General features: G+C 41.8%; 2 pseudogenes; both read right to left on the bottom strand.

The window, feature by feature from the left end:
* Nucleotides 1-8,025: 8,025 nt before the first annotated feature.
* Nucleotides 8,026-17,779, bottom strand: LOC142427665 (nicotinamide phosphoribosyltransferase pseudogene; annotated as a pseudogene).
* A 19,231-nt stretch (nucleotides 17,780-37,010) lies between these two features.
* On the bottom strand, nucleotides 37,011-56,658 carry LOC142427666 (COMM domain-containing protein 2 pseudogene; annotated as a pseudogene).
* Between the last annotated feature and the right edge of the window lie 15,431 nt (nucleotides 56,659-72,089).

The raw sequence follows: 72,089 nt of genomic DNA on the forward strand, positions 1-72,089 counted from the left end.
GTTTAAAAGCCTTTTTGCTTCAATTTCTAATTCCATGTGGTGGCGCTATTGTTTCACCACAAGAGCATTCCAGAAGACCCCTTGATTTAAACCATGGTCAGATTTCTCAAGCACTCTTTCCTGCCAACCATAACTTTTAACTCTAGAAATGCAAGGAAGCAAAAATTAGCTTAAGCGATCTTCCCTTTTTTTTAAGTTTTTGGCTCTCCATTATATTTTGATCCTAGATTTTTATAATTTATAGTTTTGAAATATTTAAAAATTGTTTTATTAGGGACTCATACAACTCCTATCACAATTCATATATACATCAATTGTGTAAAGCACATCTTTACATTCATTGCCTTCATCATTCTTAATACATTTGCTCTCCACTTAATCCCCTCCCTCATGAGCCCTTGATGACTTATAAATTATTATTTTGTCATATCTTGCACTACCTGATGTCTCCCTTCACCTACTTTCCCATTGTCTGTCCCCCAGGGAGGAGGTCACATGTAGATCCTTGTAATCAGTTCCCTCTTTTCAAACCACTCTCCCTCTACCCTCCCAGTATCACCACTCACACCACTGGTCTTAACGATATCATCCACCGTGGATTCCCTGTGCTTCCAGTTCCTGTCTGTACCAGTCTACATCCTCTGATCTAGCCAAACTTGCAAGGTAGAATTCAGATCATGATGTGGGGGGTGGGGAGAAAGCATTTAAGAACTAGAGGAAAATTGTGTTTTTCATCGATGCTACACCGCACCTTGACTGGCTCCTACCCTCCCCTATAGGGGATCTCCAGTGGCTGACATATGGGCTTTGGGTCTTCACTCTGCAAACCATGGTATATCAGAATTCATAACTACCTTTATTTCTTCTTTATAATCTTGACCAATAACTCCAGCAACACCTTGAGAATTTAGGTTGGACTTTCCTAATAAACATCTTAATTTGTTGTACATGAGCCAGACAAGAATAACTGAGATGTGAGATTGAAAGAAATAAAAGTTTTAATAACAAAAGAAACCTGCGCAGGGACCAGCCAGCCCTAGACAAAATGCGGACATTGGCTGGTCCCTTTCACTTACAGACTTGGGTTTTTATAAGGCTTCATTAGATTGCTATACTGTGCAAGCAGGCTGGTACACAAGCAGAAATTGGGGTTGAACAGCGCGACTAAGCAGGCTGGTATGGAAGCAAAACTGGCCGTTAAGCAGCGTAACTGAGCAAGCAGACTTTGAGGTTGCACAATTTCCTGGCACAGGATAGCCTTTTGCTGGCTTTTAAGAACAAGGGGCTAGTCGGCCTTTTCTTTTTTTGAAAATGTTATAAGGCCTGAGGTTGCACTTTAGGACTGGTGCAGAATGATTGCTTAATATAAAATGGTTCTACAAATTAGCCCACATGGAAGAAGCACACCGGCCAGTGCGATCACGAGGTGCCCAAGGGACCAGGTATAAGACATCATGCAAAAAAAAAAAAAGATATAAGTGTGTGTATGTATGTGTATATGTGTGTATATGTATATATGTATATATATATATATCATATTAAATGAAGGGGGAAGTGCAGAGTGGAGACCCAAGGCCCAAGTGTCGACCAATGGAGATCCCCTCATAGAGGGGTTTAGGAGAGGAGATGGGTTAATTAGGGTGTGAGGTAGTATCGATGAAGAACACAGCTTTCCCCCGGATCCTGGATGCTTCCTCCCCCCAACTACCATGATCTGAATTCTACCTTGCAGGGCTGGATAGGACAGAGGCTGTACACTGGTGCATATGAGGGTTGGAGGTACAGGGAATCCAGGGTGGATGATACCTTCAGGACCAAGGGTGTGAGGGACGATGCTGGGAGAGTGGAGGGTGAGTGGGTTGGAAAGGGGGAACTGATTACAAGGATCCACATGTGACCTCTTCCCTGGGAGAGGGACAGCAGAGAAGGGGGGAAGGGAGACTCCGGATAGGGCAAGATATGACAAAACAACGATGTATAAATTACCAAGGGCATATGAGGGAGGGGGAATGGGGAGGGAGGAAGAAAAAAAAAAGAGGACCTGATGCAAGGGGCTTAAGTGGAGAGCAAATGCCTTGAGAATGATTGGGGCAGGGAATGTATGGATGTGCTTTATACAATTGATGTATGTATATGTATGGATTGTGGTAAGAGTTGTATGAGTCCCTAATAAAATGTAAAAGAAGAAAAGAGAAAAAAATGACTAGGGCAAAGACTGTACAGATGTGCTTTATACAATTGATGTATGTATATGTATGAACTGTGAAAAGAATTGTATGAGACCCAATACATTGTTAAAAAAAATAATAAAATGGTTCTATTTAGGCTAACAATCACAATTAGTTCTTTGGTAGTGAACACCAATTACAGCTCTTAATAATTTCTAATTTAATCACAGCTTTTCGCTTTTCCTCCCAATTTTTTTCAACTCCAGTATCAATTCGAATTTCTTGAGTACTTAGGTTAAAACTTCCTGATAAAAATTGTATTACTTTTTCCATAAGAGGTTCCTGCTTCTAGAATCAGCAAACTGTTGTGAGTGCTTCTGAGAGCCATCTCTTGGCTAGTCAAAACAACTGCAGGGAGAACAGAGGCTGGGCTTTTGCAAGATTGGTTAGGTATGGTCTCCTGCTGTGAAGCTGGGTGATACCTGCAGTTTCTCTCTTCTTTGCTCTGGCAGGCAGACACCTTGCCTCCCACGCTTTGCTTGGCAGGGTCTGTATCAAGCTCCTTCCAATATTTTCCCGCTGGGAAGGCTTGGCTAATGAGTTCCCTTCCTACAGCGGGGCAGAGTTCAGGTTCCATTAAACCCGATCTTGATGGCCCTGGCCCATGCTCTGACATAGGCCGCAGCCTGCTCTGCCTACACTCTCTGTGAAGATGACCTGTCTTCCCACAACTAAAACACTTTTTTCTAGGTCTGATATAATTTGCCAGTGCAGCTGCCATGAGGTCGGCCTTGTATTCCTCTGTCTCTACATTCCTGCATATCCTGAGATAATCTAGCAGAGTGCCCTGTTCCCAGTGGAAGGTATTTTTACAGTGTTTATTGGAGAAATCATAAGATAGCTTATGCACTAAGTCTCTTACTGCCTGGACATTCTTTACATATTTGGAAATAGAACTTTTGGAACACAAAGTCAGCATAGGATTCATCAATCCGCTGTCTTATAGCCATGCAAATCGGCTTTCTCTCTCCTGATGGAATTATCTTTTCCCAGGCACTCAAGCAAACCTCACGTATCTATCCTATTATCTGTTGAGTAAACTGTACTTGAGACTCAACTGTAATATAATTCTCATCCTCTAGTGTTGGATTGGGGGAGGGAACGCGAGCTCACCATTGGCGCATGGAAGAATTGTGACCAGTTGAGATGCAAAAGCAGCAAAAGGAGTTTATTTGCTAGCTCAAGCTAGGGCTTCCCTCCCTCCACTGCCCAACACAGTGGGGACCCAGCAGCCAAAGGGAATCAGCCCTGAGTTCTTTGTTCACTGGGCTTTTATGGGGCCAGGGCCAGGGGGCAGTCCAGTGTTGCTGTTCTTTAAATTGATTAGAGAAAACTTCTGGTGCCAGCATTGTCCAGTGGTGGTTGGCAAGCAGTTTCGCATGTGTTTTCTTGACTGGTCAATCGGTGGGGGGTGGTCACTGCTCCTTGCTGTAGAAAAATTATATCTAACCCTCTACGATTTTGTAGGACTACCTCAGAAAGAGAGCTTACAGATTTTTCTAGATGCGTTATTGCATCTTCTAGTCTGGCTAAATCCTCATTGGTTAAACTCTAGAGATGGGTCAGTCCATTATTTTGGTTGCTTAGAGCAGCTATTTCTGTGCCCGTTCCAGCAGCGCTAACTCCAAGTAACAGAGCGACAGTTAAAACAGTGACAGGAAAAGAGGACCTGATGCAAAGGGCTTAAGTGGAGAGCAAATACTTTGAGAATGATTGGGGCAGGGAATGTGCGGATGTGCTTTATACAATTGATGTATGTATATGTATGGATTGTGATAAGAGTTGTATGAGTCCCTAATAAAATGTTTAAAAAAAATCAGTGACAGGTTCTCTTTTAACCTTCTGGTAGTGCTGGTTTGACCATTGTAAGCATCCATCTTCCCACGAATGGTAAATAACCCACGGGAAAAGAATTATATTTACACAGAATTCTGTAGCATTAGTGGAGTGTAACAACTTGGTATACAGGCAAGGGGAAGGGTAGGAATTTGAACATATCCACAAACTACCTTTAGTAGGAATTATCCACTTATTGCTTTGGCTGACCTGAGAATTTACATGTATACATGAGGCCTCATATTTTTTTTGGAGTTTTTCCCACACACGCTCCAATTCCTTGAACATTTTCTATTGTGAAACTTTTTTTCTTACGGCTATTCCAGTCGCACCTTGCATCGGCCTCCTGAACCAAAGTTCTGTTTATAGCTAAGGCATCATAATATGGGGGTTCTATACTATAACAAAGCCAACAACTTTTGGTAGCATTTGGGTTAGTACTGTTTAAAGCATTATACGTTGATACTATTAAATCAAACAAAGGAGAACTGAGATGAACCCTGTTCTGCGTGTGTTCTGGACCAGCCGTTGATGTTACAGTATGTAGGACTTTTAGGACTGGGGTGGCTATTATTTCAGAAGGCCCACGTTATTCCTCGGATCAAGGTCTCCCAGTGATGATGCCGGCTCTGGATGGTGATTTTTATGGTATTATTGGCATCAGCACTATTACTTGACACAAATTTCATTGACACAGAGTCTTCTTTAGAACTCCATTTCCAGTCACCATCATTGGTGGTTACACAAGCCCATTCAGAACAATAGGGCCATCATGCTTTCCTGGCTACGTCCCCACAACTGCTGCAGGCTACGTCCCCACAACTTTCCTCTGTCAGTGCCCTCAGGCCAGGTCGTAGGGCACACATGAAACCCCTGTTTCCTCATGACCAGTTTATTATTTAAAGGTGTGCTATACCCGACATGCCATGCCACTCGGGGGCTGGGACCAATCCTTCTTTCTTGCCAGAGCTGTTCAAGGCTGAAAAATATTTCAGGATACTGCATTGCAAATATTGGATGTGTCTTACTTACTGTTGCCAGAATGTCTCCGGTGACTAAATTTTTTAGAGTCCAGGTGTGAATCCAAGGTTCATGTTGGTTATAATCGCAGTTTACCTTGATAATCGCAGAGAGGAACACCCAGAGGGCTGCCAGCCACAGGATCATGATGGTCTACTGAGGCACACCCAAAGGTGGTTGGTGGGATGCTGAGTTACCGTCCACACCTTTTCCGGAGGCTCCACTAGGCGTGTATGGCTTTTGTGAAACCAGGCAGCTATCCTGTCCTCCACCTTTAAGGCTGTAGGAGAGGTTAAAACAACCTGATAAGGCCCCTTCCATTTGATTTCTAGATTTTTGCTACGGAACCTTCGAACCCAGACCCAATCTCCAGGCAAATGGTGATGTTGACTTGCAGCTGCACTTGCCTGCTCAATGCATTTTGGTAAACAGCCTGAATGGTGGGTCAAACATTGGCCTGTATCGCCTGCAAGGCTTGTATAGCCCCTAATATCTCAGGAGGCCTGCATAGGGTGGATTGAATGCTCTAGGGATAATGGGAGGTGGTTTACCATACACAATTTTAAAAGGTGTTAATTCAAGCATGGGGGAATTCCGCACACGGAATATAGCAAACGGCAGGAGAGTCACCTAGTTTTCGCCAGTCTCGTAGGCTGATTTGGTCAAAGTCTACTTTAAAGTTCTGTTCATTCTCTCTACTTGCCCAGAGCTTTTTGGGTTGTATGCACAATGCAGTTTTCAATTTGTCCCCAGAGCCTGAGCTAAATTTTGAACGACCTCAGTTACAAAAGCAGGCCCATTATCAGATTCAATTGTTTGAGGCATTCCATATCTTGGAGCTATTTCTTTTAACACCTTTTTTGCTACTTTCAGGGCTGTCTCTCTTTTAGTTGGGAAAGCTTCTACCCAACCTGAAAAAGTCTCAACGAGGACTAACAAGTACTTGTAACCATATTTGCCTGGCTTGATCTCAGTGAGATCCACCCCCCAATGTAGCCCAGGTTGCTTACTTCTTTCTCTAGCCCCTTGATGCATATTTATAATTTTACCTGGTTTCAATTCTTGGCAGACAAGGCATGGGATCACCAGCTGTTCTGCAGTCAGTCCTTGGCCTTTGAACTGTAGTTTGGCAGTTTGCAACAATTGTAGCATCTTTTTTTCCCCTAAATGAGTAGTACAATGTAAATTGTACAGCATCTCGCGTCCCACCTCAGCGGGGAAGATAAGATTGTCCTGGGGCTTTAGCCATGGCAAGCCCTCTTCTATTAGGGCTTACAGCTCTTGTTTGACCCACAGTTCTTCAGCTGTGTAGCCAGGCACATTGGAATGGACCCCTTTCCTGGAAGAGAAAATGGAACAAGGCATACCTGCCCACCTGGTTCTCCAGGTCCATCTCCTTCCTTTTCTTGGACCGCAGCCTTTTGCACCTCCTTGTCTGCAGCACGATTGCCCTTAGCTTCCATGGAGTCTCCTTGTTGATGGCCGGGTGTGTGCACAGCTGCCACCGCTTTTGGCAGTGTTACAGCTTCCAGTGGCTGCATCACCTCAGTCTTATTCTTTATTTCTTTTCTTTTAGCAGTTATGAATCTTTCTTTTTACTGTGAGTACTGATATTCATCCTGGTTGGTGGTGTGGAGTAGTTAAAAGGTGTCTTTTTGAATCCGTCAAGCAGACTTGTTCGTTTTAAAGTATATTTGGGCATTTAACTAGGTTAAAATGTCTCTTCCTAGCAGGGGCGTTGGGCACTTTGGGATGAGCATGAACGAGTGACTTACTTGACCCACTCTGAGGTCCATTTTGTGCGTAGAAGTCCATCGGTAACAGGTGGTCTCCGTGACACCTTGCACCCAGGTGGTACGAGACGACAGTTTTTCATTGTCGTGGGTGAGGACCGAGTGTTTTGCCTCTGTGTCAACCAAGAAATCAACCATTTTCCCCTCCACCAATCATGGTACCCTAGGCTCAGGGAGGGATTCTGAACCCCGAGTTCCTCATTCTAGGTTCTGCCTTTTTTTCCCCCGCATAAAAATAGGGGACATGCTGTCTTATGAAGATTGCGGCACCTGTCAAACTGGTGTCCATCCTCCTGGCAATGCCAGCACCATATCATTCCTTTCAAAAGCTCTTTTTTGAGTCAATCTCTGGCCCAGTACTCTCTTTCCTCGCAGTAACTGCACTGATCTTTTCCTAGTCTAGCCTCCCATTTCTATTAATGCCTTCCCTTGTTCTCCCTCTTCACTTGCAGTAGCTGCCACTAATACTTGGGCAATTTCCCTAGTCATCTTCCTAGTTTCTCCTGCCTGGATCCATCGATCTTCCATCCGCTGTCTTTCTTTCCAACAAATCCTTCAAAGTTTTTCTCCCAGCCTTTATACTTTCTTTTGACATCTGATGCACCTTGATTAATAAAAGCCATTATTACTACAGCCCTACTTTCCTCTGATGTCAGATTTATGGGGGTATACAGCCTAAAAGCTTCCATGATGCGTTCTAAGAATGCAGCTGGACTTTCCTGGGGCCCTTGCCTTACATTACCTACCTTGGCCAAATTAGGCGGCTTTTTTGCTGCCACTCAGAAACCAGCCTTGAGAACCTGGCGATAAATTCGGAGCCTCTCCCTACCTTCTGGTTCATTGAAGTCCCATGCAGGTCTTTTCTGGGGAAGTGTGGAGTTGGGGGAGGGAGAAACTAACAGCAATGGTGACTGTATGAGACCACTCAAAGGGAACAAACATCAGAATTTCAGGTGATAGGATGCAAGGGGTGGTGGAAGTTACAGCAAAAAATAGATAGATAGATAGATAGATAGATAGATAGATAGATAGATAGATAGATAGATATTGAGGGTTCTGCAGGGGGGGTGGTTCCAGGGTTGGGGCGGGAGTGGATAGGAGGAGCTGATATGAAGGTATCGAAGTTGATAATAGCAGTAATTGTACAATTATGTTTGATCCAATAGAACTATAGATTTAAATACATAAGCTGCCACATAACTACACTTGAAGGAATATTTTAAGAGATTTCTTGTTAACTTCTGTAGCAAAGTTCCACCAGAAACAAAGGAAATATTTTCAATACTCCCCTTTTTTCCTTTCACCCCTTATACAATTTGCTTATAAGGTATTAATATCTATTCCATTCTCTTAAATAACTCTTAGGTAAGGTGGCAGTAACTTGTAACACTTTGAATTCTCTATAACATGGAACGAAATTAAATATCCCAAACCTTCAATACAATGTCAAAGGATTTCCAGAGTCAGGTCTGATTTTTAGTGGCACATCTGTACTTCTTGAAATTATTACATGTCTGAAATCGTCACCCCATATTTTCTGACATGCATTAAAAATGTCATAGCTATCGCCGACCGCAAATACAGGCACTGATGAAAACTGCGTTACTCTGATTTTTAATGCATCTTTTTCATGGTCTTTCCCCCACGCTGTTATAAAGCTATGTACTACTGCTGGAACAGAATAGCCTGGAACAGGACCTTTTGTTCCATAGTATTTTTTATTTAAAGAAATTCCCACTACTTGATGTGCTCCTGTAAAGCAGTCGTTCACAACCTTCCTAATGCCACGACCTTTAATACAGTTCCTCATGATGTTGCTGACCCCAACCATAAAATTATTTTGTTGCTACATCATCACTGTAATTTTGCTACTGTTATGAATCATAATGTAAATCATAACGTGTTTTCCGATGGTCTTAAGTGACCCCTGTGAAAGGGTCGTTCGATCCGCCAAAGAGGTCATGATCCACAGGTTGAGAACCACTGCAAAGTTAACCAAATGAGCAGAGGCTCCAATGCCAGCAGTCACTTCAGAAGATAATCCTTTGTAGTCAAAGTCATATAATTTCTATTCAAGACCATTTAAGTTGCAGATGTTTCTAACACACATTTAGCCAATATTGTTTTCTGTTCCCTTGACTTTGTGGCTACTGGGATTGGATCCCAAGACTACACAAGTATAGTCTCAATCCAGTATTGTAGATGTGTCTACTGATTCTGAGTGACCTTAGTACAATGTTGTATGGCAGCAACTGAATGTTCTTCTAGCCCCTGCTTGAAAATCTGACCCCAGTTTAGATGAAATATCCTCTGTCAGAGAGATTTTTAACACGTACATATAAAGCAGGTGATTTATGTTCCATGAGCACTTGGCAGGCTCTCTACCTTGTTGCTTGGGAGACCAGCTCAGAATATTGCACAGCCTGAGGGTAAAAGCCTTCCTTCATCTTGGTGTCCATCAAACATTAGTGGACACATACTATATTTGTCCTTTTGTGATCAACTAATTGCATTCAGCATAATGGTTTCCAAGTCCCTTCACATCATGTGGTGTTTCATAATGTCATCCATCCCTGTTTTTCAGAAATGCATGATATTCCACTATGTGTATGTATCAGAGTTTATTTATCCAGTCTCCTAATAATAGGTATTTGGACAGTTTTCAACTCACCCAACATGGCAGAGTCTTTTACAATAAAATTTCCTAGGATAACCTTTACTACTCTCAAAGCATTGACATGTTTTGTGTTGTTATGTAAAGTCAATCATCATTGACATTTTTCTTACCAATGCAATTTTCAGTTTTCTTGGCAGGATTAATCCTTAGCCCCATGACAACCATATGCCCACCCAGAAATGACACAATATAAAACCTGTACAACAATAAGTAAACAAACAAAAATAAAAAAGCAGTCCCACCATTCTCCATAAACTTCTGATCTGACCTCTACTTGGAATCTATCTTTGAGATCTTCAAGACCTTCCTTAAAATGCTCAATTCATCTAAAAACCACCATTTTATATCGAGCAGCCAAAGTTTCATGTCCCCTTGAGTTTCTTAAATACGCGATAATAGCCTTCGGTTCAAAATACTTTTCTTCCACACAGTACAAAACACAGACCGTGCTTTTCATTCTTTCTTTCTTTTTAAAGACTCTCTAAGGAAACTAAGACAACTGTATTGCTTAGAGAACTTGTTTGCAGCAATCCACTGATTAACCAGTCATATGCGTATACATTTTATTTGGAATAAACCCTTGCATACAGAATCTGCTTTGCTACCAAGCTCACTGGCTCCAACTGGATCCTAGGCTCTTCTTCCCAATGGGAAAATAAATAAATCTGTAAGGGACCTTTGTCCCCCTCCCGCCTCCCTAAATTTTTATTTTGGGCGACATGCATTGGGAACTGTCTCAAACAACTTAAGTAAATACATGTTTGTTTTTTCTTTTTGTCCTCTTGATTACCCAACTGAAAAATTTGGCAGCCTGTACCTTGGTGGACTATCTTCTGTGAGCCCAGCACAGCTGTCTCACTGGGTTATCTCACTGAGTGCCTTCATACAATACTCAGAACTCAGAACTCAGACCATTCAGCTCCATGCAGGCTGTGCTTATGACGGTTTCACTGGTCATGGTGACTCTGCCCTGGAACTTTGGTGGGTATCTTGTTCCATCATTACTAGTGAAGATCTCTCCCATCCACTCAAACCTGTGTCCAGGGGTCTGCCTCACGCAGCCAATAAGGTAACTGGTGAGTGAGTGTCCAGAATTTTTGCAGGAGATCTTCACTGAAGCACCCCGCTTCTTCAATCCAGCACCAGATTGGACCAGCTGGACCTCAGAGTCACTGCCTGTTGAGTGAAGACAGGTGGACAAAATCAATCTAGAGTAGCTACAACCACTTCCTCCTCCCTGAGACCGGTGACTTCTTGCCCGGTAGCTGCCACCACCAAGAAGAGGATTCTCAAGATCCAGTCCATGGTGTGAGAGCTGTCTCCTCAGAGTTTCTGTCGGGGAGGGTATGCTAGTTAAATGATCCTTCGGGAAACACAACATACTCATATTTGATCTAGTAGATCTCTGATTATTTGCATATTCATGTGGTGGAGTATTTAAAAGTAAGGCTTGTGATTAATAAATTACTTGTCATGAAGAATTCTATCTATCATGCAATCCCTAAAATTCAATCAACAAAGTTGCATTTTGAAACTTTTGAATCTTTGTGACAACTTTTTTAAAACTTTGTATTTCAATCACTAATGGAAATTATAGTGACTCCTGATTTTTCATGTGATTAAATATTAGAATGCAGCAGTTCATTAAAAATTTTCATTTTTTCATCTTAAACTTCAGTAAACTTTAAATTAGTCTTCTTTGGCAGTCTATGGATATTAACCTTTCACTGACTTTGAACGTTGTATTTCAGGATGAAATGATTTGGACAATGACTACAAGATCATTTTTTCTTCAATTTTTCATTCCAGAAACAGTAAACCATAGATTTATGGATTCCCAAAACATCAATCCATTTAAAGTTTTGCATACTCAAGATATCAATATTCAGCATTCTAGTGATTTATGAAAATTCCAAGTGTATTGGAAGCATACTTCATAATTCCATAGTCTTATTTTATAGACATTAATTTCTTTAGCATCTTATGTTATTTAGTTTTTACCTTGACTTGGATGAATGTTAACAGAGCAAATCTGCTTTCCTCTCAACAATCCATACCCATTTTCTTATATGTCATGGATTGCAATCCCCATAATACAATAGCACTTCTCCCACTTACCCCCTGGTTTCCAATTTGTATTACTTTGTTTTTACTACTTCTTCTGGCAGAGTATTTTGTACTTGGATAAATGCTGCCATTTTTTTTCAAATGGTCAATCATCCTGAGTGTGTGCTCCCTTGTGTTTTTTTTTCTCACCATGCTATCTACAGTTCAGTGAAACATTGAACAACTGGAATAAGTATTGTCCCAAGCCTGAAGGGTTACTGAGGTCTAATCGCTCACGGATTCCACTAGTCTCTATGCAACCAGTAAGCCCTGTCTTTTTAAAATGGTGTTCTACATATTTCACCACTTTATCCAGGCCTCCTAAGGTAAGGTAGGGAAATGTTGATTTTGTTTTATCCTTCCAAGGGCCATTTTTATATTTATGACATTATTTGTGGGCCATAAAATATGATTAACTTAAAAATTAGCCTGCTATAATTGACCAAACATTTACTTAACCCATCACTAATGTGATGGTAGAACCTATACCCCTTTGCTTATTTATTTATTTCTCATGACCCCTCTTAGATTGGTCGATAATGGTAGGCAGATGGCATCTTCTTCTGGCCTCAGGATTTTGTAGGCTGATTTCTGTATGGCGCATTATTTCATTGGATTTAGTGTTTCCACGCTATTCCATTGGATTTAGTCTGTGGTCACCTCGACTCTTATTTGTTCGGGGGAAGAGACAGGTGAATGGCTGCACCTTAAAAGAATCCTCACAAGTTCTGAAGACTTCTATCACTGTTCAATAATGTAGAATTTACCTCATTGTCTCTGTGGACTTCTTTGTGCCAACTAACCTTGATGTCCCAGAGACTGATCCCTGAGTGGGTCATTCTTTCTGGTATTTCTCTAAGCCTACGGAATGCCCATAATTTTGTCATGCATACTACAGCTTCTCGCTTTAGTCCTATCACATCAGCAATGAAAGTCCTGAAACCGTTTCTCCATCCATGTCACCAAGGATGTCTTTACCTTGAGGAATCAGCACTTTCCAGGTTATATTTTGAAAATATTCTGAACTTGTGGCTCAACTTCCAGCAGCATACTGGATAATGTTCTATTGCTACCCATAAAGTTTCCATTAGCTAATTTTTGAAGAGAAATCATCATGAGTTCTTCCTAGACTGTCTTACTAAAGGAAAGCCATTAAAATTCTCCAATATTCAACAATATTATAACTTCCAGAATCAAAGCAGTATTCAAGTCACCAGAAAAAACTAAGGATTGTTTTCATAACAATACTAGAACTGACTGATGGGTGGGAAAAACAGATAAAAAGAACGTACTTATGTTAATTTGTCCTAATACATTTAATTTTAAAAAGAGTATAACAAATGTTTACTAGTAAATTTATAGTTCAAATTAAATGCAATGCCGCAAGATAAAAAAACTACCAGAAGTTCACGTAAGAAGAAATAAGATACAAAATTTTGTGTATGTAGTGTTTATTAAAGAAACATTACCCATAAGTGAAGTGGCACTGAATTATACTTTTTAAGGAAAACCATCTAATCTGGAGGAGAAAACAACAGGAACGATGATTCCAGGGGAGGGACATAGGGAGGGACATAAGGAGGGACATAGGGAGTGAAAATGGGTGTTATCAATGCCAGGGACAAAGGAACAAGAAGTTATCTAAAATCGATGGCATTGAGGGTGTAGGGCTTGATCAAGCAATGTAACCGAGAAGAATTACTGAAACCCAAATGAAGGCTGAGCATGATAGTGGGACAAGAGGAAAGTAAAAGGAAATAGAAGAAAGGGCTAGGAGGCAAAGGTCATTTATAAATGTCTAAATACAGGCATGTACATATGTAAATATATTTATGATGATAGGGAAATAGATCTATGTACGTATATTTATAGGTTTAGTATTAAGGTAGCAGATGGACATTGGAGCTCTACTCAAGTACTCCCTCAATGTAAGAACACTTTGTTCTATTAAATTGGCATTCCATGATGCTCACCTTCCCAACATGATTGCTGAAGACAAATCAGGTGCATAAGCAAAGGTGGTGAAGAGAGCAGTTGTTGCCTGGCTATCAAAAGATATAGCATCTGAGATCTTGAAGGCCTGAAGATAAGCAAGTGACCATCTAGATGAGAAGCAACAAAGTCCACATGGAAGAAGCACACCAGCCTGTGTGATCACAAGGTGTCAAAGGGATCAGGTATCAGGCATCAAAGAACAAAAATCATATCATTGTGACTGCGGGGGACTGCAAAGTAGAAACCCAAAGCCCATCTCTAGCCAACTGGACAACCCCTTACAGAAGGGTCGCTGGGAGCAGACAAGCCAGTCAGGGTGCAGTATAGCACCAATGAAACATAAAAATTTTTCTCTCTTCCCCCCTCCGCCATATGATGACCCCAATTCTACCTTACAAATCTGGCTTGACCAGAGCAAGTACATGGGTACAGGTAAGAGCTGGAAACACAGATAATCCAGGGCAGATAAACCCCACAGATCAATATTGAGAGTAGCCATACTAAGAGGGGAAGGTGAAGGTAGGAAGAGACGGGGAACCAATCACAATGATCTACCAATAACCCCCTCCCAGGGGACTAACAAGAGAAAAGTGAGTAAAGGGAAACATCAGTCAGTGTAAGACATGTCAAAGTAATAATAATTTATAAATTATTAAGGGTTCATGAGGGAGGGGGTTGGCGGAGTGAGAGGGGGAAATGAGAAGCTGATACCACGGCCTCAAGTAGAAAGAAAAGATTTTGAAAATGATGATGGCAACAAATATAAAAATGTGCTTGACACAATAGATGGATGTTCAGATTGTGATAAGGGTTGTACAAGCCCCCAACAAAATGATTTTTAAGAAAAGAAAAACATCTATTCTTACATACAAGTCCAAAAATAATGGCAAAAACAAATAAACAATGCCTTCATAACAGGTCTGGAATATAAACACTTTAGATCAATGTCACCCTTTAAGCTCAAGTAATTTTAAACAATGCATTGCACTCATGAGTGTTTACCTGCCTGTGTTTCCATTCATTGTTAGACGTTTTTACGTGACACGTAGGATGAGAATGAGAAAGATAATCTGCTTGTCAAAAATAAAAATAAAATGGGTCATATAGAAAGATAATTAAGGGTCAGAGTCATGTTAATATTTCTACTGCAAACAGAGTTTACTAGTTCCTCCTTTCAAGTTAGCAGTGATGATTAGAAAATGTAGGGAAGAAATGAATAGTGAAAACTGTCCCTGGAGATGCTGAGAGCCAGTTAGAGAACATGCAGACTCCAACAGGAAATCCTCCTGACCCGCTCTTCAGTGCCTGTCTAGGGTGGGGACCTGTGATGTTTTGGGTCTTTAGTGCCTCCTGCTGCTCTTTGCCTCCCTTTCAGGGGAAGTTTGTGTCTGGGCTCACATTGAGTCCCCACAATGGATGTGTACCTTGCACAATAACACAGGGCTGTGTTATGTACAGTCAGGGAACTCAGCAAAAGGGAGAACTGGTTCTTGTAATTGTCTTTGGTGATTAGAGAGTGGACTTCAGAAAGATGAGTGATACTATGTATCACCACCATAGCATATGGGGCCCTACCACTGCAGACTCTTCCCCAAGGGCCAGCTCCAGCAGTAGCTACTGGTGATGGAGTAACCAGAGACCATACAGGTGAGGGAGAACAATAGGCTGTGCTTGACCAGACCTAGAAAAGACTCCTGAAGCAGCACCTGGGACAGTACACCTAGAAATAAAGAGAATAAGTTCCTGTCAGTCACATGCACTCACCACAGGCCCCATAAACCAGCTTTGCTATCTGAGACCCTCACCTTGGGGAACTGTCACCAGGCACAGGAGAACACAGAGCAATAGCGTCTTTGACCACAACTCTGCTTTTTCAGAGGAGTTACAGCACTGCCTGAAGATGTGCTGGCTTTCACAGACCAAGGGTGGAATGTTACCTCCACATTTAGGGCTTGTCATGGCCACTGAAGTGGCCTTACCCCAGGTGAAATGGGTGCTTGTTAAGTCTGAATATTCCTGCTCAGTCTCTCGAGTTGTGGTCTGTGCATGGCCACTGAATAACTGCTCAGAGAACTCACCTTGAATTAATTAACCAAGCTCACAGATTGATCCAGTTTGGAAAATTATTCATAGTTTTGACAATGCAAGCAGTGACACTATCTCTGAAAGTGCCATTTTAAAGCTTATTTCCCATTTAGATTTCTCCTTCATGTCTATCCCTCATATCAGTGTTTGCAAAAAGTTCCAGACTAAGAGTTGACCTCATGTATTTTCCTTCTTACTTGTAACCACAGTATAATCTCTAATATATTCTAATTTTTTAAGGTTGAAATACAATTAAAGAGTGGTACTCAAATGGCTTCTTTTGAGAAGATTCTGCTGAAGGGATAAGTAATGGCAAGGTTACAAAAACAACCCAGAGGTTTAGTCAATATCCAGAGATTCAAGCACAGGACAGTCTCCCAGTTGCCAGTTGGAGATCACTGAATTGAGTATTTTCTCCCATGTAGGCTGGAATGTAATCATTTGATCCTGGTCACTGCAGCAGACTGCCTGTCATCTCATGGCATCTGGGGTTGGTGGGTGTCTGAACAACATAAGATTCCGACTGCGTGTATCTCTGCACATTAGTCCAGGTCACTTTCTTTCTTTTCTTTTTTTCAGTCCAGGTCACTTTCATCTCTGTGTGTATAAGAAGTAGATTTATATACAAGAACAATTGAACATTGAGAAAATGGCCCAGCCCAGTCCAGATCAAGTCCATAAGTCTGATATTAGCCTATATGTCCAACAGCAATCTATAAAGTCTCTTCAGACTCACGAAACACATGCAATGATGCCGAACGTAGAAGATCACAGGCCAGTGGGTAGCAAGTCTTTGCATCCAGTGTCATTGGAAACATCTCAGCTCTGGCAGGGGTCTCCCAATGACTTCCCCAGTGCCCAGGGCTGCACAGGATGGGTTCATGTGTCCTCTCAGCTGCTATGTCTCCCAAAGTGTGAAGTAGTGAGAGAGAGTCTTTCCTGCCTCAAAGGAGGAAATACTGGATTTCCCAGAATTCCCATGAGAAGGCCATGCCCACACAGAAGCCTCATTGGCTATGATCTGATTGACAGGCTAGATTCCACTCCTACATTCTTAATCCTCAAATTGATAAATGATTATATAACTCCTGGAGTATCCCTTTGTAGACGACGTTTTTAATCACGTGCTGCAAATTATCCATATAAGTTGGCGGTTTCCTTCCACATTGAAAAAAAAACTTGGCTTGGGCTCTATAATCCACGATATGTTGTTTTTCTTTTTGTCCCACTGCTCCAAATCATGAAGTGATATTTGGTCAGTAATTTAATCAATGTACCCACAGAACTTTCAAATTTGTGGAACTTGGAAATTATAGAAAAATATGGGCCCATGAAAGGGCAATTAAAATTATCCAGTTTTCTACTGTTGTAGAGAAATCAGGCATAGTTCTTTGCAGCTTAAACTATTACAATCTTGGCAATCCACAGGGTCTTATAGGGTTTCTATGAATTGGGTGCTTTCATGTTCATTCAGTCCCATACACCAATCCAGGATATAAAATCCTTAAATACATGCCATAGCTACCAATGAGGCAAACAGCATTTATACATAAAAAAGGTATACTTGCACACATGCGATTTAGTGTATGAATAAAATCTACAAATTAATGAAAATTACAATATTTTTGGGGTTTTTTATAAATATTAAGGAAGAGGTCATTATTGGAGCAAATATTTTGGAGGGAACGGAAACCTTAGAGGTTGGCAAGATGGTCCTGTGCCTCCCCATTGCTCTGGCTCCAGAAGTCTTATCCCTGTGTTTTCTAAAACCATGTGATCCCTATAGATCACTGTCATTATGTCAGGGACATTGTGTTTGTGACGGCACTGAGTCCTCTCACTGTTGCTCTCACACAGCAATGGACCGCTGTGGCCTCGGGGTCATTGTGCTCAGCTGCAGCGAGAACTGCTTGGTGGGCATTCTGGAGCTTGAGCATCACTTCCTTATGGATGGGTGGGGTTTCTTCTACTAGAATATATCGCTCACAAACTACTAAAACCTCTTCTGCAGGTTTTGGGAGTTCCAGCTCTGGCAACATGGAGTCATCAGGCACCGTGAAGCTTAGGGAGAGGATCTGTGAGGGATTCATCACTCCTGGGTCCAAATCTTGGACAACCGGGAAAAGGGAAAATAATCACTGATGACAAGTAATGGAATCCTATGGCAACCTATTTTTGGAATCTTGACACGACTAGTGAGAAGTGACCACTAGGCAGAAGACTTTCCACAGGAAATTCATGACTTATGGACAAGGTCAGTGGATCCTACAGAACTCTGCTCGTGATGTAACATTTTTCACTATGCTTGAAATTTCACCTGGAAATGGATGAGGTACTTTGCATATTAGAAGCCCATGGAATAAAGTACAGATGTTCCTAGCCTTCTCAGACACTGAAAAGCGAAAGGATGACGCCATCATCTTCTTTGGGATAAAACCAACGTGAAGTTCACTGCCATACAGCTGATTCTGACTCATAGCGACTCTAGAAGATAAATTATAATTTTATGTTGAAAAGCACTCAGGAAAAAGAAATGTGTGAAAAGCATGCAGGAAAGGGGGAGCTGAGTACAAGGATCTACATGTGACATCCTCCCTGGGGGATGGACGACAGAAAAGTGGGTGAAGGGAGAAGTCAGACAGGGAAAGATATGACAAAATAATAATTTATAAATTATCAAGGGTTCATGAGGGAAGGTGGTGGGTAGGGAGGGGAAAAATGAGGAGCTGATGTCAGGGGCTTAGGAGGAGAGCAAGTGTTGTGAGAATGATGAGGACAATGACTGTACAAATGTACTTTACACAACTGATGTATATATGGATTGTGATAAGAGTTGTAGGAGCCCCTGATAAAACAATTTTTTAAAAAAAGAAATGTGTGACATGGTACCAACATGACTCTTGCTGAGAAACAAAGACAGGAGCTGCATGACAGTGACAGGGGTCTGCTTTCCTTGGAGCGAGCAAGGACTGAGCAGGAAGATTCCCCAAGGTAAGCTCCCGAAGAAGACAGTGGACCAAGTTTACAGTTTTAGGCAACTATACCAATAAATTGGTATTTATAGGATGTAATGTATAGGATGATGAATGTTTAACACATTTCACAGGGATGGTCAGTGAATACAAATTAGGGTGGGGTTACGATTCTTTACAAGATAGGGTCTTTGTAGTTCTTGGTTCCAAATGTTGTCTTATTTGGTCTGGTGACGTATCTATGGTGACTTTTGGTTCCTTGAACAAAGTTCTTCTCTTCCATGTGATCTGTGACCTGAAGGTGGACATGCTAGCCTGGCCAGGGATAGTGAAACTGATATGTATGTGGTGTAAAGGGATATTTTTCTGAGGAAAGGACTCAACAGAGGCAGAGTCTCAGGAAAGAAAATGCAGAATAATTCTAGGCAATAAATGAGGTATTCCGACATTCTGTGACAACATCCCATATCCAAGGGGAAGCTCAACAAATTGTGGGATCTGCACTTTTACACAAAGTTAAGCAGGTTGGGGAATGGGCTCAAACAGATTGTTCAATGTTCATGATTGTTCTTATTCTGTAGTCAGATTCCCTCTAGCTATTTATTATATTTACAATAAATAGAATCTTGCCACAAAAGATTAGTTGTTGAAGGCATAAAGATAACTTTTCCCAGAGATGGTAAGTCCATTGTTATTGTTCCTTTTCTCTCTCTCGTTCTTTCTTTTTTTTTAAGGAATTTGGCAGTGATTGGTAAATATCATTTCTCAAGAAATGTACATAGTATTTCCTTTTTCTCTTCCTCCTTCCAAAGACCAAACTGGAGTTTGAGTTAATAATCAAACAGTTTATTGCAGGAACCACGCAATCCTGGAATGGACAATAATAATTGTAAGGATCCACAAAGTACTGCAGTGAAGAACTTTTTCAGAGTTTAAATTCCAAAAGATCCTGACACTTCCAAAAAAACTCCAATTGTTTGATATTTATTACTTTTGTCGGAAATAGAAAAAAGATTGAGTACTTTGAAACGTTTTAATTTATTTTGTTTTTTAATATTGGGGGTGAGAATGAATGCTCTTCCTCACTGCTGTTGTGAGAGTAACTGGGAGGAAGGAAGGAGGATGACTGGAGGTTTCCTGAGCTATGCTGATTTAAAAACTCAGTTCAAAATAAACAGTAATCATATATAACTAAAAAAGAGTTGGAAACTTGCCTGCATCTTTTGTAAAAGCCTTTCCTTGTTTGAAGAGAGCTCTTTTGCTCTCTTAACAAGGAAAAATAAAGTGTTGATGGGGAGAGGGGGCTCACAAAATCATGGCTGGTGGCAGGTTAACTAAACACGGCCTCAGGTTTGACTTCCAGAGGAAGCAAAGGACCATGATTAGGATGGGGACAACAATGAAATTTTAAAACCCCACAGGATTGAATCACAACCTTCTCTTTTCCAGATGTGAATCATGAAATGTTAGCCTACTACTCCAATATCTGTCAAACGCAATCCAGGATACGTAAGCTCCAGAGAAAGTGCTATAATGAGTAAGTCTCTCCTCTTCCATCCAGAAGAGACTCACCAATACCCTTCAGAACTTTACATGACCTTTTTTACATTGCAGGTCAGGGGTCAGAAATAAGCCATCAAGGCTGAAAGCATGGAGATTCAAACTGAATTTAGTGGGCTCATTATGCTCAGGTGAATGAAGGTACTAGTAAAGGGTGCTGCTAGTACTATGGATTTCCAGAATAACAAACAGATGATCTTTGGGTTCAAGGATGGCAAGACTTTGTCTCATGTACCTTGGACATGCTCTTGAGAGAGAAAGTCCCTGGAAAAGGACAACATGGACGGAAAAGCTGTACAGCAACTCAAAGAGGAAAACCCCCAAGAAGATGAATGGACACATTGGCTACAACAATAGGCTCAGACTGAGCCACAATGTTCGGGATGATGCAGGACTTGGCAGTGTGTCAATCTGTGAGCATAAGGTCAGTGATTCAGACCTGACAGGAGAGCACTGTGTTAGTCTGGGTAGACTAGAGAAACAAATCCTCATAAACTCATATGTATATAAGAGAGAGTTTTATATAAGAGCTGAGTGTACATTAAGAAAGCAACCCAACTCAGGTCAGTCGAATCCCACAAGTCCGACCATTAGCCCTTATGTCCGACAACAGTCTACAAAGCCCTGCTCAAACTCACAAAACACACGCAAATGTGCTTCAAATGCAAGCAGGGTCACCCAAAGAGAACACGTTTCAGCAGGGTTTCCAGACTAAGAGGAAACCACTGAGAAGGAATCCATTGCCACTCCAGGCCCTGAGCCGCACCTCCAGGCCCCACCCTCCAGGTCGCCCTCATTATCTCCAGGCCACGCCCCTTCGCTCAGACACCACACCACCCCCTCCCAGGTGATGCAATTTCCTGCTGACCTCACTTCTTCTGCCTGAGAAGGAGCCCAGTGAGCGCCCCAGGAGTTTCTACCAGTGGGTGAGTTTCTGCGTTTCTGTGCGGATCCCGGGCGCGGAATCCCCGCAGGCCTGGCGTCCCCAGCTGTGTCCGGCTTCCCGCGGACTTTATGCTTCCCGCACTCTGTCGGTCAGTGTTTTAGGTCGCTGCTACCCCCTGGGACATTTCCGGTGAAACCCTTTCTGAATTGGGTGCAGGCCTCACTTGGGTCTGGAGACTGCTGGCCGCTTTTCTTGCTCAGAGCTCCTCCTGCACCCTCACCCCTGGCTCCAGAAATGTGCGATTGGGTGGGGTTCTTGCCTGGGCCCTTTCCCTCCACGTCAGGTCTCGGGCAGGAGAGCAGGGGACCCCGGAATGGCCTTTACCGAAGGGAGAGGCCAGCCTTGTAGTCATCAGGCCTCTCCACTGCTGACCGAGGTCTGTGTTAGAGCTTAACTTCTCAGCACCTTCCTTTGAAAAACGGTACCGTAGCAGTGACGGCCCCAGATCCCCGCACAGACTGAGTCCTCACTGGAATTGCAGAGTCCCACATAGAGTAAACCTCATTGAATGCCTTCTGACCAGGAAGCAAAGTTGTAGGTAACTTGACCCTCAGGCAGAGGGTGTTAGCTAGCGAGACCCTCCCCAGTCCACTCACTGAAACAGAGATGGAAACGTTAAGGCTTTATTCAGACAAATTTGAATCTGGGCTCTCACCAGCAACTGAGGCAGGCTCAGTCTGTAAGGCGAGAGCACCGAACAGCTTCAAAGGGAAGTTATTATACTTCCTTGTGGGGCGTCTTGCCAAGCAAGGGGAGGGGGAAGGCCAGTTCTTGTGTGAAACTGGCAAAGCATTCTCAGAAAAGTGAAACAAAACAGTTTTTAAGTCTAACAAAATAAGTTTACATTTAAGGTCAGTTTGAACCCAGTGGTCTGCCAAACGGTACTGTAGGTAGGCTAGGCTGCTTCTTGGAGCGTAAACATCCTGGGCAGGCTGCAATTTAAAGATTTTCCATTTCTGACAGGGGAGGGGGGTGTCCTGCCTGTTAGTGTTACATGGCACCCATTCTTGACTAAGCCGGGGTGGCCTGCCTGTTATTGTTACAGGGCACAGTGTCACAGAGGGCTTTGGAGAGTGTTTTTGGAGTGCGGCCAGCTCCAGTAAAACTTTCCATTCGATCCTTTTCGGAGTGGTCCTGATTAATCCTCAGACCTCCATAGAACAGTTTCTTGGGACCAAATTCTAAGTATGTAAATGATTTTTATCCTGTTGGATTTTTTCATATGTTAACTGTTTTTTTTCATTTTCTTTGAATTTACTATGCAAGAACTGTGCCCTATTAATAGCAGCTCATTTTAAAAATTGTGTCATAATCATTTCTAATAAAAGGCAACATCCAAATATATATATATAACTCATATATAGTAAGAAAGGATCTTATTTAAAATCTACCATTTTCTCTGTGCCCCACTGCATGGTAGTGCTTGAATGTTCTAGCCTTTTATCCACGTGTTCTTGATAAGAGGCTTGTTTTGTCCACTGCTCTACAGTGGGTTCTGTGAGTGATGCCATAGCACCTTACACTCCTCCTTAGGGTTTCTAGGCTATAGTCCATGTGTTACCAATGGCCACCTCATGGAACACAACTGCTTTCATTTCATATAGCTGCCAGTCCTCTAACCACTGGAGCAAGATGGCTTCTTCACAGACTAATTTAGATGGGCCACTCTGACATGTTTTTCATTATAGACATGGCGATTCTTAATGGGAATTATGTTTGTTATTCTGATTTAGTCATATTTCCAACACACTATCCATGTGCATACATAGACATGAATATGCGATCATCATGTTCAATTTCCCCTTTGGTTAGGTGCCATGAAGTTAATTCCATCTCGTGGCTATGTCATGTGAGTTCCATAGTGTTTCTGGAGCATCATATTTGTGGAAGCAGATCTCCTGTGCTTCCACAGTAATGCGGGCTGTTTACCCCATCAAGCCTCAGTGGAACAGTCTAGTGCAAGCTATTTGTGCCACCTAGAAACTTTCATTGTCCCTAACCCACCAAAATAAACTCACTGCCCCAAAGTCAATTCTCACTCATAGTGTTCCTTTGTAGGTGTGCGAGATCAAAATCTGTACAGAAGCAACCAGCCTCATTTTCCTCTTGCAGATGTGCTGGTGTGGTTGAACTGCCAGCTTTCAGGGTAGCAAATGAAGCCAGCATTCATTTTCCCCCCTAGAAATGAACCAAATCAAGCAGATGCCCTGAAACCCACACCAGCTCCTGCAGACTCCATGTGAGTCAGAGTGCAGGGATGTTGCAGAGGGGTTTGTGTGACTGGTTTCTCAAAGTGCATCACCCAGGCTTTCTTCCCTGGAGACCCTGAGTAGACACAAACTTCCAATCTCTTCTTGAACACCTATCCATGTTAACCATCTGTAATGCTCAGGGACACCAAAAACTAAGCAAGGGACACGTGTGCAAATACACACACTTAGAAAACCCAGAACCTATATAAGTTGGAAATCTTTCAGAGAAGGAAAACTCAGACTATAAAAAACTATAAAATGAGGTTGAATTTCTAACTATAACATGAGAAACCACACAGTTGAATTTGTAAAATTTGCAGGACCCAGAAAAATAGTCATTCCGTTAATTTTCGGATATCAAGTTTTTATGTGAATTGTACAGATATACTGTAACCTAACTGATCTCTTTACCATAGCTAGATAATAAAGTCAATATCAACTTTAATAGATCTTCAAGAGAGATGGTATATGTAAATAGCTTAATATTCTTCCTGAGTTTTCATGGAAGATGAACAGGTATCCTAAAGTTTTTTAAGATGTACAATATTTGAGGAATTAAAAATGTATTACATTATTCTATTTAGCATGATCCTGTACTGTGTAGCATAATCTATTAGGAACAGATATGCAGTGGCTTAAAAGGTTCATGGATAAAGTCCATTTTTATTCCATTTTTCCTTAACCTTTTAGAAAGCCCCTTGTGCATTCATGGCATAAAGGATTGGCTACCAATGAGCTCCTTGAATCTCAATTAGATAATACTTGATAAATACCATTTGCCTATCATTGGATTTCATATGGTGACTGTATGTGGTTTCAGAGTAAAACTATACTCCGTAAGATTTTCGTTGGCTAACTTCAGAAGTTGGTCGATTTCTTCTAAGGTTGCCTTCATTCTCTAATATTTTATTTGGTAGCTGAGCGCTCAGTTGTTCCCACTACTCAGGGACCTCCTTTAAGGACCTACATCTTGAAGTGTGAGTGCTTGCTGTCAGAGCCCTGTGTTGTGTCAGGAATTAACGTCCCTTACAGATTGGTGGGCCTTTCCTGGGGCTTCTTTTCTTTTTCTGGTGGTCTTTTATGTGTTCCTGTAATGATACTTTATTGTATGTGGGATATATGAACAAGGGAACTTTTTTGTCACAGTGGGTTAAATATTGGGCTGCTGACTGCAAGGGCAGCTGTGCAGACTCACCCAAAATGTGCAGAAGAAGATGAGTCTGCCTGCTGCAGTAAAGATGGGCAGGTGTGGGAGTCCTACAGGGAGTTCTACACTGTCTGATAGCTCTGCTGTGAGTTGGCCGGATGTGGTGGGAGGGTTATGTGTGGACAGCGCCAGGCCTTGTTCTTGACCACTTATTAGCTATTTGAGGCTAAATGCAATTAGATTCACCTTTGGTGGACTGTTGTGAAGTGCGAAAAAAAATTTTTGGTGACAGTTTTGGGAACTGATCTATTGGTGAAGAATAGTTGTTGTGGAATATGCTATTTTTAAAAAAATCATTTATTGTGGGCTCATACAACTCATCACAATCCATACATACATCCATTGGTCCGAGGTCTCCCTTCACCCACTTTTCTGTTGTCCATCCCCCAGGGAGAAGGTTAGATATAAATATATATGTAATTGGTTCCCCTTTTCGCCCCAGCGTCCCTCCACCCTCCCAGTTTTGCCACTCTCAGCACTGGTCCTGAAGGCATCATCTGTCCTGGATTCCCTGTGTTTCTGGTTCCTATCTGTACCTGTGTACATCCTCAGGTCTAGCCAGATTTGTAAAGTAGAATTGGGATCATGATAGTGGGGGTGGGGAGAGGAAGCATTTAGGAACTAGAGGTAAGTTGTATGTCTCATCGTTACTACACTGCACTGTGACTGACTCATCTCCCTGAAATTCTTCTGTACGGGGATGTCCAGTTCCCTACAGATGGGTCTTGGTTCCCAATCTGCATTCACCCTCATTCACAATGATTTTATTTTTTTGTTCCGATGATGCCTGATTGCTAATCCCTTCTACAGCTCGTGATTTCACAGGTTGGTATGCTTCTTCCAAATTTGGGGCTTTGTTGCTTCCGAGCTAGATGGCCACTTGTTTACCTTCAAGCCTTTAAGACTCCATATGCTGTATCTTTTGATAGCTGGGCACCATTAACTTTCTTCATCACTTTTAATGATGTATCGATTTGTCTTCAGTGATCGTACTGGGAAGATGAGCACATAATGGTATGATTTTTTTGGAACATGCTACTTTTTTATTTATTTCAGTCTTTTTTTATTTCTTCATTGAAGTCTCAATGACACACCTTTCTGGCGTCCTTTATCCTTATTTAAATTTATTAGATCAGCCTGGGGTTTGACTATCCTTAAAACAAAATAAATACTTTCCTTCCTGATAGCCTGTGGTCTGGTATTTTCTCCTCTAGGAACAAACTCTTTTGGGCTATCCATTGGTTAATTCCCATCATATCCTTCAAATCACTGTTTTCAATGAATTCAATTAATTAGACTACTGAGGGCAGATAACGAAAACCACCACTAAGAAAAAGGGCCCGATAGGCAGGTACGCAGAATGATTTCACAATGGAAATCAGCTGAGAGAGTGCCTATGTTCAACCCCCCTCTGTTTTCAACTTGTGCACCCATGGTGGTGTAGTGTGCTATGTGTTGGGTTGGTACCCACATGTTCAGACATTCAAAACTGCTAACTGGTCTACAGTAGAAAGATGAGGCTTACTACTCCCTTAAAGCCTCGCAGTTTCAGAAACGCACTGGGCCTGTTCTACACTGCTCTATAGGAATGATTTGAGTCCGAATTGACTCAATGACAGTGATTTTTATTTTTAATGTACAACAGAAAAACAAAACAACAACAAAACATGCCCTGTGACCTCCGTACTCTGAGTTCAACATGGTCAGCTTTTTTCTCTGAGACTGAAATGGTGAGTTTGGGCTCATCACAATTTTGTCATGAACCTGAAAGTCCTCATTTGCATTTCTTGTAATAACGCCTCTTTTGTTTTACTTTCTTGCTAGTGCTTCTTCATGCTCCATTTATTTTTCCTGTGTGGGATTTCCAAGAATACTTATTGCTAATGAGCTTTTCATTTGGTGGGTGATCATGGAACTTCCCTCTCCTGGCCATGAAGACCTGGGTGCTCTGAGACGCCTTTGCTTGTACGTTTGAGAAAGGAAATCAAGCTAAGTATTTGCAAACTCATCACAGAACCCCCCTACATTGTTAGAATTTCCTCATCATGCCAAGGTTCACTGGCTAGTTTCCTAAAGCGATCATGATTGGTCATGGTTTGCTTTGATTTGCTCAATGCTGTGTCTGCTTTGTCTGGGTGTTATATTTCTTCAATCAGTTGAATAAATGCAAGAGCCAGTTACATGGGCCTGAGGTAAGCAGTATTGTTTGAGACTCATGGCTTTTACAGGAAAATGAGTTCCAGTTATCTGAACTGAATACAATGTTTTCTTCATCTCCTCCTCGTACTACACAGATCTCTAGATAATCTCTGTAACCGATGACTGACAGAATAGCAAACTGTCGGTGTATGAACAGAAATGTAGTTGCCAGGCACTTAGTTGTACGTAGACATGGGAACTTGTATGCTGACTCGATTCAACAACTTACCATTTGAGCAGTACTGAACATGTACTTAATGGTTCGTGACTTTCTTCAGCTATATCCCATTGGAAGCAACATCTACTTAAAAGAGACAAGAGACTAAATGAGCCAATGTGGCCATATTTTGGGGGAAATTGCTTCAAAATCGTGGTTGCGGAATAAATGCAGTGTTTTATCATGAACATGTTGTGTGGAAGAGACTCTAGTGGTTCATTGGTTGAATTGATTGGTTGCAGGCCATACCCTCTGTGGCTCCAGCATACAGGGCGCATCAAAATAAGACAATGAGGCTGCATGACGTACAGACTGGGAAACACTAACGAGCAGTTTCACTCCCTGTTAAATGGTCAAAATGAGTTAGAATGTACTCGACAGCACTACATTTGGTTTGGTTCATCATGAAGGAATGGGAAGGCTTTAAAACATGGCACCTGATGCACTGCTGTGGATGAGATTTTGAAAGGCTCATTGGATCGACATTAGGTTACACTGTTGTAGCAGAATTGTAGAGTGACGGGGGCAGGTCATGTGACTTTATGTTATAGCTAGTTGGCGATGCAGTGAAATTTTATCATGAAAGTGAAACCTTTTCTATGTTGTTTTTAGGTGGCATCATGTCCATTCCAACCCCTAAAACCCTCTATTTAACAGCATGAAACACTGTCCTGTCCTGCACCATCTTCACAAATGTACCCACATTTGAGCCCATTGTGACAGCCCCTGTGTCGATCCATTTTGTTGAAGTCCTTTCTCTTCTTTGCTTCTCTCTCCCTTACCAAGCATGATGGCCTTCTCCAGGGACTGGTCTATCCTTAAAAAATGTGGGAACAAAAGTCTGACAAGTCAAAGAGGCCAGTCCCACAGCTGAGAGAATGCTAGTGGTCATCATGTTCAGCTAGTCTGCCTTCCATGACCTGCAAATGTGAAAAAGTCTTTAAAAAATCTAAAATGTGAAAACATCTCAAAGCCTGGTGTGTGAGTACTAGGATCCTAAGACAGTTTACCAGTCAAATGCATTGAAGTTCAGTCTACTTATACGAAAATTGGAATCGAACTATATTTTCCAAATCAGCAAAAAGAAGGACATGCTATTATGATATTTCATAGATTGTGCTCTTTTGTCAGTATATCCTGTGAGCTTGGAGTATATTTATGTGTATGTCCAGTGTTTTTTGAGGGGAGCAGTCCATAATAATTACATGACAGTAGCTTTGTGTCTCAGAGTGGGAAAACTTGGAGGATACTTATTCTTTTTGTTGAGATTCTTTTTTTTAAAAAAAATCTGTATATTAGGGGCTCATAGAACTCTTATCACAATCCATACATACAACATATGTGTAAAGCACATTTGTACATTCATTGCCCTCTTCAATCTCAAAACATTTGCTCTCCACTTAAACCCTTGGCATCTTACACTGCCCGAAGTCTCCCTTCACCCCCTTTTCTGTTGTCCTTCCCCCAGTGAGGAGGTCACATGTAGATCCTTGTAATCGGTTCCCCATTTCCACCCCACCCTCCGGGTATCTCGACTCTCACCACTGATCCTGAATGGATCATCTGCCCTGGATTCCCTGTGTTTCCAGTGTACAGGTGATATCTATATTTTATTGTTACCTTTCACTCTTGCCCCTTTCCCTTTTTTTTTTTTTTTGCCCTGTTTCCCTGCTAACTCCAAGGTTAGCGGTTCAGAATTACAAGTCACCCTGGGGAGAAAGGCAGAGTTTCCAATCTTGTAAAGAGTCACAGTCTCAGAAATCCACAAGGAGACGTTACACCTCCTTTTAAAGGGTCGCTGTAATCAGAATCCACTCGCTGGAACTGAGTTGGGCTTAAGGTTTTTGTTGCTGATGACAGTGACAACTCTGTCCATTTGCTGCATCCCCACTTTGATTCAACCTCCATTGAATTCTTTCTGATCATTAACCAAGAATGTTGATCATCTTCCCCTTGGGGAGAATGCCTTAGAAAATAGATTGTCTGCACTCCTCTCCAGCCAGTTCTTTCCCAGGGCCTGCCTAGATGTACCCTTGATGGAGCTCACCTTACTGAGGACAGCACAGGGGCCGTTGTTATGAGTCTGGCCTTGATTGCCTCAGTTTGAAGGCCCTGGACCAATCTTTTAAGTCCTTCTATCTAATAATGTGCATGTCCCAATTATGGTCCCATTCCTGCTGCTACTGCTCCGCCTGTAGCTGTGATGTATTGATCTGCCACCAATCATGATCTGTGACATGGTCTTTTGTTCTGTGCCCTGTTTATCCAGGGTCTCGACTGAATCCTCAGTTGCATTTGAACTGCTTATGGCCTCCCTTATCCATATGATGTATGTGTGTGTTTCTTTTGTTGTCTCTTAAAGTTTAGTAAATGTTCTCCTTAAATTATATTTGACAAAGGGGTTACTTTTCTACCCTAAAGCACAATTTAGTCATTAGTGACTCAAGGTACAGTTCTTTGAGACAGCATCTTGACAGCCACCCTGCAGGTGAGGTCAGGCCCTGCAACCCCCTGGCTTCTGTCCTGAATGGGCATATGTTACAAAGGTCTTTTCGTTCTGCGGATAAATGCTCACTCTGCACATTAGCCTTACACCAAACACACTCATCTCTATGTGGGTTGGCAAATCTAGTTGCCCAGATAAGTACTCGGATGTACCCCCAGTTCACCTCCTAACCTCCTGCCCAAAGGCACTCGGGTTTCTTCTGTGGCCTGGGAATTGCACTGCTCTGTTTCGTCTCTTGGTTCTGCTGCCACCATGTGTCTGTTGCTGTTTCTCCCCATCACTTCCTCTCTTGTGCCCCAGCTCCCTGTCTTCTGAATTGAAGAATTTCTATGCAAGAATCTAGGATACAAAGGCTCCTACTTCTGCTGCTTCTTTTTATTTATTTTTTCTGCTTCTTCTTTTTTGATGGTAGTGAGATCCCAGTTTCTGTCTCTGAAATGACTCAATTAGTCCTAACATGATTTCCAGTGTGACTAATCCTCAGGTTTGGTTTCAGACAGTTTATTTACATAACCACAAGGTAAAAAGGTACCAATATATTGTTGGGTAAGCTGACCAGTCCTCTTGAAGCAAAAAAAAAACAAACAAACTCACTGCCATCAAGTTAACACTGACTCATAGCAAGCCTATAGGACAGGGTCGAGTAGCCCCCATGAGTTTCCAAGACTGTAACCCTGTAGCGGAGTTGAAAGCCATGTCACTCATGGTAGAAGGAAGCCCCATCCTGCTTTTGAGGAGAAATTGGTGGTTTCCAACTGCTACCTTGCAGTTGGCAGCCCGACAGTCACCACTATGCCACCAGGGCTTCTTTGGAGGAAGTTAAGGGGACATAGCTAGAAAGACTGTATACTTGTATAGGCCAACTGTCTAACTCAGTGATTTTCAGCCTTCCTAATGCCGTGCCCCTTTAATGTAGTTCCTCATGTTGTGACCCTCCAACAATAAAATTATTTCTGTTGCTACTTCATAACTAATTTTGCCACTGTTATGAATCAGGCGACCTCTGTGAAACAGTCGTTCCACCCCCAAAGCAGTCTGTACCCGCAGGTTCAGAATCGCTGATCTCACTGCAATAGGAACTACAAATAATGCTACATTAAAAACGTTGATCTCTATTGGGATTCAAAGTATACTTACTATTGGGGGAAGTATACTTCTTTATTTCAAAATATATACATAAATTTCAGTCTAACATGTCATGTGTTTATTATGGAGCCTTGGCTTTGACATGTGTTAACAGTTGGACTGCTATCCTCAAGGTCAGAGGTACACAGCCATTAGCTTCCTATCCTGGCTTTAGAGTCTCGGAAGCCTGGGCCCTATCTGCAGATTATATGTCTAACTCTACTTGATGGTTAGTTTTAAAGTGTTTCTAAAGTGATTTTACGATTTATAGTTCTTCTATGAAATAATCTTTCATTTATAATAGCTCTTTATATATCCCATTTTAAATGTTTCCAGATACTTTACTTAACATAGTCATCTTCAAAGTTCATTGATTTGTTATTCTCCTGGAGAGTCACACAGTAAGGAATTGGTAGTTCTGTATGGGGTGAGGTAGGTATCCAACTTTTTGGTTTCTTCCTTTTTGACATTTATATTTGATTGCCCAATCTCTATTTGTTATAAAGTCATCTTATATTCACATGTTTGAAAATTTTGAGATTTACATTTATTGCTCATTCAGGGGTCCTCACACTACAGCCCGTGGGCCACATGTGGCCTGCCAAGGACATTTTTCCGGCCCGCCAGGTGTTTTTGCTGCCGCTGCCTATCCTGCTTAGCAGCTGACTCTCCCAGTGTGCATAGGAATTTGTTCAAAGTTTTTTTAAAACTATAGTCCGGCCTTCCAATGGTCTGAGGGACAGTGAACTGTTTTAAAAGTTTGAGGACCCATGGCTCATGTTATAAGCATCCTTTCCATCACTCAATAAGGGCATCATTAACATTATTGGGGACTTGGTGTAAGGAGAGGGACAAAAAAGTAACTGCATCTGGACCTACAGGTTATGTATTACTCACATTGTATTCTCTCATCAACCGGCAGATTGTGCATCACCAGGAGCATAGAGAAAGGAGGAAGAAATGCCTGATTCAGATGTTATTATTTTGGGGAGATCCTCATAAGAGATTGTAATTTGTGAACATAATTGAAGCTGATCAGATGGGACAAACATAAAGCATCCCAGTTGCCGGCAGTGTCCTAAGGACCTAAGAAGATGACCAAGGCCCAGGTGATTCTGATGTGTTTTATCTTTTTCTGTATTAACTACTAGGAATGTAGAAGCCTGGATAATACTGATTCCGCTCAGTGGGAAAGTCAAAATTTGAAATTAGAGATAAACTTTGACTCTGACTTCAACATTTGGATGGAGAAGATTGAGAATATTTTGATCATAGGATTAATACATCAATGACGATTCTTTGGATGACACTATCTTCCAACTCATAATGCATCATTCTGTGGCCAGCTCATGAGAAGCTTTCAAATGATATGCTGTACGTAGTTTTTAAGGTGAAATAAAACCACGTCTTTAGGAGAATTCCCTATTCCATCGGATTTTTGTCTGATTAAGTGTCTTTAACGCTTCTCTTTGAAGGTGATATTTACATATTTTCCTGAACAGCAGCATTCTCATTAATTCATCTAAAATGGGCCTTGTAGCGATACTGGTTTAAAATTGGTTTACACCTTCTCACCTCCTGTAACTATTACCTGCAGGAGAGAGGATCAACCATCAGCAGCAGCTCTGATTCCTATATGGGAGAGCTTAAACATACCTGTACTCTCCAGTGGTTTTCCAGTTCTGACACCAGTATCTTTGCCACAGCCCTCTCCTACTCAGCTCATTAATTTTTTCCAGTGGTCATGGCCTAATTGCAGCTCAGAGTCACAGGTACATGTTTTATTCAGTACCAGAATATAATTTGGTGTCAGAATCAATAGGCTACACATTGGGATTCATATTACAGAACCATGTAGGCAAATTTGATCTTCTTCAGGGTAGGTTTGTTCTCTCTGTCCCTCTCAGACATTTTACCCCCTGAAGTTAGGCTCATTTCTTTCTTCCATCTGTATAGGCTCCTCTCAGCTCCTTGAGGATATCCTCCTCTTCATCTTGCCTGCCTGCCCCACTATGTTGGCTGAAAATCTGTTCTGGACCTGCCACCATTGGCTCCGTTGCTGTGTCTTTTCTGCCCTGATCAGTATCTGCATTGGTACAGCTCTTGACCCATGCATAGTACAGTTCATTTTGCAGGAGCAGCAGTAGACCAGTCCCTAGGAGGTAGAGGTTTAAGCTGTTCTATGATTTTCCCTGCAGTATCTCAGAAAACTAAATAGCCATCAAGTAAATAACTCTTCAGGATGTGGAAGCTGGTGAGTCCCAAATCTGTATAGAGGTCAGGGATCAGTCTGTAGTGTTCTCCTCATTCGTGTGCTTGCCATGGATGATGAACCAGATCATCAGGGCAGAACTCAGTCCACTGCCTCACAAAGTGAAGTTATTGAATCTGGTCAGATAATAAGTTGTAGCGGCTGAGGAATCCAAATGGGAATGTCAGGCAGCAGGCTGTTGGCTCATAGAGTTGAGGGAGCTCTCAAGTCAGGTCACGTAGGCAGCTTGCAGTTGCCATTCAAGGAAATGGCTCATGAATTTCTGGAAGCTGGCAAATCTCTAATCCAAGGGTTCATTCTGAACTCCGAGACTATAGGGGCTAACAAAACCAAATCAACAGATCAAATGACAGGCCAATGTCTCTGTCTCTTCTCAAACCATGCCTGCAGGCAGTTCTCTCTCTCTCTTGATATGATGGCTTCTTGGGTCAACCTAGCGCCTTCCCTGCCTAGGCAAGGTTAAGAGAGCTGCAGAGGTCGAGCCAGTGGAAGAGAACTGCAAGGGAGAGCATGTGGTGAAAGATGGCAGGTCCAAGAGGACCTTGCAATTAAAGCTAAGGCAAAACTGTGTGAAGGTGACTCAGAAGAATTTGTCCTAAGGTTGTCAAGAGGAGCTTGTGCTCCTCTTAAGAACTTAAGAACTTAGAAAGTCATTCTGCATTCAGGAAGGGAGATATTGCCTCTGAACATTCTGCTCTTGGTTCGGAGATAGAGCTTCTTGTTTCTGATCCCAAGGTGTACCTGTTCATTAATAGACCCCTTTGAGCTATTTAGTTTTGTGTGGCCATAGCAACAGATTTTCAAACCCAGACGTGAGACAAAGAGTGGTGTGGGAGGAATGACTTGGGTAAGAGTTGACTAAAAATATTGGTGAACTGAGGTGTGTTCGACCACCCCCATATGAACTGTTCCTGATAATCATTGCCACTGGAGATACTGAGCCTTTTATAATGGTGATACTGCTAGAATTCCCAATTCCATTTCACAATGTACTGTAAACTTGTTTGTTAATATAAACAAGTGTGTGAATATAAATCTACTTTGTGTGAATATAAATCTCAGCTATTTCTAGCACATTCAGGTAATTTCACTGGTATTCAAAATTCTAATTTTATGAGTGGGTGCATTATTTTGGGGCATGGAGGTCCCCAAGACTTGAACGGTGATCCTCAGGAGTGACATTGCAATTGTGGCAAATATTAAAGACAGCGCAGTGGGGCATGGGGCTCCTCATCCTATGTCAGGACTGAGAAAGTGAATGTATTTTCCAGTGGGTATATGTACTGGAGTTTACAGATCTTTCCATAAGGCGTACATGCCATGCAATTAGTGTATACATAGTCAATGGGTAATAATATCATAAGTGGGTAACATAATAAGCAAGACTGTGATTCACCATCTTGACCTAGTGCTAGTTGACTTGAAACCCACCCTGTGCCCTCCCCAGGCATTTGCTACATTTATGGTGGGTTGGCTACAGAACCTGATTGCTCTGATCTACAGAGAACCTTCAGGCACAGTGAAGTAGCCAGGCACAGAAATGATTCATCTACTATGAGATCTCCTTTAAGACTGCTCCTTAATGGAGAGCTATTGTAGGGGGTGGGGGTGGGGCACATTATTTGGCCTGGAGAATGTGTATTTGAAAATATTTATCAGAACAATGGAGATCTTTCTGAAAATAGGGCTAGTTTTCCGTCCCATAATTGCGAATGTAGAAATAAAGTTAAATACTTTCTACCAAGTCCTCAGTTTGCCACACATTATGGAATATACAGTTTTTACTACTGTTTTGCTTTCTTTACTGTAAGATAGTTTTAAAAAATCTTCAAATGGAAAGTACACCATTAAATCGACTCCTCTTACTGTAGGAATCAGTGACATTCAACGATGTGGCTGTAAAGTTCACCTGGGAGGAATGGCAGCTCCTGAACCCTGCTCAGAAGACCCTATATCAGGATGTGATGTTGGAGAACTATCACAATCTGGTTTCCATCGGTGAGGAAAATTCTGAAGTCATTGGCTTTTCCTAGCTTATGTGTTCAAATCTTTGTAGTGTCTGTGGTGTTCTCAAAGAGGGAGATTCTTGTTGCATTCTCTGGTTCTAAGTTAGTAGGTAAGGTCTCCTATGCTTGAGAGAACACCCTTTGCTTTGTTCCCTTGAACATGCTTTTCGTAGAAATACTGTATTCTGCACGCTTTACAAACTTTAGGTTAATTTTGCTGTGTCTAAGATTCTGTAATTTCTCATGAACAGGTTATCTAGTTGTCACCCCAGAAACGTTCTCTCAAATGGAACAAGAGAACTGTGGTCGGTATTAGAAACAAGCTGTAGTGGGATTTTTTTCAGGTGCATGGTCAAAATACCTTAAGGGGAATTGGCTGGGGGCGTTGATTCAAGTAGTAGAAGGCCTCACATCCAAGACAGGTGTCGGAAAATGCATAAAAGTGTGTACTTCTTTGAATAGGAGAACTCACTTTTCCTAGAAGTTGAGAGAAGTACTCCTGTAGCTTTTGAGATTAGATTTCCATTTATTTGATTTATAGTACTGTTTGTTTGCTTCCCTAATTTTCTGTCTTTAAGATTCTCAAAACCTACCCTTTTTTATATGCTTCTATCTTACTATGAAAATCCATCTTGCAAGCCTCTCTCCAAACAGAGAACTCTGATTTTGTAACTGGCCTCGGAATACAGCACATTCCTCCCCTACTGAGTAAGAATGGCTTGCCCTTTTGTTGTTCGCAACACAGTCTAGGTTCTTGAACTCCCACCATGAATGAGTCCGTCTCCTTTGGGCTTCCTTAGCTTCCCCCTTGGAGTTTCTCTAAAGGTTTTAGTGTCCATTTTCTCATTTGTTTTCCTGTTTCTTTAAAGTTTTCTTCATTCTGGTGAAATAAATTCTTTCTATTTTCCTATAGAGATGGTCAAATTGCCTTCTCTGTTGGAATTCTTCAACAGACATGTTTCTCCATATTTTGCTCCTGTTGGTGAAACACGTTTATGGCTTCTGTTATTTTCAGGTCTTTAAAATCACCTTTCTAACAAGAAAATTGTTAACAGCTTAGGATATACTTTAGCTCTCTAAATCCAATTTTGTTCTACTTGGAAGATTTTATTTTATTTTTTTACATTTTCGAATGCTCGGTTTATTCACTGCAGACACATATCACACCATCCAAAAATTAATAACTCAAACTACTAAAGATAAAAGGATTGGAGCAAGTATGATCATAAGTATGAGCATAGTATCTACTTGTAAGATTTTAAAAACATTTCTGTTCCTCCGATAATTTTTAAGTGGAAAGGACATTTTAACATCCTGAGTTGTTGGTTTCTTCATTAAACACATATCTACTATATATTCCTTACTGTGCAGTGTGCCTTCCTTAGGCCCACCCCGAAAGATGACTTTTGATGCTTCTAAAGAACATTTTTTTCTGTATGTTCCAACAGATTTTTTTGTTGTTATTCAAACAATGCATAGTATATTCAATATTGCTCTCTCTCTTCTGTCTTTTGAGTAGCCTTTTGGTTTTCATATGTAAGATGTCTTTCGTGTTGTCCCACATCTCATCTCTTCTCAGTCATTAGTCTTCTTTCAGCAGTCTTTTATTTTTTTAGTAATAGAAAAATCCCCAGAATTTATTTTCAATTTTGGTCAGTGAGGATGTAAATAATAAAGAAAATCAACCAGTCAACAGAAGTATCAAAAACAGGACAGTCATTCAAATATACAGAAGATATAAACAGTATAGATTCATTTCCACTTGATTTAATCCTATTTACACATTTAAAATACAAAACAGAGTTTAATTGGTCAAGGATCTTACACAATTTGCACCAGGAAAGGAACTTTAGTTCATTACCACGTCCTCAGTATCTTGGCACAGAAAGAAATCTCATCTAATCGATATGTATTACCATCAACAATTAAAAAAAAATCTGGAGAGTAATTACTGTCATCCCCAATTCCCCGACGATGCAGAGGGATCCGTGTCTTCAGCTTGATGGTGCTACTTGATGTTTCGGATAACCCTCCGACAGTGCTTTGTTTTCATCTCTCCCAGTGCTTGTTCCAGCTGCTGCACCAAATGGAACAGGGTCACTTGGTACAGTCTGCAGAACTCTGGTGGTGTGATCTCTATTCTGATGAGGTGTAGCTTTATCGTCACTGATGACTTAATCTGTTGCCTGAGACTTCTGCTTGCGAGCTGTGCATCTAATCTCCATTCAAGGCTGTGGTAACTGTGGAGCCTTGGTGCCAATTCGCTCAGAATCGTTCAGATCTCCTTTCGGTTGTCCAGGTAAAGCTGAAGCAACAATCTGTTCAGTTCTTCAGAGAATCCCAGAACAAACACGGAGTCCTGGAAATCCAGTTCGGAAGTCATGAGCTTCGAGCTCTCATTGAGGAGATATGTTAACCCTTCCACAATATGCTGGAAGGTGTCCCTACTCACGTTGAGTTTCCTCGCGGCGCCTTCGTCGATCTTGGGGTTTGACCCTCACCGCAGGAATTCCACCGCGATGCGCCCGAACTCGGTGACCACTGTGAGGGAAGCCAGCGCGCTGGATCTGTCAGCAGTCTTTTATTCCTCAAGTTTATTCTTTACATAGTCTCTCAGCTCTGTGATCTAGCTACTTTTCCTAACTTCTACTTGGATTTGAGCAATTGATGATCTGTTCCACAGTTAACCCTTGGGTGTGTTTTGACTAATGAGCTTCTCCACCATTTCTTTCTATGGATATGGTGGATTTGATTTTTGTTTGTTCATCCATATGTATAGTTTCCATTTCTTTTGTTTAATAAAAATTTGCTTTGAATTCATCATTAGTCTCAAAATTTTATCGGTAAACTTGTGTGTCATTTCTGTCACTAAGGCTGCATTTTCCAATTACTTATATTGTTCCCAAATTTTACATTCATCTGTGTACATGATTGTATGTATGGTTGATCAATGTCAGGCTGCAAAAGGTATGCAAAATTTTCTAATGTATATATATTTATTTAGTTAATTGTATTGATACTACCATGGTTTCAAAATATTTTCTTCTTGAATTCCTTGATATCACCTGCCCGTATTCCCTCCCTCTCCCACCCTCAATTTCGTTATCGTGGAAAACAGAACCTGGATGAAAGTGTAAGCAACCTTACCTCTATACTCCTGACTTCATGGCTTGGGAGACCAGTATTAGTGTTAGAAGAAAACCTCCAAGCCCCAAGGATAAAGCTAGAGCTGAAATGCACAATCTCCAGATAGAGTGGTCTCCACAACTGCTCTCCAGTAAGATGTTAGAATATAGCTCCTACAGGGACCTGACTTCTTGCTACTCAGCTAAAAGATGCCTAGCTTTAAAAGCAATCAGGTTCCCTTTGTTGCTATCACTCAAGCAATCAACTATCACTTTGTCTCTTAAATTCCCTCTGGATGGGTCTTAAGGGATGGTTGTATAATTGAAGGGCAGACATAAAAAGGCTTTGTATTCTTTCACCAATTTTTATAGTGTCAGGGCATGCAGCCCCGCCCCCACTCCTTACTCACAGTGATGCCTACCTACTTAACAAGGTAGGCAGTGGCTTTACCCTGAAGGTCCCTGAAGTGATTGGGTGAGCAACTAAAGACCAGTGCTGAGGCTGAGGGCAAGTGAGGGAAGTAACTATCCACTGAGCAGGGAGAACAATAACAACATATCTGCTCTTATAGTTAAAGCTGCTCGCAGATGGTAATAGTCATGTGTTGTATGAGGTATCATTAAGGTAGCACTGTAATGAAAGGATATTGTGGGGATGATTTTTAATTAGGAGAATGTAATTTGGGCTCTTCTCCAACTTACAAATGTGAATGCTTCCCTCCAACCAGATACCTGGCCTTGCAATCTTTAATTCTATCTTTAATTCTGAGAATAAAGAATTGGTCTGCCTCCAATCTCTTCTTGATCTTGTTTCCCACAGCCTGATACTTATCATGAAGTGTTCTAAAAGAGTTCAACATATTCCCACATTCACATCTGTCTGTTCTGTTGTCCATGCTTTCTGGAGGCTCGCACACCTCGCTGCAATATAAACTCACTGGTAAATGACCTCACTATCTTATTACAGCATCGGAGATGAAGCCACTCTACCCCGTTTTTGCTGTCTGCTTTATCTTTCTTACTTGCACATGCTATTCCTACGAGCCTTTTGACTCTGGGACTGGACCCCACACTTTGTTTGCTAAACAGTTGGTGCACAAATCTAAATAACACTTTTGGTAACTGGTCTTACTTGCAGGCATATGAATGTTAACCATCTGCTGACAGAATTACACTTAAGGGAAGATCTTCCCATATACTTTTTGATGATGAATATGATTTTAGTCTTCTTTAATTTGTCAATCTCAGCTTTATAAACCACTTGATTATCTAATTAAAAAGAGCCAGTATCAGTCTATTTAGTTGAATAATTGGCAAGCCTTATCACATCTGTGGTCTATTGGTCTCAATTTCTTCCTTCTTAGGCAAATACCAAATCTGTGTCCATTCATCACTTTCATAGCCAACCTGATTTCTACAATAAGTTAACTATTTAGATTGTTTGCACTGTTGTGTTACCTCCAATGGGCAATAAACATTAAGCATAGTGTTTTATTCATATAAAAGGGTTGTCACTAAAGATCTACTTTGTATCAATGCATATTTTAAGAGACCTGTTGTCAATCAAGATGGTGAAAAGAGTCAATGTTCTTTTGCTTTACAGAAATCCACAAAGATGATGATCATTTGCTTGAGCACTCGCAATATGAAACTTGCATAGACAGAACAGAACGGTGTTATAAATTTAATGCATTGGAAAGTATTGTTTCTCAGCACAAAAATAATTTTCCTCCAAAGGAAAATGATGAGATGTTTGGCTTACATGAAAAAATCGTAAAATCATATTTAATCATCCTGGAATTAAATCAGAATAGAAGCAATAAAATACAGAAGTCAGTTGTGCTCAGTGAAGATGAGGAAACTTTTCTCCATGTTGAACAAGAGCAATGTTGTACTGAAAAGGAATTCCCTGAGTGTGAACAATCTAGGCTCATGAAGTCACAATGCCATCAGCATCAGAAATCTGATGAAATTGAGAAACCGCACACAGGTGATAAATGTGGGACAACCTTCATCGAGGAGTCTGTGTTCTATGAGCACCGGATCACTGATACACTAGGTAAGACCTATGAATGTACTCAGTGTGGGCAAACATTCAAGAAGATTGAGGTCACTGTTCATCAGCGAACTCATACTGGAGAGAAACCCCATGTGTGTGGTGAATGTGGAAAAGGCTTTATCAAGAAGACTTCTCTCACTGTTCATCAGCGAACTCATACTGGGCGGAAACCCCATGTATGTGGTGAATGTGGAAAAGGCTTCATTCGGAAAACAAATCTCAAAACTCATCTACTAACTCATACAGGAGAGAAACCCCATGTATGTGGTGAATGTGGAAAAGCTTTTATCGGGAAGAAAAACCTCACTGTTCATCAGTGAACTCATACTGGAGAGAAACCCCATGTATGTGGTGAATGTGGCAAAGGTTTCAACTGGAAAACACATCTCAAAACTCATCTACGAATTCACACTGGCGAGAAACCCCATGTATGTGATGAATGTGGAAAAGGCTTCATTCTCAAAAAACAGCTCAAAACTCATCAAGTAACTCATACTGGAGAGAAACCCCATGTGTGTGATGAATGTGGAAAAGGCTTCACTCGGAAAACATATCTCAAAACTCATCTACTAACTCATACAAGAGAGAAACCCCATATATGTGGTGAATGTGGAAAAGCCTTTACCTGGATGACTTCTCTCACTGTTCATCAGCGAATTCATACTGGAGAGAAACCCTATGTGTGTGGTGAATGTGGCAAAGGTTTCAACCGGAAAACACACCTCAAAACTCATCTACGATTTCATACTGAAGAGAACCCCTATGTATGTGGTGCCTATTGCAAAGGCTATATCAGGAAGACTGCTCTCACGGTTCATCAGTGAACTCATACTAGAGAAACCCTATGTGTGTGGTGAATGTGGAAAGGCTTTTACCTGGATGATTTCTCTCACTGTTCACCAGCAGACTCATACTCGATAGAAACTGTACATATGTGGTGAATGTGGAAAAGGTTTTATCAGATAGAAGGACCTCAGTGTTCATCAGGGAACTCATACTGGAGAGAAACCCCATGTGTGTAGTGAATGTGGCAAAAGCTTCATTCAGGAAGGAAATCTCAAAACTCAGCTACAAATTCACAGGAGAAAACCGCTATGTATGTGGTGAGTGTGGTAAAGCTTTCAGCCAGAAAACATAGCTTATAGCATATCAGAAACTTCACACAGAAGCTAAACCCCATGTATGTGGTGAATGTGGGAAGCCTTTTTCAGGAAGAATAAGCTCATCGTTCATCAGAAAACTCACCATGCAGAGAGAGAAACCCTGTTTGTAGTGAATGTGTCAAAGGCTTCATTCAGAAAGCACATCTCATAACTCATCTATGAATTCTTTGTGGAGAAAAACCTTAATAGGTGTTGAGTGTGGTAAAGCTTTCAGCCAGACGTGATGCCTTACAGTACACCAGAGATTTCACAAAGAAAAGAAGCTCTTTGCATGAGTTAAATGTAAAAAATCTTATATGTGGAAGTCAGGTTTCCTTAAACATTAGACAGTTTCCAAGAAGAAAACCTTTCATTGGAGTTAGTGTAACAAAGCTTTCAAAAGAGAGGATGAGGTGCTAGAGTTTGGCCTGGGCCAAGCGTGGGAACAGACAATTGTGACCATATGGGGATCCATGTTCTGCATTGCTGTCCCTCTATTGGCATGACCACCCTTGTGGGGAGAAGACCCTCCAGACTTCCACAGAGTGCATAGGTACCTCATTGCTCTTCCAGTTTTCAGTACCCGAAAGAGAACAGAACCTAGTGTTTCTGGATCCACAGCTATATCACGCAGTAGAGTGCCCACCCAGATGACACTTGTACCTGCCCTACCTGCATGCTCTTTGTTAGCCACCAGAGACAGCACAGAAGTACCATAAAATAAGAATAAAGAGAATAGAAGATGTATGGGGACAATTATTCCAAAGGATGAATGGAACACAGTGAACCTCAGACTCCACAACCGTGAGACCAGAAGAACTAGATGGTGCTCGGCTTCCAGTGCTAATTACTCTGAAAAGGGTCACAAAAGAGAGTCCTGTGTCGAGTGGGGAAGAAAGTGGAAGAAATTGGAACAAACCAAAACCATAAAATAGATCAGGCTTACTGGTCTGCTGGAAACTTGGAATCTACAGATTGTGGCCTTTAGCGATGTTTCACTCTTGGACCTGTACTCACTCCTCTGACTCAGCTTTCAGCCCAACTATATATAGACTTGGAGGGGAAGAATAACATACACTCCCTGGAAAATCAACCATACAAAATCAAAGGAACAGCATTTGCTTATGGCTAAAAACTTATAAAAGCTAGAAGAAACATGACAAAAGGATGAATAGTATAAAAACACAGGGAGTGGGCAGAAGTGGGAAGAAAGCTGGTGTATCTTGGGGACTGCAATCAATGTATGAACTGTTGAATAGAAAACCAATTTACTCTGTTAAGTTTTAAATCATAAAAAAAACATTAAAAAAATTTAAACACTTATGTCTCATCAATGATTTCAGGTAGGATAGTTACCATGAAACTGCATTGAATGTGGGTAAAACTTTTACCTGTGCTTCTAAGTTTTCTTCACAGAAACACACAAAACTGAAAACATACAAAATTCACTCAAGATAGGAAACTACAGGAAGTCATGTGACATCTCATACCAGTGAACTCAATAAGAAGGAAAGCTCTGGCAATATAGTGACTTTGCAAATACCCTCTTTGGTTTCTCTCAGTGTGTCACTAGACTACATTGGGATTTTAACGAATGTAGTTCTGATTGGCTGGCCTTTAGCCCGAAAGGAGTCATGTGACAATAGAGGATTTGTACAGCAGAGAAACCATATGAATACAGGGCATGTGGCAGTGCGTATGCATTTAGTGATTGGCAGTTACTGCAGTATCCAATTATATTTTCTTTGATGTTCCCCAAAGCTCATAGGATAAACTGACGCAGTGATTGGACAGAAGGGCTGAACAAAATGTCTGTCACAGTGTATGACTGCAATGTAAATCCTGCAGGAAATCATGAATACAGCTACTGGGAAAGCCTGATAGACTCATCCTGTGTGCATATGTACCTTGATACCAAGACCAATATTTCATTTTACATTTGATCATTCCTTTGACCCATATTAACTACATTAACTGGAGAAATACTGTGACCATAGAACAGGAATGTGAATGGCCTTGCTCCCATGCAGAATTCTTTGGAAGGTGGATTATTCAGATGCAGTTAAGTTAAAATATGACCCTTTATCTTTTGAGAACCTTTTTCACCCATTTTAAATCTTGCAGTTTTAAACATTCCTCTTATTTTCAACTGAGCTTTACCTCTGTTTTAGTATGTTGTTTTTAAAAATATATTGCTTTGTGTATGAATTCCATGGTGTCTAATTGTGGTATTGTTGGATCAAATGGGACTTCAAGCTTTGGTTATTTTAAGTAGTGCCACATTGATTTCCACAGTGGCTGTATGTATCTCTAAGTCCACCGCCAGTATATATGAATCCCAATCCCTCCATATCCTCTCCAGCATTTGTTGTTTTGCTTCTTTGTTTTGGGCTTGCATTGCAGGGGTTAAGTACTATCTCATTGTGGTTTGAATTTGCATCTGAAGGCTAGTGAGCATGAGCATTTTTTATATGTTTGTTAACCATCTGTATTTCATTTTTGGTGAAGTTAATCATGTGAACTTCATTTGCTTATCATTATTAATCATTTGTACTTCAATTTTTTCATATCTTTTCCCCATTTTTTTATTTGGTTTCTTGTTATTTTCTTATTGAGATATAGAGTTCTGTATGTATTTGTAATTGTCCCTTTGGCTGATGTGCCATTGATTAAAAAAAAAAAATTTCCCTGTCCACGGGCTCTCATTTTACTTTTCTCATGTAGTCTTCTAATGTGCATTAGTAATGCAATTTTTATTTATGTCCAAATTGGGAGTCTTTATTATAGCTGGTGGCCTTTGGGAGGATTCAAATCTCGGTTAAATTACTCAAAGCTGAAAATTATATTCAGGTGAGTTTATAAGGGCAAAAACCGCTGTTGGTTTGGCGATTAGGAGTGGTTGAAGCTATTATAAAGCTTTCAGTGTGTATGTAGGGAAGGTTGGGGGATTCCACATTCCTTTCAGCAAGCAGTTTACAGACGCTAAGATAAGCGTAATCTTTTTAACTTTGTGAGGCAGGGTGGAATGGGGTATGGAAAATGTGCACATTCTGAGAACAGGAGGATATTGACATTTGAATAATAAAACATTGCGATGGCGCAAAACTGGGTGTGGTAGACAAAGAGGTTACATACTTTAGTGATGAAAGAGGCCAGAACAGCATTTTAAAAATTCTAAAATGGGGCATGAGTCAAGCTTAAGAGAAGTTCTTTACATCAATTATGTAAAGCACATTTGTACATTCATTTCCCTCATCATTCTCAAAGCATTTGCTCTTCACTTAAGCCCCTGGCATCAGTTCCTCATTTTACCCCTCACTCTGGACTCCCCCTTCCTCATGAACCCTTGACAATTTATAAATTATTATTTTGTCATTTATTACACAGTCCGATGTCTCCACTCACTTTTCTGTTGTCCCTGCCCCAGGGAGGAGGTTATATGTAGATCCTTGTAATCGATCCCCATTCCCACCCTCACCCCTGCCACCCTCCACCCTCCTGGTATTGCCGCTCTTACCACTGGTCCTGAAGGAATCTTCCACCCTGGATTCCCTGTGTTTCCAGTTCCTACCTGTACCAGTGTATATCTTTTGGTCTAGCCAGATTTGTAAGGTAGAATAGTGGTCATGATAGTGGGTGGGGAGGAAGCATTTAGGAACTAGAGGAAAGTTGTATGTTTCATTTTTACTACACTGCACCATGACTGGCTGATCTCCCCGCGACCCTTCTCTAAGGGGATGGATGTCCAATTGCCTACAAGTGGGCTATGGGTCCCCATTCTGCACTCCCCCTCATTCACAATGACAAGATTTTTTTGGTTTGGAGGAGCAAATGGGACTGACAGTTCCAGGGGGGACATGGGAGAGGGGGAGGTTGGGGGAAAGAAAGTGGTGTTAACAAACTCAGGGAGAAGGGAACAAGTGATCCAAATCGGTGGTGAAGAGGGTGTAGGAGGCCTGGTAGGGCATGACCAAGGGTACTGTAACAGAGAAGAATTACTGAAACCAAAATGAAGGCTGAATATGATCGTTGAATAAGAGGAAAGCAAAAGGAAATAGAGGAAGGAGCTAGGAGGTAAATGGCATATGGAGAGGTCTAAATAAAGGCATGTATGCATGTAAATATATGTATGAGTATGTGGAGATAGATCTGTGTACATATATGGATAGGTTTAGTATTAAGGTACCAGATAGACATTGGGCCTCCACTCAAGCACTCCCTCAATGAAAGAATACTTTCTTCTATTAAACTGGCATTCCATGATGCTCGCCTTCCTGACACAATAGCTGAAGACAAAGCAGGTGCATAAGCAAATGTGAACAAAGCTTATGGTGCCCGGCTATCAAAAGGTATAGTGAGTTCGTTCTCAAAGGTCTTAGCCTTTCAAATGGGAATGCAATTCTACTCTGTGCACAACGGGACACAGTGAATCAGAATCACCTCCATGGAATCCAAAACAGTTCTAGATTGGTTTTGTTTTGTTAAATTGTTATGAGCATATAGAAACCCTGGGTTCACGGTGGGTAGTGCATTGACCACCTGAAATCCAGCATCTGGGAAGCATGATTAAAGGGTCTACCTCCAAAAAAATGTACAATCCAGAGTCTACAATGTTCCTATGTGTTAGAATTGACTTTGATTTTGTTTATGGCATAATTGTATGATTTGAGTCCTAGAGAATGTTTCCTGCAATTTTGTGGAGCTGATTTAACAGCCCAAAACTGAAACTATTTTCAGGAAATAAAAGCTTTTTTTCACAAAGCTTTAACCACTAAGTGAAAGAAGAGGAAAAAAGGACAGCAAATGAATTGTCAAAGTCATTCACTTTGTCCTGGGTGTCTGGCATTTTCAGGATGTGAGTTTTCATTGTTTCTTGCATAGTCATAGGTGACAGTGTCCTCAGACTACAGTCTGATAATGTGAAGATAGGATGTGTTGACTGAAATGACCATGGAGGAGACATTTCCTTCTCTCAAGCCCTCAAGGAAGTGCATTGATACAGTGACTGCAATACCAGTCTCAAACATAGCAAATAATGTTTTGATGATCCTTTGTAATTGTTAGGGTCCTGTAGTTATTTCTGATTCCCTGTGAACCTGCATAGAACAGTCATAAATGCTGCTTGGAGTTAGATTTGGTCAGTCATCCTCAAGGTGCACTAAACCTCCCAATATTCTGAAATGTGGAAATGATGGCAGAAAATATGATTCCAAGGATAATACAATCCAATTGGATGCAGTTGTGTTCTGTTAATTGGCAAACAAGAATAAAAGTTTGCAGGATAAAATTCTAACTACTATGTTATTGTTTGGTTTTTCTGATCTTATCTAGTGCCTGATTGAAAATCTCTACAGATGAATGGAGCCTTTTCTCCCAAGATGGCTTTGTCTTAAGTCTGGCATGCTGTCCTGGCTGTAATCTAGGAATGCATACAGGCTGAGGGCCAGGACCTTGATCTAGAACCTGAATCTCTCCTTTGGACTGAGATTCCACCCAACATGATCCCTGAGTGTTTCCTGAAAGTCACGAGATAAATTGAAAGTTATATTAAAAGTTACTGATTTAAATTAAAATTATGAAATAAAATTATTTCGGTTAATGTGGTCTACAACAGTGGTTCTCAACTTGTGAGTCACAACCCTTTTGGGGGTCGAACAACCCTTTCACAGGGATCTCATGATTCATAACAGTAGTAAAATTACAGTTATGAACTAGTAACTAAAACAAGTTGAACTGTGTTAAAGGTTTGCGGCATTAGGCAGGTTGAGAACCACTGCTCTAAGCGATGTGTAATGACAATGCAATTCTGAACAAGATTCCAGCATCCATCGTTAAGGACATGGAAATTATCAAGTTTAAAAAGAGAAATCAAATAGACCCAGGATAAGCAAGGTCACAACAAGCATTAAAGGATCCATGGGTCTTTGAATCTGCTGTGGCCACCTGCATCTGCCGGTCTCTGACCTGATGGGAGACCCAGCTACATCAGGAGGAGTAGAAAGGAGGTAGACATTTCTGTATCAAAGACTGACTCAGAAGTCTCTGGGATCCCCTGATTGCAGGGTGGTGAAGGTGGTGGCCTCATTTAAGTAACAAACCACAACAGGCATTTGCCTATGAGTGTTCCTGGCTGTGATACGAGTGAGGGACTATGAACAGTTTGCTAATGCGCAGGCACCACAGCTCCACCAGAAAGTGTCTCCAGAGCTGGTTGTTGAAACAAGTTGGGTGACAGAGATGGGAGTGATGTGACCCACAGGCATACCTTGAATTAGTAGGCTCCATAGAGTCCACATTTGCAATTAGAAAATTATGAGTTCCAGTGCAGCATTATTGTTTGGTTTGCACATATGCATCCACTAATGTATGCATTAATTCATTCTTTCTGAGGTCTGAGCGCTATAAACACCCCAGACATTCTTCTGCATTGAGGGAAAACCAATAGAGCAAGCAGCTGAGCTAGGAAACGAACAAGCTCTTTCTCTAAAACCAAACCACTGTGATTTCATCTTTTCTGCCTCATAGGAACCTTAGAGGACTAAGAAGTACTCATTAGGCTTTCTCTGACTGTAATTATTTACAGCAATAAACAATGTCATCTTACTCGGGGAACCGTTGGCTGGTTTGAATCCCTGACCTTGTAGTGAGCAAACAAATCTTATCCCACAGCACCACCATAGCCCTTTTTATATCTGCACCAACAGGCTCATATTACAGGACTTCTTAAATGTCCCTTTTAGAAGCCAAGTTAAAATTTTAAATATTATTATATGAATAAGGAAGGCCATAAAAATGATGACCTTTGACTTATGGTGTTAAAAAGAATGATGAAAGTACCGTGGACAGGCTTTCAATAAAAAAAACATCTGTTTCGAGTGAAATACAGCCAGAGAGTTCCTTAGAATCAAGGAGAGTGAGACTTTGTTTCATGCAACATTATCATGATCCCTCCCAGTCCCTTGAGAAAGACCTCCTCCATGATAAAGTAGGGGATCAGTGAAGAAGAAGCTACATCATGAGCTGGACTGACACGGTGGCTGTAACGATGGGCTCAAAAAGAGTCCTTGTGATTGTGGTGCTGAACTAGGCATTCTTTAGTTCTGTTGTCCATTGACTCACGTAGAATTGGAATGCACTCTGGCATTTAACAGCATCAAAAACAAAACAACAACAAATCAAAACACAAGGTTCTTCTCAGGTCGGATAACAATGCCGGGGGAAAGGGGAGATGTTTTATGTGGGGAAACACAACAACGGGAAATTTGTAACAGAACACACTGTCTTGATCATTGCTTTCTACTTGAGCCCTTGGTATCAGCTCCTCATTTTTTTCCCTCCAACCCTGCTCCCGCCCTCCGTCATGAACCCTTAATAATTTGTAGATTATTTTGTTATATTTTACACTGACATCTCCCTTTATCCACTTTTCTGTTGTCCAACATCTTGAATATTTCATGGAAGCATTCGAGCAAGACTTCATTGCACTCATTTGGTCATGTCATCAGGAGGAACTAGTCCCCGGAGAATGATCTTGTGCTTGGTGAAGTAAAATGTCAATGAAAACGAGAGAGACTATCAATGAGATGATTATCACAATGGCTGCAGTGATCAGTCCAAACAGAGGAATGATTGTGCGCATAGTGCACGTCCGGGCAGCATTTCATTGTGTTGCACATAGGATCTCTGTGAGTTGAAGCCAATTCAAGCATACCTAAGACTATCAACACATACAATATTATCCAGGTCACTGTAAGTTAAAATTATTGCATAAATATACATGTGTGAGCATATATGAATGAATACATCCGATTGCTTAGAGAAAATTTGGGACTCACAAGAGAGATTTTTCCAGCATTAAAGTTTCTTTAAGGATCCCTCTTGTGTAAAGTAGTTATGCTTTGGGCTGAGATCTGCACGTACACAGTTTAAAACAACCAGACGTTCCATGGCTTTTTACTCCTGTAAACAGTTATAGTCTCGGAAACTCACAATAGCATCACTGTAAGTTGGCATAGACTCTGGTGGTGTTTGGTGTTTTGGAATATCTCTGGCTTTGACAACAAATACTAGTTAGTACAGTCAATTGCAGACATATCTTATCAAGACATATAACTGTGAACTCTGTTGTATATATGGTCAAAGACAGACAAAGCCCATTCCAATGAAAAGAAGACATTCAGATGCATGAAGTTTCCCCAGAGTGTATACATGATAATCCCTAGAGATGTGCTGAAAATGTGGGGGAAACTGCAGCTTCTGAGCGGAAAGCATCCCTGACTCCTCTCTTGCGTGGCCTGGAACCATGGCCTGATGCAGGGAGGTTTGTGCCTGGGCTCACACTGACTTCCCATTACTGTGTCTCTAGCACAGTAATACATGGCTGTGTTCTCGGGATTCACAGAGCTCAGTTTTAAATAAACTTGGCTCTTGGAGGTGTTCTTGGTGATGCTGACTCTTGACTGGAGAGACGGATTATATATAGTATGTTTTCCCATCATAAGCTAATACCCTGCCCCACCCCAGGACCTTTCCTGGAGCCTGGCCAATCCAGTGCACATAATAGCCAGTTAAAAAGAATCCAGAGACAGCACAGGTGAGAGACCGGGTCTGTGAGGGCTTCACCAGTCCAGAGCCTGACTCTTGTAGCTGCACCTGGGCCAGGACACCTGGGGATAAAGAGAAACACCGTGAGTCATGTGCTCAGATGCTGCATCCACAGACTTGATGTTGGAATCCCAGAAGCACTCACCACCCAGAGTTGCCACTAGAACGAGGAAAATCCGCACATGCTTCATGTTCTTGTGGATAAGATTCATGACACCCAAAAAATGCTCTCCGGGCTGATGAGGACTGCGCATTGTTAAGCATATGCGTGCTGTGGCTTCATCTGGCTGCCAAAGAGGAATTCGCATGTTGGAGGTGCATTTGTTCATCAAGGTGGACAGGATGAAGTGAGGACCCTGGGTGTGCTCCTCCCACTCAATGCTGCTGGCAGTGCCTTTAGGATAATCCAGAGTTTTTCTGAAGTCTTCTCTTTATCCACTGCCCCGTTCTCTTAATCCACACAAGAGTGTAGTCTGTTCTGGGAGGTATATGCAGCCACAGATTGAGGACATTTTTATTCCCAGTGATAGGTAGAGACATCACTAGAGAGAGAAACAAACAGCCAAACAGAAAGGAGGATAAATGGCTATGTAAATAGATAAGAAATGAAAATATTCACCACAAACCAGGGCCATATCTCTTCTGATTCATGACACCTACATTAGTCTATATTTAAACAATGGAATGTTCTAGTGTGGCCAGACAACATACAAATGACCAAAAATATTGCTAAATTGGGTAACCATGTCTTTACTTAAATCAAATGTACTGCCATATGTCGTCATACCAAGTTTAACTCAAGTGATGGTATTTTCAATTGCTTCATGTGCTTGTGAAAGTTGAGCATTGAGTAAAGAATAGTAAAGAATCATTGCATGTGAATTGTGGTGCTATTGAGGAATATTGGAATTACCATGGACTGTCAAAGGAACCAACCATGAGGATCGCAGAGTAAAGGTTAACTGATGAACCACCAGCAGCAGACGCTCTTCAGGAGAAAGACTGGGCTTTCTACTCCTGTAAACCTTTACAGTCCTGGAAACGCACAGGGTGGTCGCTATGAGTCAGCACTGACTTAATGCTAGTGGTTTTGGTTTGGCCAAAGGAACAAGCAAATCTTTCTTGGAATAGTACATCCAGAATATTCCTTAGAAACAAGATGATGGTACTTCCTCTCACATTTTTTTTAACATGATATCAAGAGAGACCAGTACTTGGAAAAGGGTATCATCCTTGGCAAAGTAGAGGACAGTCAAATAGAGTAAGGCCCATGAGGAGATGAACTGACACAGTAGCTTCAATAATGGGCTCAAACTTAGGAATTATATTGAAGATGGCTCAATAATGTACATTATTTTTGTTCTTTTGTATACAGGGTTGTTACAAGTTGGAAATGAATAAACAGACCTAACCCAAAAAAGCACACTCAATGTGGTAGTTACATAATCTGTTGTCAATTTTAGACTTAAGAGTGAAGGGGTGGAGGTTAGCCTGTCAATCAGGTCGCAGCTTCATGACCTCATTTGTAGGCACTAAAGAGATAAATAGCTCACTGGGGGTGAAACACACACACTTCCTGCTAGACTTCGCCCCTTGGAGAGAGGCTGATGGAGCCAGAGGCCTGGGAGATGTAGGAGCCATGTAGAGACCCTTGCCAGCACCGAGGTGCTTCTACCGCCACTGGATCCACAAGACTTTCCACCCACTGGCTTGTGATCTTCCTGTATTCAGCATTATTGCTAAGCTGCATGAGTGTAATGAAAAATTTATGGACTAGTATTGGACATCTGGGTTAATATTGGGTGTATGGACTTGATCTGGACTGGGCTGGAATGTTTCTTTAATACCCAATTTAGTTTTGTGTATAAAGCTTTTTCTTATACACATATGTGTGTCTATGAATTTGTTTCTCTAATCTACCTGGACTAACAAACACAATATGCTGAAACCAACATCCATTGATTCTATCCTGCAAAACATACTTACACAAATTCATACAAAGGCCTCACAGAGGATATTCATAAAAGGATTGCATATGAATGAGACAAGCATGAATTGAATAAATATTGGGAATACTGAAGCACATGATGAACTTTCATGATTCCGAATTTTACTAGTTAAACTAACTGAATACAAGCTCAATATATATACTACCAGAATCATCCCTTACTTGTGTTCCTAAAGGCAGGCTGGCAATTATTCACAAGGCGTTCGAAGGGGCTGAACGTGGAAATCATCCCAGATTTGTCGTCTTTGGATTAACAGACTAAATAAAATGTGGTCTTCTCTGATGTCTTCAAAAGTGCCACCAAACTGTATGTTAAGATGGATAAAAAACAGTGATCATGTTAAGTAATAATGTTCCTGAATGGAGAGATTGAAAGGGAAGTTAGTGGTGTCCCTCTTAAAATAAATAAATAATAATATCTTCAAAAAGACTTGTTGCAGAAGCAGGACAACCAGAATTCTCATTGGGAGTTAAGAGACAAGGTTCTTTCACACAGACCTTGGACACAATATCAGGAGGGACTATTCTTGGGAAAAGGACCTCATAGATGTTGAAGTACAGGGTCACCAAGGTGGACGAACCCTGTGACTATAACAATGGTATCAGACATTGTAAAGACTATGAGGATGGTGCAGGACAAGGCACTGTTTCATTCTATTGTACGTAGAGTCTCTATGATTCGCAACCTGTTCAATGAAAGCTAACAACAGTCTACTGGTGGAAGCATGATGTCTTAATAAAGTTGTAATGAAAGCTTATTGGTTAAAAGTTAAGAAAACTCCAGAAATAAATAGGAAATAAATCTATGTTAATACTTGCTTTCTGGGAATAACTCCAAGTTCAGTGAACTATCAATAACGATCTTGCCCTCTGCTACTTCGACTGGGTTGGTTCGTATGTTTCAACCATCCTGTGCACCCTGCAGACTTGCCCCTTCTGAATGAGATGTTTGTGTTGATCTCACCCTGAGCTCTACTCACAGGTGTTTGAACTAGCACTCATGTTTCAACTTGCTGGGTTAGTTTTTCTAGCTTTGTTACTGTTTTGTCTTCTGTTCACAAGGTAAAAGGGATACTATGGTGTGGACAGCTGGGGATGCTTGTATAGATCATTCATACATGGACTGTGACCTTGTCATTGCCACAGGTGGTAAGGTGAGGTAACTCCACCTTGAGCTTGATTAATGCGTGTGGTAGTTACCTAATCTGTTGTCAACTTGAGACTCTTAAAGAGTGAAGGGTCGCAGCTTGATGACCTCATTTGGAGGAGCTAGAGATAAATAGCTCACTGGAAGTGGGGCACACACCCAATTCCTGCTAGACTTTCCTACTGACAGGACATATGGACCTACTGTAGAGTCCGGGAGCTGGAGGAGCCATGTGCCAGCGTTGAGATGCTTCCACTGACATGGATCTCGGAGACTTTCAACCCACTGGCCTGTAATCTTCTTGCACTCAGCGTCATTCCATGCTTTGCATGAGTCTAAAGAGGAATTTACAGTCTGCTACTGGACATACGGGCTAATATCGGACTTATGGTCTTCATTTGCATGGGGCTGGAATGTTTTCTTAATATACAAATTGTATAGTACATAAAGCTCTTTTTTTAAACAATTTATTAGGGGCTCATACAACTCTTATCACAATCCATACATATACATACATCAATTGTATAAAGCACACCCATACATTCCCTGCCCCAATTATTCTCAAAGCATTTGCTCTCCACTTAAGCCCATTGCATCAGGTCCTCTTTTTTTCCCCTCCCTCCCCTCTCCCCCCTCCCTCATGTGCCCTTGGTAATATATACATCGTTATTTTGTCATATCTTGCCCTATCCGGAGTCTCCCCTCGCCCCCTTCTCTGCTGTCCCTCTCCCAGGGAAGAGGTCACGTGGATCCTTGTAATCAGTTCCCCCTTTCCAACCCACTCACCCTCCATTCTCCCAGCATCGCCCCTCACACCCTTGGTCCTGAAGGTATCATCCACCCTGGATTCCCTGTGTCTCCAGCTCCCATATGCACCAGTGTACAACCTCTGCCCTATCCAGCCCTGCAAGGTAGAATTCGGATCATGGTAGTTGGGGGGAGGAAGCATCCAGGATCTGGGGGAAAGCTGTGTTCTTCATCGGTACTACCTCGCACCCTATTTAACCCGTCTCCTCTCCTAAACCCCTCTATGAGGGGATCTCCATTGCATAAAGCTCTTATACACATGAGTCTCTGAATTTGTTTCTCTAGGCAACCCAGAATAACACCATTATCAGATGAAGATAATCAATATGGGGAGGGGTTGTGGAGAGTGCTCAAACATGCATGGGGACTTGGTGTGCTGAACTGTATGATACATACATGTGTACACAAAAAAAGAATTACTGTCATCAAGTCAGTTTTGTCTCATAGTGACCCTATGAGACAAGGTTGAACTGTCCCTGTGAATTTCCAAAACTGTAACTCTTCATAACAATAGAAAACTTATGTGTATACAGAGCTAAAATTTATTGAACTATATACATATACTTGTGCACTTTAGATATGTTAATTACTAAGGATAGGAATAAAAAGACATGAAGGTGAATGATCTAAGGCATGATAGCACTTTATCAAACAAATAGCTCTCAGGCTGAGCAGCCCACGTGGGGCCACCCTGTGTGTGGGGGGGGGCAGAGTTCTATCTGGCAGGAAGATGGAGTGGCAGAGAGGGACGTTCCAAGTTTCTCTAATTATTAGAAGGGCACACCCCCCAGGAGGCATCACCAGGCTGTGACCTGATCGACGGGTTGTATTCCACCACTACACTTTCATACACCTTCAAGTTGACATAAATCTATGACAGATTTAAGTGACATAAGTATACCTGTCAGAGACCCACACAGTCAAATGCTTTTGCGTAGTCAACAAAACCCAACAATAAAACTGGTAGCTTTCAGTCAATACCCACCTGATGTCAGCAATGATATCTTGTTTCACATTCTCTTGTGAATCCACACTGCATTTCTGGAGGCTCCTTGTTGATGTACTGCTGCAATCATTATTAAATTATCTTCTGCAAAATTTTACTTGCATGTGGTTTTAATTTAATTAGTTGATAATTTCTACATATTTGGTTAATTTTATTTTTCATAAAACAAATGTAGATCTCTATCGTTTCCGACCGCTGGGTGCTGCCTTGAGCCCATTTGCGCTGGACCTCCTCACCTTTGCGCCGCGCCCCGCCCGGCCCGGCCCCGCCCATCCCTCGCCAGGCACTGGGGTTTGTGCAGCGGTAGAAATGGGCGGGACAAGAGCTGCCTTGAGAGGAAGTGAAGGCGGAGACCCTACTCCTCCCTGACCCTGCAAGCTCCTCCCACCCCGGGTCATGCCCAGACAGGGCCGGAAGTGGCAGTGTCCTCGCCGGGACTGCAGCTCACATCGCAGATTCTGCTGACCTGGATGCTGCACGTGGTGCCGAGAAGCGCCCACGGCCTGAGCACCCTGTTGCCAGCCCTCCCAGGTAGGGGGTTCCGGGGACGTGCGTGTGGGCGTAGGCCATTTTAGGGTGACCCTGCTGCACATAGCGGTCTGCGAGGACCCTTTGTCTCCTCCCCCCAACCGCTGCCTGCGCCCCGCTCATGGGCAGAGGTGGGCGGTGTCCCCGAGGCCGGTCCTATTTGTCAGCTTTTGGGTTGCTTGGGGTTCATGGTGGGAATCCCTGTTGGAGAAAGGAGAAAATCCCAGTCTGGGATTTTGGGTTTCGGGGTTCCCAGATTCGTCGCTTTGCGGGTCTCCTAACCCCACCCATTGTTTCCTTTCCACACCGCGCCGCCTCCTCCCTGAGATTCCTGGCACCTCTTTTTCTCTCAGAGGTGAGCCCCGGGGTCTTGCTTCTGTGACCTCCCTCTGGACCCGACCAGAGTCTGTTCTAGGTGCAAGATCTATTATGACAAAGACGTCTTCCCTGGCTTTTAAGATGTTGAGGGTGGCCCTATTTTTACTGGTTGTATTTTTGTCGGTACATTACTATGGTTTTATCCTTCCCACACTGTTTCTTTTCGTTAGTTTCTGTTGGGTTTATCAGTTGGTGGAGCACCGAAGGAGTGGATGCCTACAGATAAGAAATGATGGGAGGGCTTATAGGCATGTCAGCTGTGGGGTGGGGATGGGGTTGCTGAGTTGGGGAGGAGGAGGGGATTTGGGGAGTAAAGAATGAGGGAAGGAGGGAACTGAGCACTAGAACAGAAGGTGACTACACAGGTCATTTGAAAGGCGATTTAATCGTGGTGGGAAAGAAGACAATGGTATGAAATAATTCTAATGATTGTACAATTTTTGTTTGAACTGTTCAATTGTGGAATGTATGGATCAAGTGCCCCAAAATGTGTTCAAAGAGAAAAGATCTCCATCACAAAAACTAACTAAATAAACTGTGTGCCAAAGAGTCAAACAACCAAACTGAAACAAACAAACCCAAAACTAGATAGTGCCAAATTTTTCGACCTTTCTGTGGCATGAAAACAGAAGTGGGTTTTGAGTACTATGTGGCTGAAGGACAGTTTATTTGGAGCTGGTGGCCTTTGGCCACTACATTCTTGGCCAGTTGGCCAGGCAGCAGTCGGTGCACGACCCCCTGGATGTGCTGGGCAGTGATGATGGTGGAGTGCTGTTTGGAATGTGCCAGTTGAGATGCCTGGCAGGTGATGCGCTCCAGTGGGTTGTTGAGCAGCAAGTTCACGGTGCCCATGGCCCTGGACGAGATGCTGGAGTCCAGGTGGACCTACTTGAGCACCTTGTACACACACACGGAGTCAGGTCTCCTTGCTGCTGCACTGGCATTTCTTGCTGTGCTTCCTCTGAGCCTTAGCTTCAGCCTCCTTGGGACCCCTATTGTTACGTTTGAACCCAATAACTTGAATTTAAACAACAGAACAGTAAAAAGGTGTTTATTCATCCTCTCTCATGAAATTTTATTTTTAGTTTTCATCTATCTCATGAAATTTTATTTTCATTCAATCGATTATAGACCTTCAAAGTAGTCTGAAACCCACTCAACTGTCATCAATGCCTTGCTCTGTTGGATCCTCTGTGATCTTCCAGCTGAGCTCTCAGTGTAGAGAACTAGATGATTTTCACTTCCTTGAAAGACAAAAGGCCACGCACAATTGAGTGTGTTTCTCTTATACTAGAGTCCACATTCGTGATAGTACTCTGCCATATGGCATGCTGTGTGGACCTTACAGAATTCCCTCCAGCTCACCTCCAAAAGAACGATAAAATGAGGGGTAGGTATGGATTGTGACAAGAGTTATATGAGCCTCTAATAAAATGTAAAAAAAAAATGAGGGGTAGGAATTCCTCAGTGATCTTGTTGACACTTTTGTCTGTTCTGAGTTTTTTTTTTTTAACTTTTAAGAAACCTCTTCCCTTTTTTAATAAAATAAAAACGCTTGTGTTTAGTGTTTACTCGTGGCTTCTAAGGCTGTTGTCATGTTAGCTGTCATTGAGTCAGCCCTACCCGACAGGAACCGAGCACACAACAGAACAAAACACTGCACTCTCCTGTGCCATCCTCACAATTTAGAATGAACCCATTGTTGCCGTCACTTTTTTAATCCATTTAAGAGAGGGATTCTTTTTTTTCACTGCCCCTCCACTTTACCAAACATATAATTTTCTAATTGAAAATACTGGACTCTATGGAGCCTACTAATTCAAGGCATGCCTGTGGGTCACATCACTCCCATCTCTGTCACCCAACTTGTTTCAACAACCAGCTCTGGAGACACTTTCTGGTGGAGCTGTGGTGCCTGCGCATTAGCACACTGTTCATAGTCCCTCACTCGTATCACAGCCAGGAACACTCATAGGCAAATGCCTGTTGTAGTTTGTTACTTAAATGAGGCCACCACCTTCACCACCCTGCAATCAGGGGATCCCAGAGACTTCTGAGTCAGAGTCTTTGATACAGAAATGTCTGCCTCCTTTCTCGTCCTCCTGATGGTGCTGGGTCTCCCATCAGGTCAGTGGCAGGCAGATGCAGGGGGTTACAGCAGATTCAAAGACCCATGGATCCTTTAATGCTTGTTGTGACCTTGCTTATCCTGGGTCTATTTGATTTCTCTTTTTAAACTTGATAATTTCCATGTCCTTAACGATGGATGCTGGAATCTTGTTCAGAATTGCATTGTCATTACACATCGCTTAGAGCAGTGGTTCTCAACCTGCCTAATGCCGCAAACCTTTAACACAGTTCAACTTGTTTTAGTTACTAGTTCATAACTGTAATTTTACTACTGTTATGAATCATGAGATCCCTGTGAAAGGGTTGTTCGACCCCCAAAAGGGTTGTGACTCACAAGTTGAGAACCACTGTTGTAGACCATGTTAACCGAAATAATTTTATTTCATAATTTTAATTTAAATCAGTAACTTTTAATATAACTTTCACTTTCTTTATCTCATGACTTTCAGGAAACACTCAGGGACCATGTTGGGTGGAATCTCAGTCCAAAGGAGAGATTCAGGTTCTAGATCAAGGTCCTGGCCCTCAGCCCTGTATGCATTCCTAGATTACAGTCAGGACAGCATGCCAGACTTAAAACAAAGCAACCTTGGAAGAAAAGGCTCTATTCATCTGTAGAGCTTTTCAATCAGGCACTAGTTAAGATCAGAAAAACCAAACTAACACAGTAGTTAGAATTTTATCCTGCAAACTTTTATTCTTGTTTGCCAATTAACAGAACACAACTGCATCCAATTGGATTGTATTTTCCTTGGAATCATATTTTCTGCCATCATTTATGTTAAGGCTTGATAGAGTAAAATAAGTTGTCTTAAGTTACTCCATTTTGAAAAGCTTAAGTGCCATCCCCCGTTCTAAGAGAGGTATGTTATTTTAGAAACTTGCTTATATTCGCTTGTAAATGTAAGCAAAAAGTTTTGCAAGATCATCTGGTTCAAGATAAGCTGAGCAGGACTTGCCGAACTACCTGCATCCCAACACCCTGTGGTTTTAAACGTTTGCCTTTGCCTCCCCAGAACCTTTTCGTTCTGAAACCCAGGACACCTAAGTCTCTAAATGACTTAGTATATTCTAGACTACTGAACGAAAACCATTTTAAGAACTGAGTTGAAAGTCGTAGCATGGGTTGAAAAGCAAGGGGGAAAACAGGATGATTGGTAATAGGTTTTTTGTTTTGTTTTGTTTTAAAAGAGGGGAAAAGAGAGTAGTTTTGTCTTAAAGTAGAATGTCTGGTTGTGCCAGAATGTGAACGATAGTAAAGCTCAACTTGAGGGGATGTGGTAAGTTGTAGAAGGTTTGAGGGGAAGTGAACTTGATTTGCCTTGGTTTTCAATACCAGCAAATACTGCGTATGGAAAGAGGCGATGAGGTGTTGTGAAATCTTTACAGAGTAGATCAGTGGTGGTGGACTTATTCACAGGATAGTGAAAAAGGCTGGTGAACCTCTTCACTGCAGAATGCTATCTGACTGATAAAATGTTGACTATTGTGTGAAATATATTTGGCCAGAGGAAGTGTTCCCCAGAACGAGACCAGATTGGGACCCTAATACCTCTGCAGGAGATAGGAGCCTCACCCAATACCGCTCAACTCTATTAAAGGATCTGAAAGGTGCAGGGAAAAAGCCTACCAATTTGTCTAAAGTCACTGAGGTTAAACAGGGGCCTAAAGAAAGCCCTACTGCCTTTCCTGAAAGGCTGCAAGAGGGTTACAGGGTGTACACACCCATAGACCCCAGCGCCCCGGCTAATCAGGCGGCTCTAGTTATGCAATTTGTAGCACAGTCAGCTCCTGATATTAGAAAAAAGGTACAAAAATTAGAAGGCTTTGAGGGTAAATCTCTCTCTGAGCTCCTGGCGGTGTCCCAAAAAGTTTTTGACAACAGAGAAGATCCAGCTGAGGCATCCCGAGCTCTTACTCAAAAAATGGCAAAGGTGCTTCTAGCCACAGAAGTTGGGGTCCGCCGCCCCTGGAGCCTCGCCCCACCAAAAAAAAAAAAAAAAAGAGATTTCGGCCAAAGATAGCGAAAGCCCACCCAGTCGCGTTTAGGAAAGGATCAGTGTGCTGTGTGCAAGGAAGAAGGACACTGGAAAAACGAGTGCCCTAACCGAGGACAAAGGAAACCCAAGAAACCCTCCACCCCTGTCTTAGTGGAGGAGCTGGAGTGACGGGACCGGGGTTCAGCATCCCCCCACCTAAACCCAGGGTAACTCTCATGGTGGAAAACAAACCAATCAATTTTTTAGTAGACACCGGAGCAACCCATTCCAAGGACACTGCTAAAATTATTGGAGCCACGGGAAAAGTGAAGACATACCCATGGTCGTCAGCTAGAATTTCTAACCTGGGAAAAGGAACTGTGACTCACTCTTTCTTAGTCATTCCAGAATGCCCTACCCCCCTCCTGGACAAGACCTTGCTCAGCAAGCTGAAGGCCACTATTTCCTTCAAAGAAGACTCCATGCAGGTACAAACGGGGTCAGGGCTCTGCTGGTTTCGTTTCCAATTGAAGAAGAGTCTCGCCTCTTCCTTGCAGCAGACGCCGAAAAGAAATACCAAGACCCTGGGGGACTCCTGGAAAGATGGAAAGCCACAATCTGTAATGTGTGGGCAGAAACAAACCCCCCGGGGCTGGCTAAACATCGGGCACCCATTGTAGTTCAATTACAGAGCTCTGCCACTCCAATTCGAGAAAAACAATACCCAATAAGCCAACTAGGCTATAAGGTTTCTGCCAAAAAGGCCCAGCTGTGTGCAAAAATCGTCACCTACCTAGGGTATGAGTTAAAGGATGGCAATCGGACTTTGTCCAATAGCAGAATCCAGGCCATCCAAGCTCTACCCAAACCCACTACCAAAAAAACAGGTACGTGAATTTCTAGGAGCAGTAGGATACTGCCGCCTGTGGATCCTGGGTTTTGCAGAAATAGCCAAACCACTCTATGCAGCTACTGGAGGAGCAAAGGCTGAACTAATATGAACAGAGGTAGAAGAAAAAGCTTTCCAGAAGCTGAAGACTGCACTGGTAAGTGCTCCTGCCCTAGCCCTTTCTAACCTCGAAAAGCCCTTTCACCTTTTTGTTGCAGAAGCAAATGGAGTAGCAAAAGATGTGTTGGTACAGGCTCTCAGGCCCTGAAAACGGCCCTTAGCGTACCTCTCCAAAAGACTCGAACCAGAGGCTGTTGGATGGCCTAACTGCTTGAGGGCAATTGCAACCACCGCCCTGCTGGTGAAAGAAGCCTCAAAGCACACTTTTGACCAGAACCTCGTCATCACTGCTCCTCACAATGTAGAGCAACTCCTCCGGGCTCCTCAAGACAGATGGCTCTCAAATTCCAGAATCACCCAGTACCAAGTATCTAACAGCAACAGACTGGCTGATCAGGCTGCGTGCCAAGCAGCCAGCTCTGAAACCATCCTGCCTCTGCTAGAACCCTCTAACAGCCTCGAGCCTCCCCATTACTCACAAGCTGAACAAGAACTGGCCAAAATTAGCAGAGCTCCTGCACAAGGATTATGTAATTAAAGGACTGTACCAGCTAACCAGAAGTGAAGCTGCAAGGTGCCCGTTTGTGCCCAGGTAAATGCTAATCCTGTCCCAGTTCATCACCCAGGACAAAGATACCGAGGAAAAGCTCCAGGTGAACACTGGAAAGTAGATTTTACTGAAGTCCCACGAGCACCAGGCAACTACAGGTATCTCCTTGTTTTTGTGGACACTTTTTTCTGGCTGTACAGAGGCCTATCCAACAAAGAGAGAGACTGCCCTCATTGCAGTTAAAAAGTTAGTCTTTGAAATTATTCCCAGATTCGGACTCCCCATGTTCATAGGATCTGACAATGGCCCGGCGTTCACCGCCCTGTTAACAAAATTACTAACTGGGGTGCTAAAAACCAATTGGAAGTTGCATTGCAGTTACCGACCACAAAGCTCTGGACAGGTAGAAAGAGCAAATAGAACAATTAAGGAAGTTCTCACTAAATTAAAGTTAGAACCTGGCGGAGATTGGGTTAGCCTCCTACCTTTTGCCTTGCTTCAGGTGAGATGTACACCTCAAAAGCATGGTTATTCTCCATTTGAAATAATGTATGGGTTTCCACCCTCATTGTTACCTAAGATTGGAAGTGAAGTGTTAAGCGAAATCAAATTGCATAACATGGTTAAGTCATTACAGGCCTTGCAATCAGAAACAACGTGCCGTCCGACCAGACTCCAGCCCGTGACAAGGAAAGCCGAAAGCCCCTCTTCAACCCCAACCGACGGCAGTTCCCTATTTCTAAAACCCACCGACTAGGCCTAAGGTTACTTTTATTGCAAACAAAACTAAAATTGTTAGGAAAATCCAAGCAGAAATAAGGAAAAAGTTAAAGTTTGTGCAAGGTCAAGTCAAACTGAGTCAGAAAAACTGAGTATGCCCCCAGACCAGTAAAGAATGATAAAGTATGTGATAAGAATGTAAAGAGTATGTGATAAGGATGTGAAGAGCATGGGATGAGGATGTGATGTGATGGAGAAGGTAATAAAGGAGTTGAAATTATTCTGAGTGATAACGAAACTGAGAATGTTCTAGGTGGTAAGCAAGGTGCGATTGTTCTGGGTAAAACTGTTCTAGGTTTGCAAAAGAAACAAACATAAAAAGCAGGATGATCCCAACCTTGCATAAAGTTCAGCTTAACCGCTTCTGTGCCCTGCAGCTTTTGGGAAAAACTACAGCTTCAGCAGATAGCTGCCTTTAAACTCTTCAGTGTTAGCTAGAAAATAAAAAGGGGGGAATTATAGAAAATCACTGAGTTTTAACTGAAGTATATTGGTAACTCTCTGAAGATACTGTGTCTTTATGCTTTCCCAAGTTCTGAGATGCATTAAGTAAACTAGAACCATGCTGGGAAGGACCCTACCCTGTTGCCCTGAGTACCCCGACTGCGTCAAAGGTTGCTGGAAAGCAGCATTGGATTCATCACCCCAGACTAAAGAAGGGGCTGACTTTACTTCCCTCAGCCTGCAAGTTAATCATGATCTCCAGGCTCTAGAAAAGTCAGTAACTGCTCTTAAAACCTCCCTAAGCTCCCTAGCCGAAGTGGTGCTACAAAATAGAAGAGGCCTAGACTTGCTGTTTCATAAACAAGGGGGTTTGTGTATGGCATTAGGAGAAGCATGCTGTTTTATGTAAATCACTCCGGTGTAATTAGAAAAAGTATAAGTCACCTCCGAAAACGACTGCAAGATAGAGAAAAGGCCCTAACCAGTCAAGAAAACTGGTAGCAACGAATGTTTTCAGCCTATCCCTGGCTCACATCTTTACTTAGTGCCATTGCTGGGCCCCTTATTCTGTTCGTACTTGCCCTCACTGTGGGCCTGTTTGTGTTCAACGTCCTTCTCAAGTTAATCGGAACTCGCTACAAGATATCAAGTTGATGGTTGTTAAAACCAATTATCAGGTTTTAGCAAATAAAAAAGTTAGGGAATGAAGGATTTGATTTAGTTACTAGAAGAGGAGGGAATGTTAAGGCTTAATAGAGTAAAATAAGTTATTCCATTTTGAAAAGCTTAAGTGCCATCCCCCATTCTAAGAGAGATATGTTATTTTAGAAAAGCAAGTCACTGTGACCTTGCTTATATTCGCTTGTAAATATAAGCAAAAAGTTTTGCAAGATCATCTGGTCTAAGGTAGCTGAGCAGGACGTGTGGAACTACCCACATCCCTCTTATCTTGTGTACACACCCTTTCCCATTCCTTGCTCTACCCCCCTCGCCTTGCTGGTTTTAAGTGTATAAAAGGGAAAGAAAAATTTTGCCGGACGCTTCAGCTTTGGACCCTGTGTGGCCATGCTGTAGCCCAAATCCGGATTTGTCTATTTGTATTTTTGTCTTTCTGTAATAATATTTTGCTTTGTTACTTTGCAGTTGCTTGTGGGTCAGTGGTCTATGTTGGGCGCGACTCCGTAACAATTTCCACATTTCAGAATATTGGGAGGTTTAGTGCACCTTGAGGATTACTGACCAAATCTAACTCCAAGCAGCGTTTATGAATGTTCTATGCAGGTTCACAGGGAATCAGAACTGACTACAGGACCCCTAACAATTACAAAGGATTATCAAAACATTTGCTATGTTTGAGACTGGTATTGCAGTCACTGTATCAATGCACTTCCTTGAGGACTTGAGAGAAGGAAATGTCTCCTTCATGGTCATTTCCGTCAACACATCCATCTATCAAACTGTAGTCTGAGGACACGGTCACCTATGACTATGCAGGAAACAATGAAAACTCACATCCTGAAAATGCCACACACCCAGGACAGAGGGAATGACGTTGACAATTCATTTGCTGTCCTTTCCCCTCCTTCTTTCACTTAGTGGTTAAAGCTTTGTGAAAAAAAGCTTTTATTTCCTGAAAATCGTTTCAGTTTTGGGCTGTTAAACCAGCTCCACAAAATTGGAGGAAACATTCTCTAGACTCAAATCATACAATTAGGCCACAAACACAATCACCGAGTCAATTCTAACTCAGGGGCATTGTAGAGTCTGGATTGTACATTTTTTGGAGGCAGACCCTTTAATCATTCTTCCCAGATGCTGGATTTCAGGTGGTCAATGCCTTACCCACCGTGCACCCAGGGTTTCTATATGCTCATAACAATTTAACAAAACAAAACCAATCTAGAACTGTTTTGGATTCCATAGAGGTGATTCTGATTCACTGTGTCCCGTTGTGCAGTGTAGAACTGCATTCCCATTTGAAAGGCTAAGACCTTTGAGAATGAACTCATTATAGCTTTTGATAGCCGGGCACCATAAGCTTTGTTCACATTTGCTTATGCACCTGCTTTGTCTTCAGCTATTGTGTCGGGAAGGTGAGCATCATGGAATGCCAGTTTAATAGAACAAAGTATTCTTGCATTGAGGGAGTGCTTGAGCGGAGGCCCAATGCCCATCTGCTACCTTAATACTAAACCTATACATATATGCACACAGATCTATCTCCACATACTCATACATATAATTACATATGTACATGCTTTTATTTAGACCAATCTATATGCCCTTTGCCTCCTAGCTCTTTCATCTATTTCCTTTTACATTCTTCTTATCCAACGATCATCATGTTCAGCCTTCATTTTGGTTTCAGTAATTCCTCTCTGTTACTATCCTTGGTCATGCCCTACCAGGCCTCCTACACCCTCTTCACCGATTTGGATCACTTGTTCCCTTGTCCCTGGGTTTGTTAACACCACTTCTTTTCCCCCAACCTCCCCCTCTCCCATGTCCCCCTGGAACTGTCAGTCCCATTGTTTTCTCCTCCAAACCAAAAAAATCATGTCATTGTGAATGAGGGGGAGTGCAGAGTGGGGACCCAAAGCCCACCTGTAGGCAATTGGACATCAACCCCTTAGAGAAGGATCGCGGGGAGATCAGCCAGTCAGGGTGCAGGGTAGGAAAGATGATACAACTTTCCTCTAGTTCCTAAATGCTTCCTCCCCACCCACTATCATGATCACTATTCTACCTTACAAATCTGGCTAGACCAAAAGATGTACACTGGTACAGATAGGAACTGGAAACACGGGGAATCCAGGGCGGAAGATTCCTTCAGGACCAGTGGTGAGAGTGGCAATACCAGGAGGGTGGAGAGTGGCAGGAGTGAGGGTGGGAATGGGGATCGATTACAAGGATCTACATATAACCTCCTCCCTGGGGCAGGGACAACAGAAAAGTGGGTGGAGACATCGGACTGTGTAATAAATGACAATAATTTATAAATTGTAAAGGGTTCATGAGTAAGGGGGAGTGCAGAGTGAGGGGTAAAATGAGGAACTGATGCCAGGGGCTTAAGTGAAGAGCAAATGCTTTGAGAATGATGAGGGAAATGAATGTACAAATGTGCTTTACATAATTGATGTAAAGAACTCTTAAGCTTAACTCATGCCCCATTTTAGAATTTTTAAAATGCTGTTCTGGCCTCTTTCATCACTAAAGTATGTAACCTCTTTGTCTACCACACCCAGTTTTGCGCCATCGCAATGTTTTATTATTCAAATGTCAATATCTTCCTGTTCTCAGAATGTGCACATTTTCCATACCCCATTCCACTCTGCCTCACAAAGTTAAAAATTTACGCTTATCTTAGTGTCTGTAAACTGCGTGCTGAAAGGAATGTGAAACCTCCAACCTTCCCTGCTTACACACTGAAAGCTTTGTAATAGCCTCAACCACTCCTGATCGCCAAACCAGCAGCGGTTTTTGCCCTTATAGACCCACCTGAATATAATTTTCAGCTTTGAGTAATTTAACCGAGATTTGAATCCTCCCAAAGGCCACCACCTAGAATAAAGACTCCCAATTTGGACATAAATAAAAATTGCATTACTTATGCACATCAGAAGACTGCATGAGAAGAGTAAAATGAGAGCCCATGGACAGGGAATTTTTTTAAAATCAATGACACATCAGCCAAAGGAATAATTACAAAAAAATACAGAACTCTATATCTCAATAAGAAAATAACAAGAAACCAAATAAAAAAATGGGGAAAAGATATGAAAAAAATTGAAGTACAAATGATTAATAATGTTAAGCAAATGAAGTTCACATGATTAACTTCACCAAAAATGAAATACAGATGGTTAACAAACATATAAAAAATGCTCATGCTCACTAGCCTTCAGATGCAAATTCAAACCACAATGAGATAGTACTTAACCCCTGCAATGCAAGCCCAAAACAAAGAAGCAAAACAACAAATGCTGGAGAGGATATGGAGGGATTGGGATTCATATATACTGGCGGTGGACTTAGAGATACATACAGCCACTGTGGAAATCAATGTGGCACTACTTAAAATAACCAAAGCTTGAAGTCCCATTTGATCCAACAATACCACAATTAGACACCATGGAATTCATACACAAAGCAATATATTTTTAAAAACAACATACTAAAACAGAGGTAAAGCTCAGTTGAAAATAAGAGGAATGTTTAAAACTGCAAGATTTAAAATGGGTGAAAAAGGTTCTCAAAAGATAAAGGGTCATATTTTAACTTAACTGCATCTGAATAATCCACCTTCCAAAGAATTCTGCATGGGAGCAAGGCCATTCACATTCCTGTTCTATGGTCACAGTATTTCTCCAGTTAATGTAGTTAATATGGGTCAAAGGAATGATCAAATGTAAAATGAAATATTGGTCTTGGTATCAAGGTACATATGCACACAGGATGAGTCTATCAGGCTTTCCCAGTAGCTGTATTCATGATTTCCTGCAGGATTTACATTGCAGTCATACACTGTGACAGACATTTTGTTCAGCCCTTCTGTCCAATCACTGCGTCAGTTTATCCTATGAGCTTTGGGGAACATCAAAGAAAATATAATTGGATACTGCAGTAACTGCCAATCACTAAATGCATACGCACTGCCACATGCCCTGTATTCATATGGTTTCTCTGCTGTACAAATCCTCTATTGTCACATGACTCCTTTCGGGCTAAAGGCCAGCCAATCAGAACTACATTCGTTAAAATCCCAATGTAGTCTAGTGACACACTGAGAGAAACCAAAGAGGGTATTTGCAAAGTCACTATATTGCCAGAGCTTTCCTTCTTATTGAGATCACTGGTATGAGATGTCACATGACTTCCTGTAGTTTCCTATCTTGAGTGAATTTTGTATGTTTTCAGTTTTGTGTGTTTCTGTGAAGAAAACTTAGAAGCACAGGTAAAAGTTTTACCCACATTCAATGCAGTTTCATGGTAACTATCCTACCTGAAATCATTGATGAGACATAAGCGTTTAAATTTTTTTAAATGTTTTTTTTATGATTTAAAACTTAACAGAATAAATTGGTTTTCTATTCATCAGTTCATACATTGATTGCAGTCCCCAAGATGTACCAGCCTTCTTCGCACTTCTGCCCCCTCCCTGTCCTTTTATACTATACATCCTTCGTTCATGTTTCTTCTAGCTTTTATGTGTTTTTAGCCATAAGCAAATGCTTTTCTTTTGATTTTGTATGGTTGATTTTCCAGAGAGTGTATGTTATTCTTCCCCTCCAAGTCTATATATTGTTGGGCTGAAAGCTGAGGCAGAGGAGTGAGTACAGGTCCAAGAGTGAAACATCGCTAAAGGCCACAATCTGTAGATTCCAAGTTTCCAGCAGACCAGTAAGCCTGATCTATTTTATGGTTTTGGTTTGTTCCACTTTCTTCCCCACTCGACTCAGGACTCTCTTTTGTGATTCCTTTCAGAGTAATTAGCAGTGGAAGGTGAGCACCATCTAGTTCTTCTGGTCTCACGGTTGTGGAGTCTGAGGTTCACTGTGTTCCATTCATCCTTTGGAATAATTGTCCCCATACATCTTCTATTCTCTTTATTCTTATTTTATGGTACTTCTGTGCTGTCTCCGGTAGCTAACAAAGTGCATGCAGGTGGGGCAGGTACACGTGTCATCTGGTGGGCACTCTGCTTGGTATAGCTGTGATCCAGAAACACCAGGTTCAGTTCCCTTTTGGGTACTGAAAGTTGGAAGAGCAATGAGGTACCTATGAACTCTGTGGAAGTCTGGAAGGTCTTCTCCCCACAAGGGTGGTCATGCCAGTAGAGGGACAGCAATGCAGAACATGGATCCCCATATGGTCACAATTGTCTGTTTCCACGCTTGCCCAGGCCAAACTCTAGCACCTCTTCCTCTGTTTTGAAAGCTTTGTTACACTAACTCCAATGAAAGGTTTTCTTCTTGGAAATTGTCTAATGTTTAAGGAAACCTGACTTCCACATATAAGATTTTCTACATTTAATTCATGCAAAGGGCTTCTTTCCTTTGTGAAATTTCTGATGTGCTGTAAGGCATCACGTCTGGCTGAAAGCTTTACCACACTCAACACATATTAAGGCTTTTCTCCACGAAGAATTCATAGATGAGTTATGAGATGTGCTTTCTGAATGAAGCCTTTGCTACATTCACTACATACATGGAGTTTCTCTCTCTGCACGAGTTTTCTGATAAACGATGAGCTTATTCTTCCTGAAAAAGGCTTTCCACATTCACCACATACATGGGGTTTAGCGTCTGTGTGAAGTTTCTGATGTGCTATAAGGTATGTTTTCTGGCTGAAAGCTTTACCACACTCACCACATACATAGCGGTTTTCTCCTGTGAATTTGTAGCTGAGTTTTGAGATTTCCTTCCTGAAGGAAGCTTTTGCCACATTCACTACACACATGGGGTTTCTCTCCAGTATGAGTTCCCTGATGAACACTGAGGTCCTTCTATCTGATAAATGTAGGGAACTGTGTGTCCCCCCCACCCTGGATTTAAGCCATGTACGACCTTTATGAATTTACTCTCAGTTTTCTGCCATACAAACTGCCCTGAGATTTTACTGCCCTTTGTTCCATTCCCGCCAGAGGGTGGCTGCCTTGACCCTTGCTAGGATTGGTGCTCTTTCACTAGCTGCTGCTATGTTCATTGGTCAATATATGACTGATGGCATCCACCTCCCAGGCACCAGGTATGCTTCATTAGCATACTTACCTGTTCGATCAGTTGCCGGCCATTTCTTCCTTATTTGGCAATGCACGACTATTGGCTACCTCAGTTGTACCTTACTTTACATGTGACATAATGGTGCCCGCCCTTCGCTGGCTATTTAAACCTCTGCTCTCAACTCAATAAACGAGGCTTGATCAGATTCCTGTCGTGCTTCCATCTCTCCGCGCCCTTACCCATCTTCATTCCCAGTCCCTCTTTCAGGTTCCCACGTTGTTGATGTCCCACGGGATGGGACAGATAAAACCTTTTCCATATTCACCACATATGTACGGTTTCTATCGAGTATGAGTCTGCTGATTATCAGTGAGAAAAGCCATCCAGGTAAAGGCTTTTCCACATTCCCCACATGCATGGGGTTTCTGTCCAGTACGAGTTCGCTGATGAACAGTGAGAGCAGTCTTCCTCATTTAGCCTTTGCCACCTTCACCACATACATAGGGTTTCTCTCCAGTATGAGTTCGTAGATGAGTTTTAAGATGTGCTTTCCGGTTGAAACCTTTGCCACATTCACCACATACGTGGGGTTTCTCTCCAGTGTGAGTTAGCTGATGATTAGAGAGCACAGTCTTCAAGATAAAACCTTTTCCACACTCATCACACACATGGGGTTTCTCTCCAGTATGAGTTCGCTGATGATCACTGAGAGAAGTCTTCCTGATAAAGCCTTTTCCACATTCACCACATACATGGGGTTTCTCTCCAGTATGAGTTCGCTGATGATCACTGAGAGAAGTCTTCTTGATAAAGCCTTTTCCACATTCACCACATACATGGGGTTTCTCTCCTGTATGAGTTAGTAGATGAGTTTTGAGCTGTGTTTTCTGAATGAAGCCTTTTCCACATTCACCACATACATGGGGTTTCTCTACTGTATGAGTTTGCTGACGAACACTGAGCTTGTTCTTCTTAGTAAAGGATTTTCCACATTCACCACGTACATGGGGTTTCTCTCCAGTATGAGTTCGCTGATGAACAGTGAGAGCAGTCTTCCTGATAAAGGCTTTTCCCCATTCACCACACACATGTGGTTTCACTCCAGTATGAGTTCGCTGATGAACAGTGACGTTCTTCCCGATAAAAGCTTTGCCACATTCACCACATACATGGGGTTTATCTCCTGTGTGAATTATCTGATGTGCTCTAAGGTGCTGCTTCTGGTTGAAAGCTTTACCACACTCACCAAGTACATAGGGTTTTTCTCCTGCATGAATTTGTAGATGACTTTTGAGATGTGCATTCCGACTGAAACCTTTGCCACCTTCACCACAGACATGGGGTTTCTCTCCAGTATGACTTTGCTGTTGAATAGTGAGGTCCATCTTCCTGATAAAGGCTTTTGCACATTGACCACATACATGGGGTTTCTCTGCAGTATGAGTTCGCAGATGAGCAGTAAGATCAGTCTTCCTGGTGAAGCCTTTCCCACATTCACTGCATATATAGGGCATCCCTGCCACAAGAGTTTCCTGATAGCCCTTGAGGTAGGATTTACTGTGATAAGCTTTGCCACATTGCAAGCATTTACCTAGCTTTTGTCCTTCATGGGCTTTTTGATGTTCATTGATTTTGAACACTTTCTTGAATTTTTGCCCACACTGACTGCATTCATAGTTCTTATCTAGTGTATCAGTGATCCGGTGCTCATAGAGCACAGACTCCTCGATGAAGGTTGTCCCACATTTATCACCTGTATGTGGTTTCTCAATTTCATCAGATTTTTGATGCTGATGGCATTGTGACTTCATGAGCCTGGATTGTTCACACTCAGGGAATTTCTTTTCAGTACAATATTGCTCTTGTTCAACATGGAGAAAAGTTTCCTCATCTTCACTGAGCACAACTGACTTCTGTATTTTATTGCTTCTATTCTGATTTAATTCAGGAATGATTAAATCTGATTTTATGATTTTTTCATGTAAGCCAAACATCTCATCATTTTCCTTTGGAGGAAAATTATTTTGGTGTTGAGAAACAATAATTTCCAATGTATTAAATTTATAACACCGTTCCGTTCTGTCTATGCATCTTTCACATTGCAAGTGCTCAAGCAAATGATCATCATCTTTGTGGATTTCTATAAAAGAAAAGAACATGGACTCTTTTCAACATTTTGATTGACAACGGGTCTCTTAAAATATGCATTGATACAAAGTAGATCTTTAGTGACAACCCTCTTATATGAATAAAACACTATGCTTAATGTTTATTTCCCATTGGAAGTAATACAACAGTGTAAACAATCCAAAGAGTAAAGTTATTGTAGAAATCAGGTTGGATATGAAAGTGATGAATGAGCACAGATTTGGTATTTGCATAAAGAGGGGCATGAAAATGTACAACAAACATAATAGAAGGGAGACATCGAGACCAATAGACCACAGATGTGATAAGGCTTGCTAATTCCAGTTGCTAGAGGTCAGATGTATTCATTTCATCAATCATTAATGAAAGACAACTAAGTACTAGACAAAGTTGGGAATGTGAAAAATGTAGAATGCTCTACTTGGGAGAAAACTATTTTTACAGGTATATATGAAAGGTACTATGGTACAGAAACATATTGGTTATGTTTCTGGAGCCTGTATTCTAGCTGACACCACCCA

The sequence above is a fragment of the Tenrec ecaudatus genome, chromosome 15 (genome assembly GCF_050624435.1).
Source record: "Tenrec ecaudatus isolate mTenEca1 chromosome 15, mTenEca1.hap1, whole genome shotgun sequence".
In the NCBI taxonomy this organism is placed as follows: domain Eukaryota; kingdom Metazoa; phylum Chordata; class Mammalia; order Afrosoricida; family Tenrecidae; genus Tenrec; species Tenrec ecaudatus.